Source organism: Humulus lupulus, chromosome 1, assembly GCF_963169125.1.
Source record: "Humulus lupulus chromosome 1, drHumLupu1.1, whole genome shotgun sequence".
NCBI classification, from domain to species: Eukaryota; Viridiplantae; Streptophyta; class Magnoliopsida; order Rosales; family Cannabaceae; genus Humulus; species Humulus lupulus.
In genome coordinates, this window is record NC_084793.1 from 292,177,270 (window position 1) to 292,249,358 (window position 72,089).

At 39.2% G+C, this 72,089-nt stretch overlaps 2 protein-coding genes across 2 annotated transcripts; one reads left to right on the forward strand and one right to left on the reverse strand.

Annotated features, from left to right (window-relative positions):
• The first annotated feature begins 27,465 nt into the window (after positions 1-27,465).
• Positions 27,466-34,210, forward strand: LOC133809777 (nicotinate phosphoribosyltransferase 1-like). Its single transcript, XM_062245976.1, has 15 exons — positions 27,466-28,043; positions 28,711-28,858; positions 29,435-29,554; positions 29,696-29,830; positions 29,943-30,004; positions 30,133-30,208; positions 30,689-30,790; positions 31,050-31,166; positions 31,668-31,726; positions 32,394-32,568; positions 32,797-32,931; positions 33,028-33,126; positions 33,268-33,376; positions 33,597-33,709; positions 33,809-34,210. The coding sequence occupies exons 1-15, from the start codon at positions 27,886-27,888 to the stop codon at positions 33,884-33,886; spliced, it is 1,686 nt and encodes a 561-aa protein (XP_062101960.1). The 5' UTR covers positions 27,466-27,885; the 3' UTR covers positions 33,887-34,210.
• Positions 34,211-34,576: 366 nt separating this feature from the next.
• On the reverse strand, positions 34,577-44,861 carry LOC133809793 (DNA polymerase alpha catalytic subunit). Its single transcript, XM_062245977.1, has 31 exons — positions 43,566-44,861; positions 42,859-43,029; positions 42,686-42,769; positions 42,469-42,543; positions 42,204-42,268; positions 41,974-42,064; positions 41,681-41,869; positions 41,143-41,306; positions 40,909-41,023; positions 40,178-40,357; positions 39,970-40,083; positions 39,590-39,709; positions 39,185-39,499; positions 39,002-39,094; positions 38,618-38,736; positions 38,424-38,496; positions 38,278-38,334; positions 38,081-38,173; positions 37,513-37,635; positions 37,335-37,432; positions 37,192-37,237; positions 36,937-37,050; positions 36,764-36,847; positions 36,512-36,625; positions 36,337-36,426; positions 36,170-36,246; positions 35,726-35,945; positions 35,538-35,591; positions 35,341-35,460; positions 35,176-35,250; positions 34,577-35,087 (listed from the first exon to the last, which is right to left on the reverse strand). The coding sequence occupies exons 1-31, from the start codon at positions 44,745-44,747 to the stop codon at positions 34,941-34,943; spliced, it is 4,662 nt and encodes a 1,553-aa protein (XP_062101961.1). The 5' UTR covers positions 44,748-44,861; the 3' UTR covers positions 34,577-34,940.
• Between the last annotated feature and the right edge of the window lie 27,228 nt (positions 44,862-72,089).

The following is a 72,089-nucleotide window of genomic DNA, read 5'->3' on the forward strand; positions in this document are numbered from 1 at the left end:
TTGGGAATTTAGGAAATATATAGGAGATTATTAGACATTGGGTAAATAATTGATGATTAATTGGATGACGGGATTTAAGTGGTAGTTATTAGGAGCACTCGAGGAATTAGTGGGAATTGGGAACAAATGACTATTATACCCCTAATTTAAGTTAAAGGTTAGTTTTATTTTTGGAGGGCAAAATGGTCTTTCCTAAGTCTAAGGATATACTCAGTCTTGTGTTAGGACAAAATAGAGAAGAATTCAGAATGATCTAAGGAAGGAAAGAAGGAAAAAGGTCTCAGCTCACTCTCTCTGCTCACCCATCTATCTCTCTCATGATTTTTCCCTCTCCCACTCTCCTTTGTGGACTTTGAAGCTAGGAATTCCAGAGTCTAGGCTAGGCTTTGGGGCTGTGATCCTTGGAGTAATTGAAGGAGTTCAGCTGGAATTTGGCTCCCAAGTTGAGGTAAGGTTTAAGGTTTTTGAGTTTGCTGAGTTTAGTTGAGGTTGATTTCTGAGTTTGGATTTTGGATGGAAGTTTAAGGATTTAAGCTTGGGAATTGGAAGAATTAAAGCTTGGAAGGACACTGAAGACAACCTAGGGTCAGATTCATCCAGCTGAGGTAACAGTTTCTACCCTTGATTGTTCTGAGTTTTCTGGTTTTCAGTTGGTGTTCTTGAGCTTCAAGCTCAGTTTCAATTTCTGTGCATGATGAGGTTCTTAGCTAGATTTTTGGTGTTATTAGGTTGTGTTGGATGAGATATAGTGATTCATGGACTCAATTTTGTGTTTGATTGATGATTGGAGTAGATTTTTGGAGCTTTGGCTCAGGAAAGTTCAAGGAGAGAAACCCAGAAATTTGCATTTCTGGTGCTAGCGCTGTAGCGCTAGGTTGGGAGCGCTACAGCGCTAGGCTGCGTTTCTGGGGGGCTTAAGTCTCTGACTCTAGTGCTGTAGCGCCCACCAGGTAGCACTACTCAGCCTTCTGAACTTGGTTTTTGGGAACTTTTTAGGGTTTTTGCTTGGGGGCTCGAGGGACGGTTTCACTACTTCGTTTGGTGGAATTAGAGGTCCCGAGAGCGTGAGTTTGGTCCTGGGATTGACCTTTGGAATTTAAACACATCAAAGTACCATTTTATGGATTGTGATTAGGTGTACGCTAGGGCTCAGAATGAGATTGTGCTCGAGGGTCATCTTTACTAACCAAAGCACTCGGAATTAAAGGTAAGAAAATTGCACCCTTATGTGATTGTGTGGGACTGAGATTCCCTGTATTTGAATGCATATGTTGTGTGATTGTGATATGCCATGTGAGCATGAAATAAATGGCTTAAGGGTACTGGAATTGATATTTGTGCACAGGACGCGGCTCGACCATTGGTAGTTGAGGTTAGCTAAATAATCACTGAGCTCGGCCTAAATGAGCCGGAGACAGTGGATTAAACAGAGGGTGTGGCCTAAGGGCGTCGACCCTGAGTATTGTATGATGAATATTGTTATGTTATCATTATTGTTTGATGTGTATAGCTTGTTTAATATTGAGATGAATGGCTTATGAATAATTGATTGACCTCTCTGATTAGATGACCATTATAGCATGCTAAATACCTGGTTAACAGCTTTATGGTTTATTTGATTGTCTGTATTGTTTATGTGCTGCATTATGGTTTTCTTGTTGGGCCTTGGCTCACGAGTGCTACGTGATGTAGGTAAAGGCAAGGGCAAGGTGGACCAATCTTGAGTTGGAGAACTCTGGGGGCGGAATGTACATAGTCTGCTGCTCGGCCGCCACGGCCAAGGGATGGTACAGGGACAGGAGAACCTAAAATCCCTATTTTGCCATTAGAGTGGCTTGTGGTTGCACATAACCTTTGTAATTTTGTAAACTGTCCTTAAAACTCTATTTTTGGGATCCCATGTATCAAATGTTTATTTAAATGAAATTTATTTATTTATGACCAAAATCTTTTAACCCTAACCTGATTATGACTTTAGAATCACGTTTTCAACTACATGACTTGATTAGCAAGTCTTGCACATTTATAATCACACTGTGTAACGACCTTGATTATCTAGGGTATTACAAAATCTCTCTCTTCTGGTCCCATCAGTGGGCACCAGATCCCCGACAAACTTTTCCAATCTGTCGAACTTCAAGGCATAGTCAGTCACTGTCATATTACCCTGGAGTAGCTTGCTGAATTCCTCAGCCTTCGCTGCTTTAACTGCGTCATTGTAGTACTTCTCATTGAATAAGGTCCTGAACTCTTCCCACTCCATGGTGGTAATTGCTCAGGTCTAGGATACCACCTCCCACCATATTCGGGCGTCCTCCCGAAACATATAAGTGGCGCAGGCCACTCTCTCGTTATCACCTACCCTCATAAAATCCCAGATGGTGGTTATCATGGTCATCCACTGCTCAACCTTCAGTGGATCTAAACTGCCCTCAAAGACTGGAGGGTGTTGCATCCTGAACCTCTCATACAGGGGTTCCCACTTATCTCCCCCTGCCTAGGGCTGTACAACAACTGAGACCTCTGGCTGTACCACTGCCGGTACCGCGGCCTGTAGGTTCCCTGCTAGAACCTGTTGCTGCCTTAAGAGGCGTATTTCCTCTTCCTGCCTCTCTAATCTAGCTCGCAAGTCTGCAAGCACATATTGCCGGTTTTATGGAGCTGGCGATAGGGCCCTAGTCATTCCCTTCACTGGCCTGTAACTCTTGGCCAGTCAGTCTCTCTGACCTTTGAGGATTCATAATGTTACCCAATCCACCCGACAGAGATCAAATTGGTTGTTAGGTAAGTAATAACTATACCTCTTGCCGCCTGACGGTCCAAGATCAACAGATAACAAACAAGTACAATGCTAATAAGCATTCCATTACGTAATATATTCATTCATAGTGGTAATAAGCACTTCTTGATATCCATCAGCAATTAATAAGGCACATAAACATATCCATGCATTTCCATAAGTCTAACATAGATAATAAGCATGTTCTTTATTATTCATACAACAGTCAAGGGCCAGGCCCTATCAGATTATCTCATGATTCCTAAACAGGCACGCAGATAAGGCTTTCAAATCATGTTTAAGCATTTAAATATATAAACACATAATAGTTACCAAACCCTGAGTCGAGTGTACATGCTCGACCAGTCTTCAGTAACCCTTAAACCTTGGCAGCTCTGATACCAAGTTGTAACGTCCTCCTAATCCAGGAGCGTTACACTATGTATTTAGAATTGTGTCAGACTTGCTAACCAAGTCATTTGGTTTAAAATGTGTAACTAAGGTTAATGTCAAGGGCTAGGGTTAAAATTTTTGTTCAAATGAATCGTTCACTTTTATATAAAAAGTTTCATACAAACATGGGATCCTAAAATATTACAACCAAACTTTTAAAAAGGTGAATATTCATCAAAAATTACATTCAGTCGGCCTAAGCGGCAAAAACAGGGCTATAACCCTAGTTTCTCTGAGATAACCCCAGCCGTGGTGGTCGAGCAACCGTGTAACGCCCTGGTTACTCCAGAACAGTTACGGTGAACGGTGGACTGGAAATTTGACTCGCTACTCGAGTCCTTTGGTCAAAAACGTGCTCTAAGTGTAATTAACAGGTTAAGGTATAAAACCAATAAAAAGGAAATGGATATTTTCATTACAAACTGCTCTGCAGAGCTAATCAAAACATTTACAAGCTGTTCTCAGTACAAAATGGTCACTACTGTTTTTAAATTTACAATCCCGCCGACCTAAGCGGCAAAAATAGGGTAAACCCCCTAGTTCCTCTGAGAACTCCTTGGCCGTGGTGGTCAAGCGGCCGCATATGTACACATCACCACCTAAGCTCTCCACTCAAGGCTAGGTGAGCTTTTCTTTTCCTTTACCTGCACCACATAGCACCCATGAGCCAAAGCCCAGCAAGAAAACATAACACTATACATAAGCATTATCAAATGATTATCATTATAATCACACTGAGCATAAAGCTTTCAAACAAGTGAGTGAACCTCACATGAGGTTCTGTTAAACCATACTGAGTGACTGTCAAGCAAGTCACTAATTCAAATGGAAAAGTGGCTGCTAGGTAAGCCACTAGCCTTCAACAAGTTCTGGTAAACCATACTGAGTGACTGACTAGCATGTCACTATTTCAAGTGGGAGAGTGGCTGCTAGGTAAGCCACTAGCCTCCAAGCGCTTATTTCATTCATCGACCCTTGGGGTCGGACTGGCATTAATGCTCTTTGAGTCATTCAATGCAGATAGTCGATTAGATCTAATCTTTGTTGGCTTGCGTTAACACGCTAAGGTCGTTCTGACTAATAAGTCAGTGCAACGTGACCAGTGCCCAGTACCACCGCCGAACCTGACTAATAAGTCACAGCTTCACGGTTAATACTAGCACCTTTGCCAAACCTGACTAATGAGTCAGTACCATGCACAAGTGAGCAACATATGCTAAGCATTCTATATTCAATCCAAGTCCATATTTACACAACCAGCATGCCTCATGAATATCCATGCATGTCACACTTGGGGTGCAGTTTTCTTACCTCTGGTTCGAGCTAGAATGAATAAAAGAACAACCCTGAGAACGATCAACCTTTTGGTCCCTTAGCGGTTACCTGGTCATAACATATTATGGGATTCCATCAATAAAATAAATAATAAAATGTTCCCAAACCAAAACCTAACCTCCGAGACCTCAAACACTACTCAACCGGGTAGTAGGTTCAACCCCGAGGCCTTAGACTTGAATCCCCATGCTAAAAACACTATTCTGGCCAAAATTCCCTAAGGGTCGCGGCCTAACCCTGACAGGCGCCTTGGGCCGCGGCGCACCTATGCCGTGCCGCGGCTCATTACCCTGCTCAACCAAAAATCAGCAACGCACCAGCAAACTCCCCTGCGCTTTTCCCTTGGAACCAGCCCCTCAAACCAATCCAAACCACCAACCTAACACCCAATTTAACCTCTAAACATCACCCATAACTCTCCCTCAACAAAACCCAACCTAAACTTCAATTAAAACCTCCTCAAATCCACACTTCTATCAAGAAACCAAAACTGAAAAACTAAAGAGGAAAAACAGAGCATAACCTGAGTTCAACGACTAAAACTCACCTTAAAACCAGCTTGAACCTTCCTCAATAGCTAAACCAGGTCCACTAACTCAGCCTTTGAGTTTCCTAGCTTAATATCCCACCTTGAGCTCAAGAACACCAAAGAAGAAAATGAGGAGAAGTAACGTACAGGAAGGAAGAGGGATGTCTCTGTTTTTGTTCTGTTTAATCCATAAGCTTCTACAACCAGCAGCCAACCTAAATCATATATATCCCAAACCTAAATGACCAAAATACCCTTAAGTCATCAAAAGCCTCTAAAACCATTTCAAGGGTAAAATTGGTACTTTCCACTTATCCCGTTAATCATAGTTAACGCTTCCCGATTCCCGCTAATCTCAATATCCTCAATTACCAATAATTCACATCACGTTACCCTTTAATGCCTGGTAACACTCTAACCATTAAAAGCACCCCGAGACTCAACCCGAGCCCCGAGCTTAAGCTTGTTATGACCAAACCGAGAATTAACATACCATGATCGTCTCATGCCGAATGGCTCGAACAAACCCACATCATAATGTGGTCTCAAAATATATCACCAACATGCATCCAAATAAACAATTTACCCTCAACGGGCCAAATTACCATCACACCCCTGTAATTAGAAATATGGACTCACATGCATGCATTTCACATCATATTATAATATAATTAACATATACACGCATTTTATCAATTAATAACACAATTAAGCAAGTATGGCCCTCCCGGCCTACTATTCACACCGTTAAACACATCGGAGAATTCGGGGCATTACAAACCGCATATGTACACGCCGCCAACGAAGCTCTCTAACTCATGGTTGTTCAAGCTTTCCTTTTCCTTTACTTACACCACAAAGCACTTGTGAGCCAAGGCTCAGCAAGAAAACTCAAAATGTGCATAAACGGAAAATATAAACTTCTAGATACTTGTCTAGCTTGCCTAACAATAATAATAACCTACATAAAGAGTCATTCAGTTACAAACAAGTGGTCATTGGACCAATTTGGGGACACTTCCCAAAACAATTGACCATAGAGTCAATATCGGGGCCCTATGCCCAAGCTACGTGACCATAGAGTCACTTGGGGCCTTTGCCCTTAGCCTTGAGTAACTAGCCATAGAGCTAGTTCAGCGTACCTGGCGCTTTAATATTTCATCGACCATAGGGTCAGCCAACATAATAATACGTTGCTGGTTCAGGCCTAAGCCTTTCAACCAACGCGCTATTGTCTTCCTTGACTAATAAGTCAGGCCCTAATCCAGGAATACAAACCTCAATACATAAACTGATATGGATAAGCATATCCCAACAGAATAAGCACGTATGCATGTTAATCACATAACACCATCAAATAACCATTCTTGCGATACTGGTCATACTTATTTAACGGGGCCTCATGCCCTATCCACGGAATTCACACAACATTCATAAAGCACTTGAGCATATATCAACCAACATGTGAAGCAAAAGCTTAAATATAAATGTCCTCGGGGCCCAAGCCCAAGCCCTAGTCAGATAATTGATAACATTTGGGCCAAGCCCTAATCACGTATAACACGTATTGGGTGCAGTTTTCTCACCTTAGGTCCGAGTAAGCATAAAAAAGAACAACCCCCGAGCACGATCCCGGTTCTGAGCCCTTAGCGATACCCTAGTCACAACCATAAAATAGGATTCCTTCAAAAACGAGCAAATAAAGGCTTCCAGACCGAGTCCTAGCCTCTGGGGCCTTGAGTTCCACCAAACCGGGTAGTGGAATCGATCTCAAGCCATAAGGAAAAGGTTCCCTTTTAAAACAAACTCCCCAAGGCCAAAATGCCTAGGCGGGTCGTGACCTGGCCCTGTGGGTTGCGGCGTGCCCCTCCTATAAGCAGCCTCCTCCCCTATGTCAAGGGGCACGGACCACAACTTGCCCTAATGGGTCGCAGCGCGCCCCCCAGGCAGAGGCTTCCCCAAGGCTCTAGGCTCAAGCTAAGTCGCAACCCCTCTAGAACACAGTTGTGGCTTGGCCCCTCGAACCCAGAAATTCATCCTTTTTCAGCAGCCAAATCCACTCCAAGCTAACCCAAAATTCCCCCAAAGATATACTTCAATTACCTCAATAGTTCTAACATGTTCCCAGCAACAAATCCCAATAAAAATTCAGTCCTAAAACTCATTAAATCACCAATTCAATTCATAAGCTAGATGGTTCAAGAACACACTAAAAAATCCATGGAAACACATAATTTAAAGACAAAACCATGGTCTAGAGCTTACCTCCACTGATGATTAACCCCACAAGCTGTAGTAAAGCTAATTCCCAAAGTTTAGACTTCAATTCTCCAAGTTTCAGCTAGAAATTTGCTTAATTCTTCAAAGGTTTGCTTGAGAAAGTTTTTGAGATGAAGAGAGTGAATGGAGAGAGAAATAGTCGGTTTAGTGGCATCTTCTAAGTGTTTCCTTTTGTTTTCTTAGGCTTAATTGACTTAAGTTAATCCCGAGACTCGGGGTACCAAACACCTCCTTAAGGGCAAAATGGTCAAATTCCCCAATATTCCCTCCTAAACTCACTAATTTCAAATATATCTCCAATTATTCATTTCCATAACCCGATAACCCAATTAAATTCCTAATACCTAAAATACACCTTGACTCACCCCGAGTCGGGTATTGAGCCCAGTTGTGACTTTCTCGCTAACTTGCTCCCTAGGATCGCTCGGGTCGAGTAACCCACATAAACCCGCATAATAATATGGTCTCTCACATATATTACATATAATTCCGAAAGTTTAGACTTCAATTAACAAAGTTTCAGCTAGATATTTGCTTAATTCTTCAAAGGTTTGCTTGAGAAAGATTTTGAGATGAAGAGAGTGAATGGAGAGAAAAAAGTCGGTTTAGTGGCAGCTTCTAAGTGTTTCCTTTTGTTTTCTTAGGCTTAAATGACTTATGTTAATCCCGAAGCTCGGGGTACCAAAAACGTCCTCGATGGCAAAATGGTCAAATTCCCCAATATTCCCTCCTAAACTCACTAATTTCAAATATATCTCCAATTATTCATTTCCATAACCCGATAACCCAATTAAATGCCTAATACCTAAAATACCCCTCGACTCGCCCCGAGTCGGGTATTGAGCCCAGTTGTGACTTTCCCGCTAACTTGCTCCCTAGGATCACCTCGTGCCAAGTAACCCACATAATAATGTGGTCTCTCATATATATCACATATATGTACGTAGATATATAATTATGCCCGCAACGGGCCAAATTATCATAATTGCCCTTCTAATAAGAAGCGGGCCCACATGCATATTTAATACCTTTAAACATGCAAAACTAGTCATATAATCACATAATTACAATTAAATATAGCAAATAAGCACATAATTCCATATATTGCCATCCTGACCCCCTAATCAAGGCCCTAAGCCTTATTAGGAAATTTTGGGACGTTACAGAGGTCTATGTGGACGATATGTTGGTTAAGTCCCGGACCGCCCCAGATCATGTAGGCGACCTGGCTGAGGTCTTCCCAGTGCTCCGCCGGTTTAGGATGAAGCTAAACTCCCAAAAGTGCACATTTGGGGTTGCCTCCGGCAAGTTTTTAGGCTTCATCGTAAGCGCTCGGGGAATTGAGGCGAACCCCGAGAAAATCAAGGCCTTAATCGAAATGCCTTCTCCCCGGAAGCATAAAGATGTTCAAAGACTAACGGGGAGTTTCGCAGCTTTGAGCCATTTTGTATCCAAAGCAACAGACAAGTGCATCCCTTTCTTCAACGTTCTTCAAGTGAGTCAGAGATTCGAATGGACAGAAGAGTGTAAACGAGCGTTCCAACAGCTTAAGGCACACATGGAAAACCCTCTGATCCTATCCAAGCCAGTGAATGAAGAACCCCTCCTAATCTACATTGTTGTGTCGGAAGACGCCGTTTGCGCCTCGTTGGTTAGGGAGGAAAGCTGCGTTCAACACCCCATCTATTACATCAGCAAGAGACTCCTCGGGGCAGAATCAAGGTACCCACTGATGGAGGAGCTAACCCTCTGCTTGATGTTGGCCTCCCAGAAGCTAAGACCTTACTTCCAGGCGCATCCAATTAGGGTTTTCATGAACCACACGCTTAGACAAGTCTTTTAGAAGCCTGAGTCGTCGGGAAGGCTCTTGAAATGGCCAGTGGAGTTAAGTCAGTTCGACATCACCTACCTCCCGAGGACTGCCATTAAAGGATAATGATAACTCTACAAAATAGAGTTATTTTACCACTTTTTATGTGCTAATTGTTGCTTAATTCTTGAGTTTTTTAATTGATTTATTAAATTTTTAAGTAATTTTGAATTTATTAGGTTTATTTTGATTTTCTATATTTTTGTCTGTTTTTATAGTTATTTTGTTGTAAAATGTTGTAGTTAATTATTTGAATTCTTGTTGTTTAGTTTGAAGTAAAAAAATGTTGTATTATTGAAATTAAATGTTAAATATAAATTATATTATAATTGATATTTTCAAATAATTAAATTGATTTATTTTATAGTTAAAAATATTTTATTATGATTTATTTTATATTTATTATGTAGGGAATTTATGGCATTTTTTCTCTTGAAAAGAAAGAAAAATAAAGGAAATGTGGCATTTTTAGGAAAGAAAGAAGAAAAGAATGACATTTTTTAGATTGGAAAGAAGCCAACAGGCCCCTCACCAGTCCAAGCCCGAATGCTTCATTGCTTCAGCCAAGCTCCTGGCCCACGCACAGTCCACCCAATGCCCCAGCCGTGCACCACCGAAGCTCCCAGGCCCAACCGAGTGATCCTCCCCTGCAAGCTCTCCCACACCTGCCAACCTTTAGCTTCTCCTCCCAGTCGAGCATCACATGATGCCTCAAGCCACCTCCTGCTCCAAATTCCAACCCGAGCCATCACTTCTCCTCCAAATCCATACCTGGCCCAGCCCATTTCCTCTCCACCTCACCAGCTGCCCACATCTACTAGCCCAAGCTTCCACGCCGCCAGCTCCCTGCACCAACCTGAGGCCCCCAATAGCCTTCACGCCCAGCAGCTAACACTCACAAGAAGCCTTCATCCAGGCCCATGCTTCTTGAAGCAGCCCAATTCACACTAGGCCCAACCCATGGCCCACCTGCCCAATCACAGCCACCCATAGCTAGTTGCCATTTTCCCTTGAGCCCAACAATCTCACCATTGTCCCCTTGTCCCTTTGTCTAAAAATGCCAACATTTTTACCTCACTTTCTACACATTTTACTCAAAACATCATTATTACACCCTATAATTTACCCCTATTTGCCATATTATAATTAATTTAATCAATTTAATTAATTTAAATTGATTATTTTAATACCTCATTTTTTGGCTATAAATAAGGGATTTGGAGTGTCAATTTAGGAGGAGGTTACCATACCACAAATTCTACACATTTCAAAACCTCTCTATTCTCTTCATCTTCTTCTTCTTTTTGGTTATTTTTCTATGTGTTTTTAGAGGAACAATTTGGGGGTTCATCCTCCAAATTTTCCTATTTATGTTTGTAATTTTTTTGTTTGTATTTTCTATTCTAGTTATGAGTTTCTAATCTTTTTAAGATTATTAAGGTGATGATGAAACAATATGTAACTAGATAGTATTTATTTTGTATGTGGATTTCCCATTTTGTGCAACAAACTTTATGTATTTTTCTTGTTCAAATATCTTCTTTCATCTTAAATATCATGTATTTTGGATTGTTATCACATATTTATACTTTGTTCTTCATTAGTGCAAAAACATAATATTCTTTGTGTAAGATGTGTCATTAAATTGTACAGATCCAATGCTTAGAACAAAAATATTATGTTTTGCCTTATAAATAATGTTCATTGATTTATTTGTTATTTCATTAGATTGATTTACACTAAATGCTTTGAAATTATAATATTAAAAGTGAAGATAAATCCTATATTTTTATAAAAACTTGTGCTTAAATAGAATATCTAATTTGAATAAGTGATGGTTTGATTAATTTCTACTATTACTAAAACTTGGGAATCAATGTACTTATAAATATTATTGAACTTATATTTTGTGGATTCTAATTCTTAATAATCTTATTTTACTATCTTGATTTCTATTATTAATTTATGTTTATATATTGTCTTTAATATCTTTATTATTATCTTTTAGTTTATTTTCTTGTCACAAATTTTCATCAATCTTTGGAGCTAGGTTAAAATTTATTAATTTTGGTTTAAAATAGTTTTCTTTTCGATTTTAGACAACTCCTTTGGGTTCGACCTCGTGCTTACATGAACACTATTCTATAAATACGATTCGTGCGCTTGCGAGTATAAATATTTAAAACGTACCTATTTTGGGTCCATCAGACAAGCACTCGCCGATTTTATCATCGAGTGCACCGGGAATCAAGAGAGAACCGAGAGCACCTCAGTGGTCGGACCAGTGTGGAAGTTGTTTATGGATGGGTCTTCAAACGAGAATGGTGCAGGGGCGGGACTTATTTTGGTCTCCCTTGAGGGGCATAGAGTGCATAATGCTCTTCGCTTTGGGTTTAATGCTTCTAATAACGAAGCAGAATACGAGGCCTTGATCGTTGGACTTCGCGTGACACTAGAGCTCAAGGCCGAAGGACTCGAGATATTTAGCGATTCCTAACTCGTGGTGAACCAAATTCTCGGAGAATATGAGACCTGGGGAACAAAAATGGCAGCATACTTGGCAAAGGCTCAAGAAATGCTGCACAACATCTAAAATTTCACTATTCGGCAAGTGTCGAGGAAGCAAAACTCTAATGCAGATGCCCTGGCAAAGCTGGCTATGACAAAAGACGCCGAGTTAATCAATGTGGTCCCCATCGACTACTTGGAGTCTCCGAGTATCTTGGCTCCAGACGAGATGGAAATAGTACAACCCCAAGATGGGTGGATGGAGCCAATAGTTAAATACCTAGTCTCCGGGGAGTTTCCCCAAGACAAGAAGGCAGCTTGGAAGTTGTTGTACCAGGTGCCGATGTACATAGTTATGGATAATAGGCTTTACAGATGAGGCTTTTCGTTGCCCCTGCTTCGTTGCGTGTCCAAGCAAGAAGCCAGTTTAATACTGCGAGAGGTACGTAAAGGATTCTGTGGTGATCACGCCGGGGGGCAAAGCCTTTACTAGAAGATCTTTAAGGCAAGGATATTTTTGGCCCACCATGAATGAAGACGCAATGGATTATGTCAAGAAATGCGACAAATGTCAGCGCTTTGCCAACATCCCCCGAGCGCCTCCGAATGAACTTACTCAAATGACCAGCCCATGGCCTTTCGCCGTTTGGGGCATCGACCTTATCGGGTCTCTGCCTACAGGGAAATGAGGGGTGAAATACGCCATAGTGGTTGTCGACTACTTCACGAAGTGGGTTTAGGCAGAGCCGCTTGCCATAATTACCTCCAAAAAGGCTTTGGACTTCGTCATAAAAAATATCGTTTGCCGATACAAGTTTCCGAGGAAGATAGTCTTCGATAACGGATTGCAATTCGACAGTGAAGTATTCACAGAATTCTGTCAACGACATGGTGTCATCAAGAGCTTCTCTTCCGTAGCCCATCCGCAGGCCAACTACCAAGTGGAGGCATTGGACAAGACGCTCAAGTCCACTCTGAAGAAAAGGCTGGAGCAGGCAAAATGAGCTTGGCCCGAGGATCTATCTAGGGCATTATGGAGCTACCGTACCATAGCCCGAACCTCCATCGGCCATTCTCCCTTCTCGATGGCCTACGGGTACGAGGCTATGCTCTCGATTGAAGCAGCAATCTCCATGCACCGACGAGATACGTATGATCTGGCCACGAACCATGCCCTACTTTAGGAGTCCTTGGACCTCGTGGATGAGCTACATGAAGCTTCTCAGCTACGAGTAGCATCCTACCAGCAGAAGATGGCCAGATATTTCAACTCCAAAGTGAAGGATAGAAAATTCGGGGTCGGAGACCTGGTGTTGCGAAGAGTCTTCTTAGCCACCCGAGATCCAGGTGCAGGAGTGCTGGGACCCAACTGGGAGGGCCCATACCAATTCGAGAGCATTGTATGTCTCGGAACCTATAAATTATCCCAACTTAGTGAGGAACTAATTCCTCACGCCTAAAATGTCGAGCATCTTCGCAGGTACTACCAGTAGCATCGACAACAAACATTGTTTATTTCTGCAACACCCCCTGTAGCCTCCTGGCACATATAATGGAAACCATTTATATAATAAAATACAGTAAGAAATCTGTTTGTTTTGCTTATCTTTTCTTTAGTTTCCGTTATATTACTATTAATGTTGTGTAAAGAGTACCCGCGTCTAAACAAGTGACCGCAGACTAGTCCCCGATCACTTGGGGGGCATGGGTTAGGGTAGCACTGCACCTCGCAAGGAACGACCTAGGAGTAAGCCTAGCATCACCATCCCAACAATAGAAATTCTTAGGAAACTAACCAAGTCTAGCTTAGAGGGTGGCTTGTTCCAGGCAAAACTAAGCTTAGTACCTAAGAGCTAGAAAACCCAAGTAGCGCGAGAATAGACTGGTCATCTCCCACGGAAACCGAGCCCGAGGAGTTCTAACTATGTCTCTTGATCTCGAGATGCAAACGGAAGGTCGAGTACCCATACTTGGCCTCAGGAAATCTGTGATATAGTTAGCTTGGCTAGTCGACGAGCGAAGTGCCCTTAGTATCACTATATCCCATATTTAGAAAAGCCAGTATAACAGTCAGGAATTTAGGTTACCTCCTGAGGACAGCGCGTACCTGGAGAGAAATAATTAAATCCTAATTTGTATGATACAAATTGATACACAGGCGACCTACGCCTGGGCATCTCCATAACATCACCTTCCGAGAACACAACCTAGAAAGTAGGTATGCACTCGGGGGGCAGTGTCGAAACCCCCGGCCTCTCGAGTAGTGCACACTTGGGGCCAACTGTTTTCGCATTCTAGGACCCCTGGCGGCCAGAGCCTTTGGGACATAGTGACTTGAGACGATGAATAAAATCCTGCAGTAAATTTCGCGTCAAGGCTACTTCTAGGATTGTACCTACAAGAGACTAAACGCGATAACCCGATGTCTAAAAGTGTGAGTTCTTGTTCTCGTGACATTCGTGTTACGTTGAATTTATAGAACCAATTTTTTTAAAACAAGTGTGAGTTCTTATTCTCGTGACATTCGTGTTGCGTTGAATTTATAGAACCAAGTTTTTTAAAACAAGCGTGAGTTCTTGTTCTCGTGACATTCATGTTACGTTGAATTTATAGAACCAAGTTTTTTAAAAACAAGTGTGAGTTTTTGTTCTCATGACCTTTGTGTTACACTGATTGTATAGAACCAAGAATTTAAAAACGGTTTGAGTGCTTATTTGCATGACAATTTAAGTTACGATGAATTCATAGAACCAAACCAAATAAAAAGCAGTGCAAGTCACATAAGTCTTAAATGGGTAAATAATTACAAGTATGCTTGGGGTTCGAGCAAATTGTTTATACCCCACTAAGTTTGTGACACACAGGCCCGAATGCAAAAATTATACTCGATCTTCGGGAACCTCCACCACCAGTTCAATGACCGGATCTCCGCTCGGGGCACCACTCACCTGTGCCACCTCGGCGGCTGAGGTTACTTCAGCAGCTTGGGAACCTCAGAGGCGCTCGTTAAAAAGGAACTTGTAACGACCCAAATTTCCTAATAAGGCTTAGGGCCTTGATTAGGGGGTCAGGATGGCAAATTTTAGAATTATGTGATTATATGATATTTATGTGTATCATTATGTGATTATGTGAGTTATATTATAATAACACTTGATATGCATGTTTAGGTGTATTAAATATGCATGTGAGCCCATTTCTGTTTAATTGGTAATTTTCATAATTTGGTCCGTTATGAGTATATTTGGCATATATGTTGTATGTGTGTGGTACTTCATTATTATTTGGTTATGCTTGAGTTACTTGGCATGAGACGATCCTAGGAGGCAAGCTAGTGGGAAAGTCACAACGGGATCCATACTTGACTCGGAATGAGTCAAGGGGTATTTAGCACATTATCGGGATATTGGGTAATGGGAATAAATATTTGATGATAAATTGGGAGTTAGTGAGATCAGGGGGAAATTCTAGGAATTTTGACCATTTTACCCCGGGGGCGTTTTTGGAACCCCGAGCATTAGGATTTGCTTGAGGTTACTTAAGCTTGAAGTAACCTGTCAGAATTATAAAAGAATGTTCAGAACGTTCTCTCTCCCTCTCGTTCCTTTTTCGACACCCGTTCGCATTTTCGAAGGAAACTCAAGTTTTAGGACTCACATTCAAGCAAGGATTGAGGCATAGCGATTCTAGGGAAGATTAGAAGCTTATTAGCCTAAGGATTCAGTTAGGAAACGACTTAATCGGAGGTAATCCAAGTTTTAAGTTCTAAGTTTTTAAAGATTTTAAGCTTTTATTGGATTTTATGTTTTGATGACTTTTTGGATGGTTTGAGACTTGGGTTTTACTGGTTTTGGATAATTGGGATGTTTGGGAACTTTGATTTTGGGATTTGGATATGTTTGGATAGGTTTTTGGAGGATTTTAAGTGGGAAAAACTGTAGAAAATGGCTGGTTTCGTGGTCAAGTTGTGACCTTGTTCTAGCAAGTCGCGACCAGGATGAACCAGGAGCCAAGGAGGCTCTGCCTGGGGGGCACGCCACGACCCAAGAGGGGCCAAGTCGCAGCCCGCACCCTGAAGCCCGGGCAATTGCTCTTTGACTTGGGGGCAAGTCGCGACTGACTTGTGCATTTTTGCCCAAATTTGGTTTTTAGCCGTGGGAACTTAATTCTAAGGGCATGGGATCGATCCTACTACCAATGAGGCAATTGAGAAGATCAGAGCTCGGATGCTTGCTTCTCAAAGTAGGCATAAAAGTTATGTTGATCCCAAACGTAGGAACGTGGAGTTCCGAGTGGGAGATCATGTCTTCCTTAGAGTCTCACCATGGAAAGGGGTGAAGAGATTTGGGAAGAAGGGCAAGTTGATCCCTAGATTTGTAGGACCATTTGAGATCTTAGAGAGGATTGGTTAGGTGACTTATGTTAGGAAAATATTGTTTTGCCTCAATGGAAATGATTATAATATTACAACTCTATGAAATAATATTACAAGTAAATATAGATTGATTAAATAAGGTTACAACTCTATAACTGAAAATACAAATAAACTAAAGAAAGGAAGAAGATGATGATGAAGAAGAGAATGGTGGAAATACAACTCAAAGCAAAATGTTACAAGTAAACTAAAATGTTTGAAATAAAGAAAAGAAGATTACAACCTTTGAACAAGAAATACAAGTAATAGGAACAAGAGAATAAGTAGAAAACAATGCAATAGAAAGAAGAACAGAAACACAAGCAAACTCTCACTTACACAACCTAAGTGAAGAGGATTGGGGATCACCAACTTGAACAAGGTATAAAACCTTTGTCCAAAAGCTTATTTCCCCCTAACTCAAGCACTAAGGGATCTCTCTCAGATATTGGAAAAGCTTTCTGGAATTATCAAGCCTCAAGGTGTTTCTAGCCAAGTGCTCTAGTGGATAGAAAAGTTGTGTCTTACAAGTGAGCTATAGGCTCCTATTTATAGAGTTTAGAGACACCCTTTGAATTTCAAATTCCACCAACTCTCATGGCTGTTACCAATGTTTAATTGGATTAATATGGAATTAAAAAAGATATTTGGGAGTTATTTGGGTTTTTTGAGCCGTTCAACAAATATTGAAAAAACTGAAAATTTGGTCAGTTTTTGGCCTATGGCCGCGGCCAGAGACATTAGTGGCCGCGGCCACTGGTCTCTGACCCACAGGCCGCGGCCACTGAATGTTGGTGGCCGCGGCCACTAGCCAAATTCAGCACAAAAATTGTGTTGTTTTTCCAAACGGTTCCAAACCCTCCCAAATGATTTTGTAACTCCCAAAACACATTATTGGGGTTAAAATCATATCTCTAACAACCATATCACATATGGCTTTTATGAAATTCATCTCAATATTGTGTAACAACAATTTACACAATAAAGGGTAATATTTGGAGGTTACAAATTTGTAACACCAAATATATTACATTATTTGGATATATCTCATATATCTAAATATTGTAACTCTCTATTATATGTTACAATATGTGACACACTTTGTCACATTTATTTAATCTAAAACATTATAATATAATATAATATTATTTTACATTATATTATAAAATAATATAACATTCCCCCACAAGATTAAATAGTTATCTATTGTAACACTTATTTAATCAATCATTATATTTTGAAATATAACATATCCCCCACTTGATTAAATAAGAACTCTTTCTTATAGGAGTCATTGCATTAGTGCATAAAGTAAAGTGTTTTTCAACTTGAACATTACTATAGTGTAGTTATCACAAAATTTTTCGAAAATTAGGTTGCACTAGGCATTGAACCATCTTTTCATGATGACAAATCGGTGATAACACACACACCTTTGCGATGTTCACTTGGGACCTCTATGTCTCGCTTTGCACCGTTAATGACCATGTGCACTTTCCATTCATGAACGTTCTTGAGAATACTCCCAATTCTCATGAGAGGCGGCACCACCCCTAGGTCCATATAGGTAGAATTCTTACAGTATTTTGTTACCAAAGATACTTGTCTTTATAGGACTGAACTCTATTAAAAAAAACATTTCGGTTTTATCCCTCCACTTGGTAACACACAAGTACTCAATATCTCAGATGGGACTTGTTTTGAGTACAACTAATATTCACTTGATTGACTTGTTATTACCTATTGAACCTAACACTAGTTGAATAACTAGTGTTAAGATAGGTTACCATCAATCGTGAATCTCTTTAGGGAGTTTAAGTCCCATCCCTCGAGATGATGCAGCCACTAAATCCCTCGTTAGTGGCTTAGTGAAAGGATCCGCCAGATTTTCACTAGTTCTCACATAGGATATTGAGATGACTCCTCTTTGAATCAATTCTCTTACATATCCATGTCTTAGACTAATGTGTCTAGACTTCCCATTATACACTCCGCTGTATGCTCTAGCCAATGTCGCTTGGCTATCACAATGTATCGATATAGTAGATACATTATCTTTGATTAGGGGAATCTCTATCAACAGATCCCTTAACCATTCAGCCTCTTTGCCGGTAGCAGCTAGAGCTATGAACTCTGCTTCCATAGTGGAATGAGATATACAGGTTTGTTTCTTGGAACCCCAAGAAATTGCACCTCCACCAAGTGTAAATACCCAACCAGTTGTGGACAAGTTGTCCCCAAGATTGGATATCCAACTTGCATCTGTATATCCTTCTAAAATCGAAGGAAATTTGGAGTAGTGAAGGCTTAGTCCTTTGGTTTTCTTAAGATAACCTAGGACTCTTCCAATTGCCTTCCAGTGATCCATACTTGGATTACTTGTAAACCTACTAAGTTTACTTACCGCAAATGCTATATCAGGTCTAGTACACTGGGCAGCGTACATTAGACTCCCTATAGCACTGGCGTACTCTAATTGAGCCACCGCTCTTCCTTCATTCTTCTCAAGTTTTACACTATGATCGAATGGAGTATTGACATCTTTAACCTTGAGATGGTTAAATTTGTTCAATACTTTCTCAACATAGTGGGCTTGCCCTAACGCAAAACCCCCACTATGTTTCTTTACTTTGATACCGAGTATGGTATCAACTTCTCCAAGGTCTTTCATCATGAAGGTTGATGATAGAAACCTCTTCGTTTCTTCTATCCCTTTCATGCTATTACTTAGAATAAGCATGTCATCCACATATAAGCAAACAATGATCACATATTCCTTACAAGTTTTGGAATACAAACACTTGTCTCCATTGTTATGTCTAAACCCATTAGACATGATGGCTTGATCAAATTTCTCATGCCATTGCTTAGGAGCTTGTTTCAATCCATATAAGGATTTTACAAGTCTACACACTTTATGTTCATATTTTGGTAGGACAAACCCTTCGGGTTGTTCCATATAGACCTCCTCATTGAGGTCACCATTAAGGAATGTCGTTTTGACATCCATTTGATGAACATACAAGTTGTGTATAGAAGCTAGAGCGAACAAAATTCTTATAGAAGTTGTTCTAGCAACAGGCACATAGGTATGGAAATAATCGATACCCTCTTTTTGCCTAAACCCTTTAGCTACTAATCTAGCTTTAAAGGTTTGTATAGTGCCGTCAGTGTGGTATTTTCTCCTAAATACCCACTTACACCCAATTGGCTTAGACCCCGGTGGGAGGTCTACCAATTCCCAAGTGTTATTGGACAGAATGGAATCCATCTCATCATTGATGGCTTCTTTCCAAAATGCACTATCTCTCGATTGCATTGCTTCTCTATAAGTCTTAGGATCATCCTCAACGAGAAGTACAATAGGAATTTTCCTAATGACTTCCTCTCTATTTCCTTCTACCATGTAGAACAAAATTCGTTGAGGATCTATCTCATCCACTACTAGACTTTTAAGCCTTTGACTTCTTCTAGGTTCAAAGGGTTGCTTTACATCCTTTTGATAATTCTCCTCTTGAGAATCAACTTTGGATGTAGAAGCTAGAGAATTGTTCTCATATAACATATTCTCCTTTAAAGATGTTGAAGCATGAGAATTGTTGTCACATAACATGTTCTCAAAGAATTCAACTTCTCTAGATTCAATCACAATATTAGACTCTAAGTCTAATAGCCTATAAGCTTTACTATTGTTGGCATAACCAACAAAAGCACACTTTATGGCTCTTGAACCTAACTTTGTTCTATTAGATTCGGTTTTCTTGCAATATGCAAGACACCCCCACACTTTGAAGTACCCTATGTTGGGTTTTCTTCCTTTCCATAACTCATATGGAGATATCTCATTTTTCTTCATCGGTATTCGATTAAGAATGTGACAAGCGGTTAAAAGCGCTTCACCCCATAAGTTGAAGTTCAACTTAAAAAACACTAACATAGAATTTATCATCTCTAGATAAGTCCTATTTTTCCTTTCGGCAACACCATTGTGTTGTGGTGTATAAGGTGCAGTGCACTCATGAATTATACCATTTTCTTCACAAAATGTATTGAATTCATTAGAGAAGTACTCTCCTCCTCTATCACTTCTTAGCACCTTAATCTTTTTATTTAGTTGATTTTCAACTTCTAATTTATACAATTTAAAAGCATCAAAAGTCTCATCTTTATGCTTTAAAAGAAACACATAGGTATATCTACTAAAATCATCTATAAAAGTAAGAAAATGCCTTTTACCACCTCTAGTTAAAACACTATTTAATTCACAAAGATCACTATGGATTAAATCTAGTAAATTAGATGATCTTTCTACACTAGGAAATAGTTTCTTAATCATTTTCGCCTTAACACATGTTTCACATTTACCATAGTTTTTAATATTGCATGCTATCATACCACATTTTACTACTCTTTTCATGGTAGAAAAACCTATATGCGATAGTCTAAGATGCCACAAAAATAAAGAATCATACTCAACAATATAGGCGGAATTAACATTTTTATTGATAACATTGAAAGTTACATCATTGGTGCACAATTTAACCATACCCTCACAAGAGTAACCCTTTCCCAAAAATACATTTGATTTGGTAAGTATAAGTTTACCGGACTCAAAAACGGCTTTAATGCCGGGCTTGCCAAGCAAATCACCACTTACCAAGTTTCTACTCATTTTGGGAACATAAAGTACATTCACTAATGTAACTTTCTTGCCGGAGGTGAAGTAGACATCAATAGTACCTTTGCCAAGTAACTTGGATTTGCCCTCATTGCCCATTTGTATCTCATGGTTGCCTTTTGACTCTTCAAAGGTCTTGAACAATGATTTGTCATAGGTGATATGGACGGTGGCACATGTATCATACCACCACCCTTTCACCTTGCCTTGGACCGCATTCACCTCACTAAGGGTAGCAACTATGTTTTCCTCTTGAGTTGCGTTCACCTTAGGTCCTTGTTGGTCTTTTCTATGTCTACACTCTCTAACATAGTGACCCTTTTTCCCACACACAAAGCAAGGACCTTTCTTGCCCTTGAACTTGTTTGGGTTGGTTTTTGGACCCAAAGGTTTCTCATTACCCTTTTTCCCTTTGTTTTTGGGATGTTTTGGTTGTGACACCGCATTTGCTTTGAAAGTCTCTCCATTAGACCCCTCCACAAGTTTATCTCTACATATTGATTCCTCTTCGATTCGAATATGTTTTTAGATTTCCTCCAAAGAACAATCCTCATTTTTATGAAGGATTCTTTTCCTATAGCTCTTCCAAGTTGGTGGTAATTTAGCCACAATAGCACCAACTTGAAAGGCCTCGGGAAGCTCTATCTTTAACACTTTCAATTTATTAACAATAATTTTCAATTCATGTATTTGAGGAAGAATAGGTTTATCACCAAAAAATTTGAAATCAAAGTATTGAGATATCAAAAACTTTTTGGTACCTTCCTCTTCCGCCTTGAACTTTTTCTCAAGTGCATCCCAAATCTCCTTGCCCGATTTGGTCTCGGTGTAGAGGTCATAGAGCCTATCGGATAAGGCATTGAGGATATGACCCCTGCAAAGAAGATTGTCCTCCTCCCTCTTCCTTCTCTTCTCCACCTCCTCGGGAGTGTCTTTGTCGGATGTCTCGGCTAGAGGAGCCAAGGAAGACTCAAGGATGTAGACGATTTTGAGAGTGGTTAATAGAAACCTCACCTTGTCTTGCCACCTAGTAAAATTGGATCCATCAAACCTATCCAATCTCACTAGGTCTTGGTTCATGATCTTGATTGTCTCCCCTTCCATTGAAACAAAAAGGGTTAAGCTTTTGAATGTTTGGAAAATATTGTTTTGCCTCAATGGAAATGATTATAATATTACAACTCTATGCAATAATATTACAAGTAAATATAGATTGATTAAATAAGGTTACAACTCTATAACTGAAAATACAAATAAACTAAAGAAAGGAAGAAGATGATGAAGAAGAAGAGAATGGTGGAAATACAACTCAAAGCAAAATGTTACAAGTAAACTAAAATGTTTGAAATAAAGAAAAGAAGATTACAACCTTTGAACAAGAAATACAAGTAATAGGAACAAGAGAATAAGTAGAAAACAATGCAATAGAAAGAAGAACAGAAACACAAGCAAACTCTCACTTACACAACCTAAGTGAAGAGGATTGGGGATCACCAACTTGAACAAGGTATAAAACCTTTGTCCAAAAGCTTATTTCCCCCTAACTCAAGCACTAAGGGATCTCTCTCAGATATTGGAAAAGCTTTCTGGAATTATCAAGCCTCAAGGTGTTTCTAGCCAAGTGCTCTAGTGGATAGAAAAGTTGTGTCTTACAAGTGAGCTATAGACTCCTATTTATAGAGTTTAGAGACACCCTTTGAATTTCAAATTCCACAAACTCCCATGGCTGTTACAAATGTTTAATTGGATTAATATGGAATTAAAAAAGAGATTAGGGAGTTATTTGGGTTTTTTGAGCCGTTCAACAAATATTGAAAAAACTGAAAATTTGGTCAGCTTTTGGCCTGTGGCCGCGGCCAGAGACATTAGTAGTCGCGGCCACTGGTCTCTGACCCACAGGCTGCGGCCACTGACCAAATTCAGCACAAAAATTGTGCTGTTTTTCCAAACGGTTCCAAACCCTCCCAAATAATTTTGTAACTCCCAAAACACATTATTGGGGTTAAAATCATATCTCTAACAACCATATCACATATAGCTTTTATGAAATTCATCTCAATATTGTGTAACAACAATTTACACAATAAAGGGTAATATTTGGAGGTTACAAATTTGTAACACCAAATATGTTACATTATTTGGATATATCTCATATATCTAAATATTGTAACTCTCTATTATATGTTACAATATGTGACACACTTTGTCACATTTATTTAATCTAAAACATTATATTATAATATAATATAATTTTACATTATATTATAAAATAATATAACAACTTATAGATTGGCCTTACCTCCGGCATTGTCAGGCGTACACAATGTATTTCATATTTCAATCCTTCAGAAATATGTGTCAGACGTGACTCATGTATTGAGTTACAAAGATCTAGAGCTTGAGGCAAATCTCTCCTATGAGGAACAGCCAATCCAGATACTAGACAGGAAGGAAAAGGTCCTGAGGAACAAAACTATACCTTTGGTTAAGGTATTATGGAGGAACAACAAGGTCGAGGAAGCGACCTAAGAGCTGGAGTCAGATATGCAGAGTCAGTATCCCGAGTTGTTCAGGTAAAATTTCGATGAGGAAATTTCGGTAAGGAGTGGATAGTTGTAACGTCCCAGATTCCCTAATATAGCTTAGTGTCTTGATTAGGGGGCTAGGAGGTCAATAATTGGTTTAATGTATTATTATGTGATAATATGCACGAGTATGTGAGATATATTATTATATGACTAATATTGCATGTTTAAGTGTATTAAATATGCATGTGGGTCGTTTCTTATTAGAAGGACATTTTCGTAATTTTGGCTCGTTGATGGCATATTTGTATATTTATGTGTATATGGATTAAGACCACATTATTATGTGGATATATTTGGATTATTCGACACGAGACAATCCTAGCGAGCAAAGTAGCAGTTTGGTCATAACGGGGTCAAATACCGGGCTCGGGGAGAGCCTAGGGGGTAATTTGGTAATTTAGTGCATTACCGGAAATTTTTGGGTAATGAGAATTTTATTTGGAGGTATTGGTGATATTTGAAGAATTAGAGGGAAAAGTGGTAAAAGACTAATTTGCCCTTGGTGACATTAAATGGGTTATATTGGACCAATGGGCATTTTGGTCATTATTCCAATATGATGACTTAGTTGATAGATTTCTTCAGCCAAAGGAAACCTAAACAGAAGCAACACTCTCCCTCTCTCTCTCTCTCTCTCTCTCTCTCTCTTCTCTCCGCTGGTTCTCTCTCACTATCTCTTGAAAGTTTTGGATTGAAAAGCTTGGGTTTTTGAAGAATTTGAGCTAGGAACTTGTTAGGGTAAAGCTAGGAAGCTATTTCAGTTATTGAGGTAATGATTCTGACCTTGATCTCTCTGAGTTTCTGATGTTTTCTGCTAATGTTCTTAGTGTTCTTGAGTTTCAAGAACTCAAGTAGTGATGTTTAAGTATTAGTGGTGATTTTTGAGTATTGTGTTTTTTAGTTATGTTGGAGGTACTATAGCTGCTTTGTAGTCCGTTTCTAGGATTGAGATAGGTTTGGGGTCGGTTTTGAGTTTTGAGATTTGGAGAACACGAAGAGAAAAATCCAGAATTTTAGGTTCTTTGGCATTGGTGCTATAGCGCCAAGTAGGTGGCACTACAACGCAGGTCGGGTGGTCGGTTTGCATTTCTAACTGTGGTGCCATAGCGCCTGGTAGGCAGCGCCTTACTATTTTCCAGGGAATGAATTTTTTTTACTTTTTGGGGTTTTGGCCCAAGGGCTCGGGGGACGATTCCGCCACCCTGTTTGGTGGGATTGGAGGTCGCGAGAGCGCGGTATTTGTCCCGGGATTAGGTTTTGGAATTTAAACTCATTGAGACATCATTTATGGGTTGTGACTAGGTTTTCGCTAGGGCTCAGAACGGGATCGTGCTCGAGGGTCGCTCTTATTATCTGTAGCACTCGGACCAAAGGTAAGAAAACTGCACCCAATATGTGCTACGTGTGATTATCTGTTGATTGGGGCTGAGCCCATTATGAAACACAGCTATCACTATGTTTGTATTTGATTGGCTGAAATATGTGATCATCCTGTATGCATACTTGAATTATCTGAAGTATGCCTATTTGTACCTGTATTTGTATCTGTATTTGTATATGCATTTATAGCAGGATATCTTAATACTTGTTAGAGCGTTGACTTATTAGTCAAGAGAGTCAATAGCGCATGACGCACTGATCGAAAGGCTAGGGCCCGATCAGGGACGTACTATTACATTAACCAACCCTATGGTTGCTTGAAAAACAAAGCGTTTGGCTAGCTCTATGGCTAGTTACTTAGAGCTAGGGCGAAGGGCCCCGAGTGACTCTATGGTCACAAAGTTAGGGCATAGGGCCCTAGGTTGACTATAAGGTCATCTATTCAGGGCAAAGGGCCCCAACTTGACTCTATGGTCATCTGATTAGGGCTGTGGCCCTAGAATGATTCTATAATCATTTATTTGTACTTGTATGCATTCATGAGTATGTTATTATGGATGGGCATGCTATATATTCATTTGAATATGTATATATTGTTCATGCACTTGTATTAAGTTTTCTTGCTGGGTCTTAGCTCACGGGTGCTATGTGGTGCAGGTAAGGGGAAAGAAAAGCTGGACTAGCCATGAGTTGGAGATCTTAGGTGGAGACGTGTACACATGCGACCGCTTGACCACCACAGCCAAGGTTTATCAGGGGAACTAGGGTTAAACCCTATTTTTGTCGCTTAGGTCGACGGATTGTAATTTTTGAGTTGTAATGACCATTTTGGAATTGTAAACAACTTTCTAAACGTTTATTATGGGATCCCATGTACAATTTAATGTTTTAATGAAATATCAATTCCTTTTGACCGATTTTTTTAACCCTGGACCATTAATCACATTTAGATGCATGTGTTATGGCCTAATGACTCGTTTAGCGAGTTAAGCACTATTTAAAATACACAGTGTAACAGTCTTGGCTAAGCAGGGCGTTACAATTCGATTCGATTAGAGAGAATATTGCTAGTCAGAGAATATCACTTATGAGAGAATAGTTCAAATGTTTGTTTTTTCATTCCCCCTCTTTGAGCCTCTTTCGTCTTTCTTATAGTCATCCATCATCCTATGACTTTCTCGTCCTCTAAATCCGCCCAACTCGCTCCAATCGGTTCCCTTCTAAGTTTCGCGGGAATGGTTACGTGTGTCTTGACCGTTTCGACGTCCTTGGCTAACTGATTGTATCTTGATCCGAGTTCGGGTTTTGATTGATTGTTAGACAGTTCATATAGCAAATATGGGCTTCTTGCTTATGATAGGTTGGGTCTTGCTGGCTAATCTGTTTGATTTGTTGGGGCTAGCTAATCTGTTTGATTTGTTGGGCTTATAATATGTCAAATTGGGCCTTACTGGCTAGTCCAACTAAGTGATTGAGCTTTTGGTATGTAGGCAAATTTTGCCCACTACATGATTCAATTCTTAAATTAAACTATATGGCTTATTTTTATATGCAATTTTTCTGCTAGTTTGAGTTGTGTATATATTTCTTAAAAGAAACTCAAATGTTTATTTAACAAATCATGTTTTGTAACATATTAGTTTGTTTAAATAGAAGTTTATATTTAACCTTTAATAAAATAATATACTCTTTAATATATTTTGATTATATACTATTGAGTTTTTTAAATAATTTTAGTGTGTTTATAAATTTATGAGTTTATAAAATATGTTGAATATAACATTTAGTCTCTACGTATAGTAGTCTTTCACCCACCGATATTTCTTCCAAAATTCAAAGGAGATTGGGCAATATACTTTTTGTGTAATGAATGTGTTTTTACAAATATTATTATTATTATTATTATTATTATTATTATTATTATTATTATTATTATCAATGTGTTATTTACTTTCATTAAAAGAATATTATCAATATGATATTTCATACATGGTAAGAATGTGTATTTTTATTATCATTAAATGTTGATATAGTTTGTCATTTTGTACTAAAAATATAAATAGAATTATGTGTATAGTATTTTGATTAAATTAGTAGTATGCTTCTAAAAAAAAGTCCTATATTTAATGTGGTTCTAACATTAATGATGTTTTCTCTTTTAGTGATTCCTTTTAGCATTAGTGCAATACAAAAAATACGTTGTTAATGATAGTGCATCACGTTTTGTCAAAAGTTGAATAGAAATGATGAATGAAAACAATGATGATAAAAATATATGTATATTATATATATATGACTTTGCACATTTTCAAGTTTTAATTTTGCATATATTCTTTGAATTCTTTTCTTTCGTATATTCTTACACTATAATACACGGGTAAACGTAAAAGTATCACTTTCGTATAAAAAGGGTCGGGTCGGGTCAAAGTTATTATTCTCGAACTTGGACGTGACTCTTCAAAGTTCGTTAAGGACGGGCCACGACGATTCAATGCTACCAAAAAAATTTAGAAATTTTTTGTTTTTTTCCAAAAATATCTTTTTTCTTTATTTTTTTTATCATTTTACAAACGAAAAAAATTAAAAATAAAAACTGCACCACCACAGAGTCTCAAAATAATCAAATATGAAATATCACCTAAGTTTTAGTATAAATTGAGGTATCATAATTCAATATTTCATAGATTTGGTCGAAGTCATTTGATAAAATTAAAAATTAACAATAGAAGGAATGTTTGTAGAGGTAGAAGCATAGGATCATCGATTAAAACGGTTCAACTCTCTATTCCATAACCTCTTTCATCTTTTTCTCACTCTTCCCTTTCGTTAAAACCATTTTTTTGTTATTATTTAAACAAATAATTATAATTTCTCGTCGTGAGGCGCACGGTAGCTTTCGCGGGGAGTTCAACACTGTATAGATTTATATATATATATATTTATATATAGGTATAAATAGACGTGTATGTATGTGGAGGAAGGTCATAGTTGATTGATTGAGGAAAGAAATTCAAGTTGAAGAAGAAGAAGAAGAATTAAGAAAGAAAAGCCCTAGGAATTGGGAGTGAGCAATGGAGGCGGCGAAAGCAAACGGTTCCAATGGGGAGTATTCGAGTCCGGTAGTGGGTGGTCCGACCAATCCAATGGTTACGCCGCTGCTTACGGATCTTTATCAGTTCACCATGGCCTACGCTTACTGGAGAGCCGGCAAGCATAAAGAGCAAGCTGTGTGAGTCCTTTTCTCTTTTTCCTTTTTCTGTTTGGTTGACGAGAAACTTTTTTATATTTGAATTTCTGTTTTCTGTTTGGTTCCCGAGAAACTTTTTGGAATTTGAAACTTTATTAGAGTTTATTTTGTTATGCCTTTTGTCATGCAATATGTATGGATTGGCAATCAACCATTTCAATAAAAACATAGAAGAAAAAAAGTACTTTTGTACGTATGGAACCAAACTGAGATTTTTATGATTGTTTCGACAGTTTCGGTATAAGGACCGTAATTTTTTATTTTAGGAAAAGTTTACAAGAACCGTAATATATATACATCTATATGAAGACTGTGTTTTGTTATAATTTGGAAAAAAAAAAAGTGAAGCATTGCAAAAGTACAACTTGTTTTACTGTTTAATTAAGTGAAGTATCTCAGTTACTGGTGAATATGGATTAGTTTCGAAGTATTGACGGCATTGCTTTTTTTTTATTATTATTTATCTATTTACTTTTTTAAAAAAATCTATATTTATATACATGTTGGATTGTAGTATGGTAGCTTCAATGGCTCATTTTTATGTCTTTTAGTGTTTACAACTGTTTTGTTGAGTTATTTTAAATGAGGTGGTGCAATGTGTTGAATGTCTGTTTAAGCAGCTTCTCTATTTATTTATGTAATGTTACAGATTCGATTTGTATTTTCGGAAGAACCCCTTTGGTGGTGAATATACGGTTTTTGCTGGTTTAGAAGAGTGCATAAGGCTGATTGGTAATTTTAAATTTACAGAAGATGAGATTGCCTTCATTCGCCAATCTTTGCCTTCTTCGTGCGAGGTAACCAATTTATTTATCATTGGCTGACAACAGATTTCTTCTTAGTTTATGAGACAGCAGTGATGCATGTTAATCCTTTTTAGATCTCATGAACTTGTGCCTTTTATTTTCAATAATTATAGAAGATATGGCTAAGCAAAATTTTGTATTATTGGTTTTCTAATATCAGCAAATATTACAATCATGATGCAGTTACTTTCTTTTCTTTTATATGAACATAAAACTTTTAGTGCTGTCAGACCTTTGTTTGCAAGACTTTTCGTGATATTAGAGTATGCTTTGATGCAGCCAAAATTTATGGATAGCTTTTAGTATGTACAACAACTTTCTATTTTTCCTCCAATGGGAGCCTTTATCTTATTAAAACTGTAAATATTTTCTGAGCTACTTTTCATCCCCTGAAAATGTGAAATTATATAATTCTGACCACATTGAAAAACTTTCAGAGAGGATAAATTTCCTACTGGTGGGATACTAGACTTGAGCATATGATTTGCCACTTTTAACTTATTCCTCACCAATATTTACATTTACCGAATAGCTCACAGTTAAATAATCAAAATGTTATTGATGTAGGACGGCTTCTACGATTATCTTAGGGGTATCGACTGTTCAGATGTTGAAGTGTATGCTGCCTCAGAGGGATCAGTTGTTTTCCCGAAGGTCCCAATGATGAGAGTTGAAGGGCCTGTTGCTGTGAGTACCATGAAACTCGTTGCTGTCTTATTCTTCTTCTTCTTCTTCTTTACTCAGTGTATAAAAGCTATCTTTTAGTGCTTAATTTCTGGTCCTGATTCATATTTTAAGGCCAATATATTTTATCTCTTACTATTTCAGGTGGTCCAATTGCTGGAAACTCCATTTTTGAATCTTATCAATTATGCATCATTAGTTGCTACTAATGCTGCAAGGCATCGGTTTGTTGCTGGGAAATCAAAACTTCTACTTGAGTTTGGGCTTCGAAGAGCCCAGGTACTCTGCATGAGTTTGAGCTTTTATAACCTGGTGGTTGTTTTTACTGATTTTTGAAATGTTTGTGTGGGTTTATCTTCATCAAAATGATGTTTTCCATCTGATGTTATAGGGGCCTGATGGTGGAGTGGGGGCATCAAAATACTGCTATCTTGGAGGATTTGATGCAACAAGGTAGTTTTGTATTATCATTCGTCGTGCTTTGGATTTTTTAGTTTCTATTTTCTTCTAATTCTTTTAGTTGAACACTCTAAGCATTGCCTGCTATAACCTGTCTTCATCTTTATATTGTGTTTTTACAGCAATGTTGCAGCTGGGAAGTTATTCGGAATACCACTTCGTGGAACGCATTCTCATGCTTTTGTTAGCTCTTTCATGGTTTGTAGCTCTTGGAAGAAATTGTATGACATCTTAGTGTGAAGTTTAAGGAGACTTGTTGCAAATTAAATTAATTACTGATTTGCATGTAACCACAATATGCTCTATTTTTGCAAAATATTTACAAAGGTTTATATGAAAGTATGTTTTGAAATAAGCAATGTACTGTTCTGTTTCTTTATGTCCTTTTTTACTCTGTTGCTAAAATGTACTTGATATGATGTGTCATGTGTATTTTATGGAATGAGTTAGCAAACAGTTCTTGTTCTATAAAGAACATTCACACTGCAGAAATACGTACAAGATATATGTGCGCATATATGTATTACTTGCCAAGCAAATGAGCTTGCTGACTGTTATGCATTGATCTTCTTATTTATCATATATGTAACTAGGTTCCTTGGCATTCTTATTCACTTCTAATTTATAGGCTTGTCTGCATCTTCATTTATCTTTTTTCTTTTTTTTAATGTTTTGCAGAGTCCAGACGAGATTGTTGATAAATCACTTCGCAGCAGTGATGGTTCAACTACTTGTGAGGATTTTATTAACTTGGTCCAGACTTGGTTAAACAAAATTAAGGTGTTACATACATGGCCTTTAGATTATCGAATTTCTACAGTTTCTCATATATTCAATATGTTAAACCCTTTATGTCTTTTCTTACTTTTCAAAATTCGTCTTCTGACCGTATCATTAATTTTGTTGCATATATTTCCAACCATCACTTTTCATCTTCTATGTGAAAGCAGAGGATCTTTTTCATGATTCCAGGCTCTTAGTTATAAGGTTACATATTTGCATGTATACTTTGTTTATGCTAGCTATGCCTGTTTTGCAGTGGTCAAATTCATTACATGGACTTTTTGGCGAAACCAATCAAAGTGAGCTGGCAGCTTTCATATCTTATGCTCTGGCATTTCCTAATAACTTTTTAGCACTTGTAGACACATATGATGTAAGTAAATATGTATAGAATATTATCTAATCATATTTTACAGTTCTTTGAGAGCCACATGCCATGCTTTGTGCTTGTATGTTTTTTGCTTCTTTAAAATTTGTGTTAAATCTCCTTTTGATTTTGATATCGCATAATTGAAACAATGTATTTCTTGAATATTACAATTTTTCATTCTGGATATTTGACTTACAAACTTAATTCGCTATTGAATTCTCTTTCATTAAGGACTTGGTGAGCTATATATCTGAGTAACTAAATATATGGCAAACCTTTTTTTCTTAATTATTATTATTAATAATTCTTACAGCTAAGAGGAAAAACCATTTAAGTTGGTTAATTATAAAATGTCAAATGAAGACTTTGCTTATTTTATATACTGGTCAAGTTTTTCAAATCAAGAAATAATCCCATTGCCATTTGTAATCATACTTTTATAGCCACAGCTTGTATTTCTTATTTGTAGTGTCTTTGACACTGGCCTTGCATCTGTTTTACTAGGTTATGAGGAGTGGAATTCCAAACTTTTGTGCAGTTGCCTTGGCACTCAATGATCTGGGGTATGTTTGAAAGAGCATATATTAGCTTGTTTATATATGATGAAAGTGCTTCTCTGAATGTTGGATAATAATAATAGTACTGTAATTTCTCTTTTCAACTGTCATTTTAGTTTTTTGTTATCCCCTTTGTTCAGCCCCATCATGTTGGGGATGCTAATTTACAAATTGAAGTTTGCAAAGATATAGTTCTCTCTTGCTATTCCCAAAAGGAAAACAATGTATGCAGAAGTAATGATGATGAGACACTGACAAAAATGTGAATAGGGATTGTAAGATGTTTCCACTCGAGAGATTTATATAAATCCATATTTATGGTATCTAGAAGCAATTTCTAAAGCTATCTCTAGATTTTGACAATTACTACTGATGTGCATATAGTAGGGATGAGTAACTCCACTGTCTGATAATGTTTACTCTATTCAAAACATAACCTACCTGCTTACTTTCTATAAATACTTATAAATGTGATTTGGTTATATATCTAAAACAAACAGTTGACTCTTCTTTTTGCACTTTTTTAAATTCTTTATTGTTTTCTATCCTTGTTTTAGTTTTTATTTGTTCTTTCATGTTAGCAATGTAAATATACTTAACTGGCTTGATCATTGTTACTCTTTATGTATTTTAAAAAAAAATTCAATAATGTTTTTGATGATTTTTACCTCAGCTACAAAGCAGGAGGTATCAGATTGGACTCTGGTGACCTAGCATATCTTTCTTTGGAGACCCGGAAATTCTTTTTGGCAATTGAGAAAGAATTTGAAGTGTCTGGATTTGGAAAGATGAGTATTACGGCTAGTAATGATCTCAATGAGGAAACCTTGGATGCTTTAAATAAACAGGTAATGCTTCAAGGTTTCTAAGTGTAAATATCATCTGGTTACCAATGTCTGTGAGTGAAAGATAAAAACAAGGGGCAAGGTTTGATGTGAATCACGTTGGGATAAATTATAAGAATCTTAACCCGGTTACTGATCACTTTTATTACCTGTACCATGGGTTGAATATGCAGAAATATCCTTATGGTGGAATACCCAAATTTCTTAATAGAAAAGTTTCCTTTTATGCAGGGTCATGAGGTTGATGCGTTCGGAATTGGAACTAATGTGGTTACTTGCTATTCTCAAGCTGCCTTAGGTTGTGTTTTCAAGCTTGTTGAAATCAATAATCAGCCCCGCATCAAGCTTTCTGAAGATGTTTCAAAGGTTTGAACACACTTTAAAACCATTTTCAGTATCTCTTTTGGTTTTTGCACGACTTACCTTTAGTTCTTATCTTTAATTTTCTGCATGTGGTTCTAGGTCTCTATTCCTTGTAAAAAACGGTGCTTCAGATTATACGGGAAAGAAGGTTATGCTTTGGTAGACATAATGACTGGAGAAACTGAACCACCTCCAAAGGTATAGTAATCTCTATTTTTTTGATAATTAGAAATATTAACCATATTATACCTTACTATACAATTATGATGGCATATCTTTTGGAGTTGTAATACTTTTTGATTATCGTGTCAACCTGAGGTTTTTGCTTATCACGTTCAGGTGGGAGAAAGAATCTTGTGTCGTCACCCTTTTAGTGAATCCAAGAGAGCATACGTGGTGCCGCAGCGTGTTGAGGAGCTTCTCAAATGTTATTGGCCTGGGAATTCTGGTGCAACTTCAGTTTTATGCACTCTCATTTGTGTATTTTTATTACATTTTTGGAGTCAAAAGCAAAAAAAATTCAAAGCGTACCTAAACTTTATTAGCACTAACTTGCGGAGGCCAATCTTTTTAACAAAAAATTGTCACTAAAGAACTGAGAAAAGGTCATGAACCATGACAGTACATGTACCAGTGTCTAAACTAATCAATTCTATTGTTTATTGAAGAGCTCAAACGAGAAGACCTGCCACCTCTCAAGGAAATCAGGCAGCGGTGCATCAATCAACTTGATCAAATGCGTTCTGACCACATGAGGAGACTAAACCCAACGCCATACAAGGTACCCTAGGACACCTCTTATTTCCCTATTCGTCTGGTTCTGTCATTTTTCACTAATTGTTTTCGTAACCATGTTTGTGGTACACTTCATGCTGCGAAGGTGAGTGTGAGCGCTAAGCTCTACGACTTCATTCATTTCCTATGGCTGAACGAGGCTCCAGTAGGAGAGTTGCAGTAAGAGAGTGGCCTTCTAAACAGGGGGACCATGAAAGCTAACACTGTACATTTGCAGCTTTGCAATAATAAATAAAGAGCGAGAGGAGGGTTTGCTTAGATAGTAAGCATAAGGCATAATAAATTTATTCCGTCAGTGTAGTTGTGGAATAATTAATTGTTTCTTCGTTAATAAAAATCATTTGTGCTTTTTGCCTGTGAAATTCAGTTATTATTTCGTTAGTCAAGTGCTGCTTATGTACACCAATTTTCGGCATCAGAAGTTGCCAAGTACTATGAAATCTCTTTCAGTCATATCTTTTACTGTTGGGTTCAATCTTGACTGTTATAGAGTTCTTATTCGTCTACATATTACCAGTTTTTTTAAAAAGCTCCAGTACTAGCTACACTTGTCTCATTTTGTTAATACATTTCTTAACAAACAAAACTACTTGTATAATTGAAGGAGCGCGTTTCTGTTTGTGATAATTGGAAAAAACAAAAAACGAACAATGAAAGGGTTTTGGTGAAAGAGCAGTGTCCCACTTTGTTAATCCGTACTAAAGTTATTTAAATGGGGTATTTTGGGGCAAGTAGCCGTAGAAGTGTTACTACAGGTGGCAAACTTTCATATATGAAATATCTGCCAAAATATATTTACTTAAAGCGTAGCCCTCAGATAGGTTATGTATGACAAGTTGACAATTCCAGCACGAGATGTTAATCAGTACCATTTTGTATTTAATGTATTGTTACATTACATTAACAGTATAGAAATAGTAGAGTCGCAAAGGCACAAAAGTGCATGCCTTCATCACATATAGTACACCACATTATCAAGGGTTCGAGTTTAAGGCCTGTGTTCTTTCTCTTTAAAATATATAAAAACCCTTTGGAAACAGTTCTTGGCATTCATGGCTTCTAAATTAGGGAACGCATCAAGAAACATAAGATTCCCTCTAAGGACATTCTTTAACGGTACAATGAATCTTCGGCGTACATATTATTATATATACATGAGTAGATCAAAGAATAAAATTAAGTCAACAAAAATGAGTTGAAGCAGCTCACACTAGAAATCAAACTGATACGGTTAGACTTTGCAGCTGAATCCACCCGTAGGCACAGCGGTCCCGAATGCTTTGAACTATTGATGCAGCCAAATTGACCACTGGACGGATTTTTGCCAATTCTTTCTCCACTGCCAATCTAGTTGTAGGGTCCATCTGCAGCAGAAAGTTATACACATTCAATTACAATCTAAATCAGATCATATGTCAAGTCAATAAAACCATTTGATGAAACTCAAATAACCTTTTCTATGCAGCGTACAGTATCCAACACATGACAGAAATATGAGAGCTGCTTGTACAGATCTGCTTCTGTGTACTGGAGAAAGTAAACATTTGTAATCAAAATTAAAATTAGTAATAGAAAGAAAAGAAATGATCTTCATTTGAATAAGTTTGTTGAGCAAACCTTTCTTGTGAGTTTCCCGTTACAGCTAGGATAGTTTGGACAAACTGTGCCTCTCTCGGAATCACCAAGAAGTCGAAGGTTTAGGCTTCGTGTAGTGTATTTGCAAGTTTCATCATCGCACTGAAAAGCAAATTCATTGGTTATGAAAACCTACCAGTACTACATTTCCAGAATAGTAAATATAAGAGGTGAATTACCGTCATTAGGCCCTTGTAATACAATGACATGAACCCTTCTGCTTGTCTTTTGACCTGAAAGATTAACAGACCCGGTTCACATTGTCAGTGGATTCTCTATGAAAATAGTATTCAGAATCAACAGCTTAAGTTTCTGTGGAGACCGTTGAAGTCCAGTACTTTCCTAAATGAAACTACATGATAAATACCTGGTTGGCTATCATTGCCGGAGACAGCTTTCCTGCATCGCCTTCTCCTGGGCATTTGGGGCAGCACAATCTCTGCCAAAAGTTGCTGGTAGACTCCTCTTCTTGTGGCCTTGTTAGATTTTCCTTCACTGACTTACAAATTGAATTAAAGATGGCTGGACACTCGAAAGACCCAGAGCAGCTGGGACATGACATGCTCAGCGGCTCACAACCTCGATATCTGCAATTGACAAGTATATTTTGTTTCATTTTCTCTACTATTTGAACAACAAACCGCAAATAGCTCAAGATGCAGGTGGTTCAAATCCTTTAGTATATGCTTTCCGCAGTTTTAAATGTAATCTTACACATTTTTACAGGTCATTGTTTGGAAGAATTGACATATACGAAACATGTTAGGACAAGTAGTCAAGAATTAGACCAAGTACACAAAATAAAGGTTACCTCTCCTCATCGTCAATGGCGAACAAGAGTGAACTGGATGGATCACTGTTAACATTGTCTCTTGAGCTACTTTTGAACTACAAGAATCAATTTCTTAGCGTGTTAGAAATATGAAAGAGGAAGAATTTCCGTTGTATAAGAGTCAGGGAAGAAAAGAAATAATTTACCTTAGACGAGTCAAGTCCCAAACAATCAGCCAAGCGTTCTGGGCTAGTACCCTGAATTGAAGCACACAAACGTGACACCACAGGATGGATCTGCACGAGGAAATTATGCCATAAAACAAAGTAGAGGATGTGGAATACAAATTTATCTTTTGTACATGAGACAACAAAGTCACACCTGCTGAGACAAGTAGTAATCAATATCAATCATCCATTTCCCATCTTCTCTTTTTAATTCGTCAGGGTGTCTAGCACGCTGAGCGATTCCAGTTGAGCTAATTGAACTAGTCCCCTGTCCAGAAACGGGAAAGTGATAAAGAGGAAGAAATTGCATATAAAAATGAAAGGTCATATCTTAAATTTAATAACACCAAAAGCTCAAGTTCAGCCTGCTAAATCAATAGAAAACTGAATCGATTGCATCACAAACCTGCTCACAGCAAATAATATAAGGAATTGTATCGCCAACAGAGCAACCACTTGAGTATCCACTTTGCTTCAGTCTTTGTGCCACCTAGGAATGTTTCCCGAGATGACATTGTAACATTAAAAAATGTGATTTGAGAGTTTGACTCATCTTAAAAATCAGTTCTTTAAACTCACCAGAACATGTGGTTGGTTTTTAGCATCAGGATAGGCCTCAGGTGGTTTAGTCAATGTCTTTGTGATGATATATTTCTCAAGGGCTACTTGACCTTTCCTCATATCCTCCTGAACCTGTTCAAATGCAAAGGAATTAAACATAGCCAATGCCTTAAGTCTATCAAGGACAATAGTCAATTTAGTGCAATTCGCCATTTTTACACTTAAAGTGGAAAGTATTCTCAACTCCCATCTAAATAAAACAGATGAACTCACCTTCATCAGAGAGTTATGAATTGCTTCAACGACGTCCTCACAAGATCTGTGCGGGCATAAGAATCGATGATGTGACAAGGCAAATGCATTAGCACCAAAAAAAATATGAAATCTTGAAAAGTACATAGTACGGCATAGCCTACCCTCCTGATAAAATTTGACTTAAGCAAAAATCTCCAAGTTCCTTTGAGAGCAAGCTCCAGTCTCGGCGAACCATATCAAGGCCTTTACGTTCAATAACCTGCACAAGAAAAGTTGCTTTTTGCTTGTCCCCCTAGTAACACTACTGACAACAAGAGCCTAAAACTAATTTTATAGTACCTCATACGGCTTCCCATCCTTAAACAGCACTTTTACAGCTGCATACTTCTTCTTCTTGAGAAGTAGCATCCTCTTGTACAAACCATCAAGGTCAATTTCTAGACATCGATACTTCTTGTTAACCTAGTAGTGATAGTGAATAAAAAAAGAGTTATTACACCTTGCATTAGGGAATAAAAAAGAGAGTAATATATAGAAAAGAAGCCAAAATTGTATGGTGTATTTGTAATGCACATGGTGTTAAATGCCAAAATGGAGCTAATCATCAAACCCTTCCAATAGAAATGTTAAGTATCAATCTACAAATTTATTAAGGAAAACAAAAGTTTATACAAAATGTCAAGTATCAATCTACAAATTTCAAACTTCGAACTTATCATTATAGGACTCTTTTCAAGAGAATGATTACTAGTAAATTTCTCATCTTAACACATGACACTGTGTTCGCATCTCTTTTACAAAAAGTAATCCCTATGGACCCAAAACAATCAAAAACTTAATTTGATTTCTAAATGGAACCATACAGTAGGATAATATTTTCTGAATAAGTTCAGAATCATGGCCTTACCTCTTGGATAACTTTTCCTGCAATAGGTTTTGCTTTGGCTATATCGTCCAGTCCACTATAAATCATAATAGAATCTGTATCGCCATAAATTACCTGCTACATAGAAATGCTGCATCCTTTAAAAACTAAATCTTTTAACTAGTTCACAGATAATTAAGGGCGTATAAAGTTCCAGATCCTGATATACAAGAAATGACCTCTAAGTTCAAATTGTTCTGAACAAGATCAACAGTACTCTGTAGAATCTCCCTTCCCTGCAAAACAATCACATAACTGGCTGAATACTTGATAGAAGCAGTCTAAAAATCATTACAGTTTCTTGTAACATGAGCGCATTACATACCTGGAGAGTAATGAGCTCTGCCAATGGCTTTGCATAAAACCTAGAGTTTGAAAACCCCAGACATCCATACATACTGAATACAGTAATGGTATAGTCATATAAAGAGAAATTAATAGAAAGGGATTAAAGACATTATCAAATAACAAACAAGGCAATTTAAAAATTGAATTCAGAGAAAGAAGAGAAACACCAACCTATTTGCTGTGAGCTTCAATGCTTGCTGTTGAATGTCAAATTGTTGAAACTTAATTCCAGATGCTGTCTTCATCCACGACTTGACCATTCTCCTTCTTTCAACAAGATTCTTCAGCAGCTACACAATAATATGAGAAAAATCATTCAGGCACTACAAGGTATGAAAAAAGTTAATAGAAGAAAAAACGCAAGGCAGATGACTCCACATTAGAAATACACCCATAAAGCATAAGACACAAATGCTTAAGACAAGATCTGTCATTCTTAATGCCAAATCAAACTTTATGAAAAATGGATATCTTTGCAACAACATGACAAATGACCTATGAACCGAGCAAAACGGTAATCAATAAGCAATACACTTATATACAAGAAAATTATACCTCAGGTAGTACCCCTGGGGTTCTACTAGATGGTAAACGAGAAAGTATCCCGTCTGAAGATCTTTCTACGGTTGTAAAACATATATTGTATTCCTGTGAAAACAACACATCAATATTCACAAAAATAAAGGCATGTTAGGAGCTACAGTAGCAGCATAGGTGGTACTAGATTTATTTACTAACCTGAATAATAGAAGGGTAAAGACTATTAAAGTCTAGAAGTAAAATATATTTGTCATATAGACCCCTTTTTGGCTCCAAAACCAATCCACCCGCATAGGAAGGTCCCTTTTTCCCTTTTCCTTTATTGGCATTGTTGTCCAAACTTGCATCATCCGCATCCAACTCATCAACATTTTTGTTCTCAACACCATCGTTTATTCTCCGTTTTACTTGTTTTGTTACCTTTGCATTAAAAGAAATCTTGTCGGGGACAATATACTTCTTTGCATGGAATGCATGCAACAAAAGATATTCTACTCTTTGGGCTCTTGCACCCTGAAAAGGCACACATTAGAGGCATAATATAACAATCAGGTGCATTTTCAAACTTTCATAATAAATGACAAAGAACTATCATATACTCACTTGCATGGATTTCCCCCACAAATTACCACTTATATTAGTCAGTTGACGTGTGAGGGGAAGAACACTAAGATGAAACATGAGTTCCATGGACAACCAGGCATCTGTCTCGCCATATTCAATCTAAATACATCAAGAAAACAATATAATTGTTATTAGAATGCATTAAACGCTATATTGAGGTATTATCACTACATTTAGCGTTGTAACATTTTTTTGGCCTTAGTTGCATGTTAAAATTAACATTAACATCCTTGTAAGTCAACGCTTAATAAAACTAAATTGGTTAAAAGGAAAAAAAAATTCTTTTTTATATCATATACATGAAAACAGAAACAATAATCGACTAGAAATAGCAATCAATGGTAAGCATTGGAATGTACAAGTTCCATGAGGGAGTCCATTGTTTGGAACATGCGTGGAATATCTTGTGGAGAGATTTCCTTCCTGTCTTTGTTCAACTGGGTCTTGGTAAGTTCTGTCAAAGAATAGCTAACCTGAAATAACCAATTTGCATGTGAGAAACTGAAACTAAATTGACCATCATTGCTGCATTTCAATAGCTCCTAAACAAAGTACAAAGGACAATACCTCTTTTAATAGGTCACGGGAAGACAAATATGTATCACACAACAACCGACCAGCAATGCAAGACATGATCCCTGGACTTGCTCCAGATCCAAAAATGGTATTCCCTTTTGAAAGTTTAGGCATCACAGATCGCTTGAGGCGACCTATTTTTGACCACATAGTGCTTGGCACTTTGCAAACCTGCAAAATTAAAACATTTGAACATCTTTAAGACAATGGCAGCACATTATGTGCACATATGATGGGATAAGTGGAACTTGTGTTAATGAGAAACCATGACTTGATTTTGGGCACAATAGTAACATAATAGTAAATTGTCTAATAACAGCAAGATCCTAAATGTGCATCTGACCAGCAAAACAGCATAATTGGCAGCTTGGAAAAACAAGCAAATTAGATGGATTGGAAAAGGAATAATAGCACGCAGATGTGCTTTTAATTGAATAGCGATCAAGTTCTTTTTGTTTTAATTAACATACATGGAAGGAAGCTAGAAGACAGCAGGACAATATTAACTACTTGCTCATAAATGATGACCTTTAATTATTATTATTTTCCTTTGGAAGAGGGGAATGCTGAGGGGAGCTTCTGCTAGGTAGTTTAATGCACCCAGAACATATTACTCATTGTTAAGCAACTTGCTAATAAAAAGAATATTTATCGTTCAACTTGCAAGGTACACATTAAGTATCTAAAATTGATTGGGATAAATCACTGTGGAGTTTTCCCACCTGAGCTCTATGGAGAAGAATATCCAGATCAAACCCAGATATATTATGTCCAACAAGAATGTCACTGTCTAATTTGTGTAACTCAATCATCAAACGGTTTAACAAAGCCCTTTCACTGCAAAACCAAAGTTAAGCACACTTCAAAAGAGGAACAATATAAATAAATTACAGATATTGTTGTTCTGTCGGATGATAAAAAAAAGGATTTAGACTTTATGTGTGAGTAAAACTTACCTGCTTTCAAAGCATAATACATTTGATCCAGCCTTTGAGTTTCGTTCCGCAGCCTCTTTAGTGAATCCCATGGGAAATATTCCTCCATCAAGCTTACGGACAACAGTAAAATGACTTAGCATACCAGGTTTCTTCCATTCTGAGGCCAACATTGGACTGTCAATCTGAAAGGTCAAATAGCAGCATTAGAGATCTAAAATTCCCTGAGAATTAAATTTAATTCAAATTATAAAAATATAAAATGCATTTAAAGTAAAGTATCTTGTTAGGATACCGAAAGAGTAATTAAACCAACAGAAATTTCCACGCTGTGCATACACCAACAATTGATGTACAAATTGCATTTTTATAATTTGTTGTGATAGCAATACTAAATATGCATACCGCTTTTCCAAGTTAGACTAGACTGTTAACTTAAGTAACAACATTACTCACTACTCTATCTGTTCTTTAAGAAATGAAAAAGTTGGAAATCCAAGAATTTGTATGTCAAAAAGCAAACTAAATACAGTTGAGTGACAATGATTTTATAACAAACCTTAGCCCTGTTGCAGCAGATAACAGATGCAGAGACAATTTCATTGACATTTTGCTTCTCATTGATAATGGTTTTCAAATTTATGGCTGCCACAACAACTGGAGGAATCTCTCCAGTTATCTTTGATGAAGTTGAAACCCCTATGTCTTTTGGAGAATCAACAATAACCTCAAATTTGCACCAGCTGACCTGTAACATATAAACAAACTGTTAGCTGAATTGAAAATGTGTAGAATAAGCCATCGACAACATCACTTGAAATAGAAGGTGATTCTCAGACTTCAAAATCTCACCCGTTGTGGAGCTGGGCATGCAGAAAATTTTGCAATTGACAGCCAAGATGGCCCTTTTATTTTTCTTTTAACAAGAAAAAGCTCCAAAGCGCTGCATATTGCAAAGTCAGATTCTATTCTTTTATTAACCAACTAGCAATTGTGAATAATTCCACAATTGATGAAGGTAAGAAGAAAATTTTGAGTTACTCATCAAGCAATGGAAATGAAGCTGGAATATTGTCAAGTACCTATTATGTGTTCCGAGCAAAGCACAGAAAGTTTCCCCTTTCAAATCTGATGGAAGGGGCGGGTCCTGCAAAAGCGAAACCAGAGTTAAACGGCACAAGATAAGAGTCCAATAAATTTGATACTAATCAACAAGTCATATAAATCAATGCCTTCAGCGATATTTATGGGGGAAAATACAGGCAGCACAAACTGACAGATTATAATTATAGCACATATTTTTGTAATAAGAAAACAACTGAATCATCTGATTGTCAACTGATGTACCTTAAATGGATAGTTTATCTTGAGTACATAGTTTTCCCCTACTGGTATGTCAGACCGCTCAAATGCATATTTCCTCTGGAACATATATACGTGAACAATTAGCAAAAGATGAAGTAAACTCTGAGCAATTCTCGACAGAGAGAGTTAGATAACAAACTTAACTAAGAAACAGGGTAAAATGCTCATAGCAGAACTTAAGAATGAAGAATTTACAAACCTTCACCGGTGCCATACTAAAATTAGATACATTTAGATCTAACAAATGTTTTGCCACATCGTTCTTTAATCCTGAAGCCACACCCTAAGAATGGGAAACAGAAAAGCATCTGTTAAATTTAAAATAGAAAACTAACATAAGGGGGGGAATATATATTTAGATAATTAACATACTTGGAGCGTTTTACGAAAATCAGCTGGTGAAATCTTAGACTCTTCAGCATCCTTTTCAAGCTTAGTCAATTCATCAGCGTTAAAAGAAGACTGGTTTGGAATAGCATAGACGCATCTCTGCATGTTCTTGACCACCACACAGCAACTGTGATATGCAGTTCCCGCTTTGACCTGCATTGCAGAAAAAGATGCCGGTTTTTTTTTTCAGGGTTAGTTTATATAGACCATAGCAAATTCTAACATTCTCAGCCATAGGGGGCACTATAGCAACTCAAAATATTAAATATCATCTTTAAGGACAATTTTGATTCTAGGAGTTGAATGGAAGACATGTAGTTGAAAATAAGGATTAACTTTGCTTTAAAGCATAAGATATAATATGAGAATGGGTATTAGTTCATTATGTTGAAAAGTATCATGTCCAGGGTGAGTACTTGAAAAAAAGGGTTAAACTTCGAAAATTTGGGAATCGAGTATGTTAAATTGATGTCTCGACCTCATGCCTTATGTTTGATTTTGAAAACGAATTCCAGAAAGTAGAAGTATGCATGAAAGACAAGAAGCAAGAACTCTGATAAAACACTGGGAGCTAAGGAAGCCAAAAAAAAAAAATTGAAGAGAGAGAGAGAGAGAGGAGATTTGTTAGCTTCTAACCAAAATCACATTAACAAAACTAAGAATGTCACATTCAAAATCGTCATTTTTACCTTCCCAAATAGATAGAGTGTTCCCATATTAGCACCATAGAATTCTTCGTGAGCATCAATTATGTAGAAAGGAATAGAACCATCTGAATCCAAATCAAAATCTAAGTTCTCTTCACTATTTGAACCATTGACCTCTACAGCTCCACCACTATTCCCAATTTCTCCGTTCCTGACTGCCTTCCATCCTGCAGTAGCACTCAAAGCCGGGTCCTTTTCTTCTTTAGTCTTCGCATTTAAGGTAAACACCTCCTTGGCTGCGGGTTCTGCCTTTGCTTCAACAACATTCAATGTTTTCTCATCAATCCCGCCTCCCATTTCTGCGGAGTCAGAAGATTGAATGTATGGAGCCCGACCCGGTTCTTCATCTAAAGTTTTCCCTCTTTCTAACTCCGTAATTGAGCCTTTATCTTTTACTTCTTCGCGATCTTCACCAGAATTTAATACAGAATCATTCCCAACATCACTGCCCAGTTCTGAATCACCATTTCTATCAGCACGGGAAAATTCAGGACGAGCCAATAGATCAATACCTACATTAGATACTTTCTCGCTCTTATCATTCAAGTTAGCCGAAATAAAACTCTTCGAACTATTCAATGGAGTAACATGTACCCTTCTACGCCTCTCTCTATCAGTGTCATCCGGCGCGAACTCAGCAATAACATCATCCACAATGCTATCAGAAGACACTAATTTACCCTTATCGTCACTATTCTTCTTAAACACCGAAGAAGTGAACATAGACGAAAGCCTCTGCTTACCCATCATGGCCGCTGCGGCAGAAAGAGAAGCAGAAGAGGAAGAAGGCTTTTTCGGCCGAGGCTCCTTCTTCTCAACTTTCTTCCTCTTCGGTCTCTCCGATTCACCTCCGGACTCATCCGACGAAAGAAGACCAGCTCGGGACCAGTCTTCTTCCTCCCCCTCATCGCCGTAGCCAAGACCATCGTCGTCGATGATGAAGCCCCGGACTTCTTCTTTCCTCTTGGCTACCAGGGCGTCATACTCGTCGTCATCGACCATGTCGTAGATTGGATTCTCCATCTTGACCTGGTAACCTCCAGTTTCGGATTTGCGGCCGCCGCTTCGTAGAGCTTTGAGGCGTTCTAGGGCTCCGGCACGAGCCATGGCCTCGGATCCTCTCCCCCGCCGCCTCCCGGCTTCGACTGGTTCCCCGTCCGCCATTTCTCTCTAGCTCTCTCTCTCTCTCTCTCTCTCTGGATCTTGGTGCAGTCTGAGAATGGAGTGTGTCTATCAGGGTTTCGAGTTAGTTGGATGTTGAGAAATGGCGGGAGTTTGTAGTTTTGGCGCGAACAGAATGAAGATGATCTTTTCATATGTTACAGTAATATATTGGGCTTTTATACGGGCTCAACTTCCGGCCCATTTATTGGGCCCAAACTTTTTTTGTCTGTTTTTTGTATAAATTATATGAAATATGGTATTTTTATATAATTTTGATAAATATGAGATTTTCAACTTTGTACATTTTTCATGACTTTTTCAGTTTTTTTTATTTTATAAATTTTTTTTTTCATAATTTAATTATAGTTGTTGACTTGTGAAATTGGCCAACAGTCGTATGTGCAGTATACGACACATTTTGAACAAAATAAATGAAACAAATGTCAGAGTACGATTATCTTAAATAAACACGCAAGAATTTTATAGTGGTTCAGTCATGTTCATTATGATGAACAGTAATAACCTAATCAACTTCGTCTTTAGTATTGACTTACTCGACAATTACAAGCACGGACTAATGAGTTCACTCGTCACTCAGATTTTTCTCCCAAAATTCTAGAAAAAGAGAAAAGATCCCCCTTTATAAAGCCCTGGGTTATTTATTTATAGTACCCAGGGGCTGTTACATGACTAATAATATTGGGATCGTTGTTTGGCACACGATTATCAGGTAGTGGAGATACGTGTCCATCTTCCCATGATTATGAGATCGTGGGTCTTCTCGTTGTCTTCTGTGGATTGTGGTTGATAATTCACGATAGAAACCTATGGGAAGATGTTAAGTCTCTATTGGTATATGAGACTTAGGTGCTAGGCCCAACGACCAAAGCTTGGATGCTGGACCTGTGACCTTTCTGGGTGCTGGACCTATTGATCATAATGGTGCTAGGCCTGTTGATCTTCGGGGTGCTAGGCCTACTAATCTCAGTTTGAACAAGAGTGATTATTTCTCAGTGAAATGTACTTGGGGGTTTAGGCCGACCACCCCATAAAAGATGGGGTGGGCCGACCACCTAGGTGGCCCTTGGGCCTGCTTAGGCCGACCACCCTAGGGGTTGAGGTCAGGCTGACCGCCCCTAGGGGTCCTTGGGCAAATTGGGGCCGACTACCCTAGGGGTTGGGGTCAGGCCGACCACCCCCGGGGTAGGGGGTCAGGCCGACTACTCCTAGGCCCTTGGGCCTACTTAGGCCGACCACCCCTAGGGGGTTTAGGCTTGGTCGACTTTCCTAGGTCCTGGAGCTATCTTTTTTGCCCGTCAGTCTTTTCTCAATACTTTGTCATTTTTCCCTGATTTGTGATGTCACGTGTCACATTCTCATTCGCAACGTCATCCTCGTATTTTTTAGGGATAACATTTGCCCCCAAGTTTATTACAATGTTTTCAACATTACGATAAACTTGATCCTGGCCCGAGAAACATACCACAGCAGTACTTAAATAGTTAAGTCCCTCGGGACATTACAGTACTTTTTTAACTATCGATACTTTGCTCAGTACGAATTTTTCAGGGACAATTAGTAATTCCTAAAAATAATTAGGTTTTTCAAGGAAAATTAATTTCCTAAAAATCTAACATATTTTAAAGGAAAATATAACATATTTTTCAAGGAGTTTTAAAATCCTAAAAATAAAAAATATTTTTCAAGGAATTTTAAATTCCTAAAAATATAGATTTTTTTCAAGGAATTTAAATTTTAACCATATTAGATATTTTCAGGGAGATTTGAATTCCTAAAAATATCTTATCTACCTCAGAGGTTATAAGTAGATCCTCTCTCTCATTCCTGCTCCATGTGCCACTTTCAAACATATCCAAGTCTGATTTCTCCAGTTCCTTCTCAAACTAAAATCTTTGGTAAGTACTTTCTTCTAATCCTCACATCATTTAATTTAAATGTGCTTAGATTTATAAGAAACTCTTAGCATTTTTGAGGAATTTTTGTCTGAATCTTCTTGTTTTGTTGTACCCTGATCCAAAATAATTGACTTACTTGAATCAACATTTCTCTGTAAAATTCCTTAGCTGGGCGATTTCCAGGGTTATAAACCCCATACTGTATGATTTCCAGGGTTGCAGGACCCTAGGCCGACCACTCACTAGTCCTGGTGATTTCTAAGACTCCAAACCCTAGTGCCTGCGATTTCCAGGGATAGGATCAGTTTTGGGCCGGGCACCTCCATGGCACCCAATCATGGGCTGAATACCTACTGGCTTCTCCTTGTGCGATTTCCAAGCCTAGAATTAGAGCTAGGCCGAACACCTCCAGGACTCCCAATCTTTGCCTAAGGCGATTCCCAAACTTAGAATTAGGGCTAGGCCGACCACCCATAGAGCTTCATAGGCCAAGTACTCCCCTTCCTTCCCTTAGGCGATTTCCAGGCCTAGAATTAGGGCTAGGCCGACCACCTTAGGGGTTTATGGGTCGAGTAGCTCTTGCCTTAGGTGATTTTCAGGGACTCGGGGTGGTCGCCCCAAGCATAAGCCGACCACCTGAGTTCCTAAAAATATTTTTTTTTACCTCAGCTGATTTCCTTGGGGTGGTCAGCCTATGCTTAGCTCACTGGGCCGACCCCCTATATAGAATCTTGCTCCTGATTTCTTCATTTTTACTCTTTAGTTCATGAGCATGCCCCTAGCTGTTGGCTTCATTATGCTCATTTACTAACTTTAATCTTTTTTTTTTTTTTCTGTTGCAGATGTCCAGCTCTTCTTCATCAGACAAGTCAGTAAGTGAGCGTACTCCTCAGGAGTTCTTGGAAAGGTTGAAAAGGATTCTCCCTCATTCTGCTTTATACTTATTCAATGAGGAAGATTTCTTAAAGAGGTACTGTCCAATGGCGAGAGTGAAACAGACAACTCGGCAACCCTCTGAAGATGATCCTCAGATTGCCAGGCATATCACTCAGGGCTCCTCATCGGGCTCTTCTCAGATTACTTCTTAGCACAGTACACCCCGCGGCTCCCAAGGCACCCAAGGCACACCTTAGCGGAGTCATTCTTCTTAGCAGGAAAGGTCAGGTCAGCAAGAACCATTGCAACGCCCTTCGCACCGAGATACTAGTCGGGTTCCCCATCAATCTTCTTCTCGGCAAGATTATACCGAAGGCTCTCATCGCCATACTACTCATCCTCAGGAGCGTCCCATTCACAGATTTCGTCCTAAGGTGGTTCACCCTCCTTCCAAGAGCAAGACAGTATCGCCAGCTGAGCAACAGAAGAAGAGACGACAAAATGAGTTCCATTTATCAGATTCTGGGGCCACCTTCGACAGTGAGATTATATGAAAACCGATTGAGAAGCCTCGTCCTGCTGATTATGAGGTTGTTTAGTTCAAGGGGCGGCCTCTGACATGATTGAAGAGAAGGTAAAGAACTTGAGGAAGACATTTGACCTCTTCGGGGTTTCCATCAATATCCCTGGTCCAGATGACAGAGCTGAGGACCCCCCTTTGGGTATGTGCGCTTGGACATGTTCTGCCATTAGGTCTAGGGCCTTACTTCCTCTTCATCCGTACTTCCGAAGTACAGTAGACTATTTTGGTATTAGTCCTTCTCAACTGGCTCCTAATGCGATCTTGGCCTTGTCTGCATTGTACATCATCTATCATCGCAGAAAATGGGCTGCCCCAGTGCCTCACGAGATCCACTATCTGTTTGACCTGAAGACAAACCCCTCTCAGCGCAACTCGGGGTATTTCCACTTCCACCATTATATGAGCGAGGGTACCAACACCTTCTTGGAAGAGATCTCTGGAAATAGCAAGGCATTTAGATATGTCGATAACTATTCTTTACTAAGGACGCAGAGGCCAACTACTCCAAGTTTAAGCACGTTGGGACCTTTTATAGACCACGCCCGACCCAGGATATGATAGTTAGGGCCAAGGCACTGATTTCCATGACCCCTGATGAGAAGAATGTTAAAACCCTCGTTAATCTGGAGAACCTGAGGAAGGTGGGGGCTGTTTCCTCCTACCATATCAGATGTTCCGGATGACGATGGTTCCGAGCCCGTGGTAGCCATAGACTCCCCGGGACCCATTCATGTCGAGGAGGTACCCTCTTCGCTGGTGCTAGCCGGACATGATGGTGATGAGGTGGGTGTGTAACGACCCAAAATCACTAATATGGCTTAAGAGCCTGGATTAGTGCGCTGGGAAGGCATAATTGACTTATGTGTGAATTTATTGATTTAATGCATGATTATATGATAAGCATGTTTGTATGATTATATGAATATAAATGAGGTTAAATGTTATATCTGTGAGAACCACATTATTATGTGGGTAGATTAGCAGTGCGCGACTTGAGGCGATCCTAGGGAGCTGGATGGTGGGAGAAGTCACAACGGGGCTTAATATTTGACTTTGGATAAGTCAGGGGTATTTTAGGTATCGGGTGGTTATTTAGACTATCGGGTTATGGAAATAAATATATGGAGATATATTTGAGGTTAGAAGACTTAGGCGGGAATATTGGGGAAATTTACCGTTTTGCCTTTAGGGACGTTTCTGGTACCCCGAGCCTCGGGATTGACTTAACAGACTAAGATTAGACTAAGTTAATGAAAGCAGTAGAACAAAAAGACCCAAACCGACCTATTGAGCTCTTCTCTTCTCTTCTCCTCTCTTCTCTTTTCTCTCCTAAGAAAACTATAGAAAATCTAAAGGAAATCAGCTTGAAAATTATGTGTTTGAGCTGGATTCATGAAGGTTTAGCTTAGTTCAGACTAAGGATCATTCAACCAAGATTAAGGTAAGATTTGAGTTGTGTTATGGGTGTTAGAACTATGAGTATTTTGTTGAATATTAAGGTGTTTATAATTTTGATGTTTAAGGGCTGAATTGAAGATGAGTGCTTGGGTTTTAGCTCAGAGGTGGTTAAGGAAGTGGTTCAGCAAAAGAGGTAAGCTTCAACTTGTAATTTAGAGGTTAAAATCTGAGTTTTGCATGACTGGTTTTGGGTGCTTTGAGTTGTTGGGTTTCAGGAATCAAAATGGAATTTTAGTAGGTTTTTAAGCTGGATTTTTGTTGGATTATGTTGTTAGAAACATGTTAAAGGTTTTGAGATTAATGGGTTTTGACTTAGGATGCTTTGGGATGGTTTTGGATGAGGTTAGGATGCTAGAAATGGTGGATTTTCTGGGCACGAAGGGTAGGGTCGCGGCTCTGTTCTAGAGCGCTGCGGCCCTACGAAGCAAGAGAGCCAGGGAGGCTTAGCCAAAGGAGAGCGTCACGGCGCCATAGGGCAGGGCCGCGGTGCGTGTCTGCTTACTGGGGGGCTTGAGCTCTGTTTTAGGGGCGGGTCGTGGCTAGGTTTCAAGGGCCGCAACCCTTAGGTGCATTTATGATCTTTTCGAGATTCTAAGCGCGGGAACTTAACCTAGGGTGCTCGGGATCGATTTCACCACTGTGCTTGGTGGAATTTGATGTCCCGGAAGCTAGTATTGTACCCGAAAACCTTTATTTGAATATTAATGGAATCCATTACATTGGTTGTGACTAGGTGTTAAGCTAGGGCTCGGGAAACGGATCGTGCTCGAGGGACGTCGTTCGTAATCTATGAACATAGAAATTAAAGGTAAGAAAACTGCACCCGGTTGTGTATTTGTAATGGGACTAAGAGCTCCCTAATTTGTATGCTTGAAAGGATGGTATTATGCCATGTAGACAGTAAACCAACGGCCTAAAGGTGCCGAGGGTTACACTAGCGCACAGGGCGCGGCTTGGCCACTGGTAGCCGAGGACAGCTTATTATGTACTGAGCTCGGTTTAAGCGGGCCGGAGTCAGTGGGGTAAACAGAGGGTGCGGCCTAAGTTGTCAGCCCTGATTATTATGTGACTTGATTGTTATTAGTGATTAGCTGCATTGTTGGTTCTAAATGTGTGTTGAGTGGATAATGTGGAGTATTAAGTGCTTGATCATGCTTATAGGATTGATTACATGTTGTTGTTGTTTGTGTTGCATATTATGTTTTCTTGCTGGGCCTTGGCTCACGGGTGCTACGTGGTGCAGGTAAGGGCAAGGGCAAGCTTGATCAGCCCTGACTTGGAGAGCTCTATGAGCTGAATGTACATGACCAGCTGCTCAGCCGCCACGGTTGAGGGGAAGGCAGGAATAGAGGAACCAGAAATGTCTATTTTGCCTTAGAATGGCTGATGGTTGTCTGTATTTTGGAAATTCAGTAAACTAACTTTTAAACACTGTTTCTTTTTGGGATCCCATGTGTAAAACTGTTTAATTGTATCTTTTGAGACCAAAACCCTTTTAAACCCTAGCACATTCATAGTTAGTGACACGTTTTTAATTAAATGACTTTATTAGCGAGTTTTGCACCTTTATAAGTACACAGTATAGCGGTCTTGGCTATCTGGGGCATTACAGGGTGCATCTGTTGCGTACTCGTCACTTGCTTCAGACGACTGATGAGGCTACGTTCGAACTTGAATCACATTCAGAAGGTTCGACCCTTTATCACTTTTATTTTATGATTCATCTGTACTTAATATCCTTCTAGCATTTGATCTTCTTTTGCAGGCTTAGACATGTTTGGTTTTGTTCAAACCCAGCAGAGGTTGATTCCCACTGAGGCCAGTCCTTTTATTCGAGCAGCAAAAAGGGCCAGGGTTGAGCTTGAGTCGGTCATGGAGGTTCCTCTTGAGGTGTCTCCTCTGACTCCTTTGGCGTCTAGTCCGATTCTTTTGACATCTAGCCCTGTCGCAGAGGCAGAGCCATCTTTGTCTACACCAGTCCCTCCCATTTTCATTGATGCAGGTGCTTCTTGTTCTGCGCCTGCTCATTTATCTGAGCCACATCAGTCTGCTATACGGAACCTAAGCGCCCTCATGGACCAAGTATCGCATCTGGAGCAAACAACAGCAGCAGCCTTTAATGGGATCAAGAATGAGGACCTGAACACCATTCTCACAAAGTCACTCTTAGAAACTCAGAGTGTGAGTCCTTTACAGTTCCCTTCTCATCTATTTAGCTTGTGTTCTGACGTTTATCTAACACTTGTATGTTCTTTGTAGGCATTGATGCTGGCCTCTCATGTCCGTGATAGGTCTGTTGAGTGTACTTCTACGCTCTCCAACCTTCGTTCTGAGCTTGAAGTTGTCCGCCAAGAGGTACTGGACCTTAGGCGCGTTCTTGGTTCTAGGGATGCTGACATTGCCTCAAAGGATGAAGAGATCAACACCCTCCGTAATACTGTAGAGCTCAAACAGAAGGAAGTGACCGAGTTGACTCTCAGGATAACCTAGATGGAGGGGGAACTTGCCGATCAGCTCCAATAGTCTGAAGCTGAGAAAAAGAAGCTAATTGCCGACATGGACCAATTATGGAAGGATTCTTTTGTCGAGAAGGAGTAAGAGGTCAAAGCTGCTCAGGACAAGGCTCGAGAGGAGTATTCAGAGACAGCCTTCTCTTGCTTTTACTTGATCTGGAAGTCCAACAAAGATCTGAAATTGGATTTCCTTCTCAAGAAGACGTGAGCGAAAGAGCTTAGGAAATGTTTGGCTCGTGAGGCTGCCGAGGCTTAGGGTAGTCTTTCAGATGATACTCCTCGCCTTAGTTAGTCTTCTTGGACCTTTATTCTATTTTTCCTCTCATGCCATTGGTGGGGCACCTTTTACTTGACAGTTTTTACATATGACATTTTATGCCTTTATGCTTGTTTGTTATGAGTACTCAGTGTATTAATTGAAATTTTTTATTTCCAATGCTTACTAAGTATATCAACTCATAACCCTCATTGGTTCAGGTATCAGTATACTCTGAACACATGTATTTTACGTGCCTTACTAACCTTACTCCTTTACGTTTTTCATGCTAACAACCATGGTAATGTGAGTAGTACGATACTTCACCAAGTACCATGAACAAAATGGTCAGGTCGACCACCCCATGGGTGATAGGCCGACCACCCTACAGGGTTGATGGACTAGCCAACCACCCCATAAAAGGACATGGCTAGGAATCTCCCTATCAATGCCTTTTTTGTTTTTGTTTTTGTTTTTTGCACTTTCGGAACATATGTTGAACAAATGTCCTAGAAAAACTCGAGCTTGCTTAGTACTTAAGGTCACGCCCTCATTGCTCTCGTGTATACCCCGATCGATATGTACTATATGCCCCCAAGTGATCATGGGTTTAAAAACCTTTGTCACTTGCTACTTAACCATGCCTTGCTTCGAGCATTAGACACATAGTACTATCCTTTTCACCCAATGATGCAAGCAGCAAATGCTTGTCCCTCATTAGTAGTCGGGTGATGGTTTCATACTCTGTAGTAATGATACCTATACACAGATGCAGATTGTGTAGCAAGTGTCGATCACAATCTACGTAATCTCTCGTGTACTCGTTATAATGATTGTAGACAGAAATGTCTAAGTTGGACCAACCGGGTCTAGATGGGCTAATCGAGCCGGTAAAGAGTCTTAGATCAAATTATCGATCGGTCCCTCAAGGACCAGATTCAATTATGATCTGATAATGGTGACTGGTCCTCGGACCAGTCTCTTGTTTTTTGATCGTATGGGCCGATAGGTTCCTCAAGAACCAAGATCGAACGTGATCAAATAAGTTTGCAACAAGGTCCTCAGACTAGTCTCTCATTTGGATCTTATAGGTCGATAGGCTCCTCAAGAACCAAGATCGAACACGATCCCTTAATTTGGCGATAAGGTCCTAGGACCTGTCTCTCATTTGGATCTTATGGTTCGATAGGCTCCTCAAGAACCAAGATCGAACATGATCCTTAATTTGGCGACAAGGTCCTAGGACCTGTCTCTTTTGTTGATCCCGTGGGTCGATAGGTTCCTCAAGAACCGGGATCGAACATGATCAAATAGTTGGCGACAAGGTCCTCGAACCAGTCTCTTGTTTGGATCTTATGGGTCGATAGGTCCCTCAAGGACCAGAATCGAACATGATCTAATGGGGTTGACACGTCTATAAGACAAGTCCCTCGTTGAAAGAAATTTAAAGAATTAAGTGAAACTTAAGAAATTAAATTCATTCATTCATTGAAGCACAATGGGTGTTATACAGATAATTCAAAAATAATAGATTTGCCTCCTGCTCGGCTATGCTTCTTTCTGCCAAGTATTCAACGAGAACGACATTCAAAGTGTCCACATCTTTGGCACTGGCAAGCTTGGAAAAGCATCATCATTGGAATTCTGTTCTCTCGGGACTTGTATAATTGAGTATTTCTTGAACTGTTCCAACAAGTCCTTCACCTTATTCAGGTACTGCACCATTCTAAGTCCCTTAGCTTGATACTCCCTCAGTACCTGGTACACCACTAGCTGGGAATCGCTGAATATCTCCAGGGACTGTGCATGTACATCCCGAGACAAGCGTAATCTAGCTAATAATGCCTCGTACTTAGCCTCGTTATTTGAAGCGTTGAATCCAAATTTGAGAGCGCAATGGATTCATGATTCTCCAGAGAGGTCAGTATGATTCCTGTGCCTGAGTTGTGTTCATTGGATGCTCCATCAACATATAGCTTCCATACAGGAGTATCTCCTTCCTTCTCGTTATCTCCACTCTCCGATTGGTATGAAGGGTCTTCAAGGTTGGTGCCTTCGACTATGAAGTCCGCTAATGCTTGTCCTTTCATCGCCATCCTCAAATGATAAGTGATATCAAACTGTCCTAGTTCTACTTCCCACTTGATTAATCGTCCTGAGGCCTCTGGTTTCTAAAGAACCTGTCTCAGTGGTTGATCGGTCAGGACTTGGATCGAGTGAGCTTGGAAATATGGACACAACTTTCGAGAGGCGATTACTAAACAGTAGGCTAGTTTTTCAAAAGGGGGATACCTAGACTCCGCACCTACTAGCCTTTTACCGGTATAGTATACAAGGTGTTGTACCTGTTGGAAAAAGCTTATACAGGATCTTTATTTATTTTCATATATATCTAATATTAAACAAATTAATACAAGATAGCCTAAAACATGTTTCTAAAATTGAATTCAAAGAGAAAAAAATAATATAATACTTACAGTATACGCAACGGAATTAAGAGTCCTTCCTTCAGTTTCTCTAACTCTTGTATCCTCTCTGTCGCAGAGTATTATCAAGAAACTGAACCGATCTTTTATTTTCTTCACAATCTTCCAATGTATCCTTAGAACCACCTAGACTAGTGTGGGAAATTCTCAACACATGAGATAGATATAGAGAGAAGAAGAGAAAATAACAAAGAGGCTTAGAAAATGACTTGTGTTTAGAGAGAATATAAAACTATCAGAAAATCTGACTTGTGACTTATCAAACTTCTCCTCTTGACTTCTCTCTAAGCACTCATTTTATAGACTCAATTAGGCCATTTAATTTAATTAAAAAATCAATAAAATAATAGTCATTTTGAAGCCCTAGGTCGAAATTATCATGGGCTATAGACCTGTGAAATTTCCCATTTGATTATAAGCCCATTGGACTTAAAATCAAGGCCTGTATTATTTTCTATTGATTTAATTAATTAAATAATTATTTAAATCCTTTATCCAATTAATTATTTATAATTTGAACCTTGATTTAAACTTATTTATTAATTTAGATACCAATTTATCTTAATTAATAAATCTGTCATAATTTCTCTTTTCTTCTCAAAATTACACAACTCTGTGAAACTATCCAAAATTGACCTGGTTAACTTTGATAATTCTAATTGATAATTAAATCAATTAATTGAGACTATCTAGATGATTTTATCCAAGGTACAATGGGGACCATGGGCCTATAAAATCAAGCTCCAATAAGTTATCATAAATCTAACAAATAAATTTACTAACTTATTAATTCCTCGTGACTCCACTATAGACTTGGAATTGCACTCTTGAATTCATAGAACGCTCTATAACAAATATAGATACGCTATTAATTATCCATTGTTACAACCATAATTGTCACTCAATCCTCTATAGACAGTCTACAATGAGATAGGACTAAAATACCGTTTTACCCCTCATTGTATTTTATCCTTAAAACACTTAGTTCCTTGTAAATGATATTTCAGTAAACTAATTTAATTTATGAAATGAGATCTCTATCATTTAACACCTTGAACCAAACTAAAAGGAAACCATCGTTTCACTTCTTCATCAGAAGCTATAGATGTTCATATCTATGATTAACACTCCACTCAATTATAATACCGAGTTCCCAAGATGAAAGTATGGGCTAGTCCGTAGGGTAAGCTGGTAACGAACAAGTCAAAGAACTCAAATAATACAATCAGTTAGAATACTAACCACTCAGAATTGAGATTGAATTGACCTATGGTCAACTATATGATATGACTAGAATAGATAATAACGGTATGTTTACTTATCTTATCAATTGTCAATATCGGTCCTGTCCGATGTAACAAATACATCCGATCTTATCTACTTTGCTAATGTTCTGGAAAGAACATAACACTGTAATGTGTAAGTAGATCATATCGTAGATTGGCAAGTCAGTGTAAATCAAGTGCACTGACTAATCTTAGGACTAACTTATTTTGAACATATAATCATATTTATATTCCACTGTGATTACGTCACTATAAATAAGATTAGCTATATGCTCGGGATTTAATAGAAGTTTATATTAAACAAATAATCATGAATATAAAACATGTGAGCAAAGTGATTAACCAAGTCAACAAATGATTTCTATTCTTTTATTGATAATAAAATGAGATTACAAAGAATTTGAGTTTTAATTAGGGCATAAAACCCCAACAGTACCCTGTTTTCTTCCATTATCAAAGCAACATTGATTGCATGCTCGGTGATTGCCAAATAGATGAAAAGTACTTCTCCATATATTGGCTTCACTAGGATGGGAGGTTGGGTGAGGTGTTCCTTCAGGGCTTGGAAAGCCTCCTCACACTCCTCGATCCATTGGATCTTCTTGCTGCCCCTTAGTAAGTCAAAGAAAGGGACACACTTGTCCGTAGACTTTGATATGAACCTACTAAGGGCAACTACTCTCCCTGTTAAGCTTTGCACTTCTTTGATTGTGGTAGGTGACTTCATGTCGATCAGTGCTTTGATCTTCTCGGGGTTAGCCTCGATTCCACGTGAATTGACTATGTATCCGATAAATTTACCAGAACCAACTCCAAACGAGCACTTGAGAGGGTTTAGCTTCATGATATACTTTCTAAGTATTGTAAAGCATTCCTCCAAGTCTCAAACATGCCCTCCAGCTTCTTTGGACTTGACCAACATGTCATCGACGTATACCGCCATATTTTTGTTGATCAAGTCTCGAAACATGCCATTCACTAAACGCTGGTAAGTGGCTCCTGCGTTCTTCAAGCCGAATGGCATCACCTTATAACAGTACAATCCCTTGTCTCTCCGAAAGCTGGTATGTTCCTCGTCGGGAGGGTGCATACTTATTTGATTATACTCAGAATACGCATCCATGAATGAGAGTATTTCATGTCCTGTCATTGCATCGACTAGTTGGTCTATTATGGGTAGTGGGAAGCAGTCTTTGGGGAAGGCCTTGTTTAGATCTGTGAAGTCCACGCATGTTCTCCACTTCCTGTTTGGTTTTGGGACCAACACGGGGTTTGATACCCAATCAGGGTAGTAGGCATCCCTTATAAAACTGTTTTCCTTGAGCCGCTCGACCTCCTCCTTCAGGGCTTGAGATCGGACTTTGTCAAGCAGTCTTCTTTTTTGCTGCACTGGTGGGTAGTTTTTGTCTATATTGAGGATATGGCTTATTACGGATAGAGAAATTCCAACCATGTCCTTATGTGACCAGGCAAAGACGTCCTGGTTTTTCTTCAAGAATTCCACCAATCGTACTTTAATTTCCACCTTTAACTCCTTCCTGACTTTGATTACTCTAGTCGGGTCCTCCTCATCTAGTAGGATTTCGTCAAGATCTTTGACTGGTCCTACCCCCATGACGTCATCCCCAAAGCGAGGATCGATTTCGTTTCCCTCGCTTTGGGAAACTTGTTATAGCAACAAATCTTCGTTAAAAGGAGCCGCCGACTCTAGTAGAGTGTTTCTTTCAATGTCAACTTCCATGTTGACAACCTCATCGGTTCCTTCATTCTCTTCCCAACAGGTTACTATCGTGTTGTTTACGCATGGTCCTTTCTTTGCCTTGACTACTGACGCATTATAGCACTCTCGTGCCTCCCTTTGGTTACCCTGTATGCATCCTTGCCCTGCGCTGGTGGGGAACTTCAAAGACAGATGCCAGATAGATATTGTTGCGTGTAGTGCCATCAGGAGGGGTCTCCCGAGTACTACATTGTAGGCCGATGAGCAATCTACCACTAGGAACTCTATCATCACAGTCTCGTGCCTGGGGGCATCTCCCATTGTGACTGGTAGTTTGATAGTTCCTGCCGTTGCTAGGCATTCTCCCGTGAACCCATATATCACTTGGGAACACGGTGTCAGGTCTTTGACCGTGAGCTTCATCTTCTCGAGGGATGATTTGTAGATGATATCTATCGAGCTTCCCATATCCACCAAGCATCTTTTCACTCGGGCATTGGCGATTTGAATGGTAAGGACTAGAGGGTCATTGTGGGGGTACCTCACGTGTCTGGCGTCATCCTCTGTAAAAGTGAGTGCTTCACTTTCATACTTTGGATTTTTTGGAGACCGCTCCTCGACCTCCATACACTGGGAGACTCCCCTACCTCATGCCTGAGGGTCCTTGCATATCGCTCACGAGCATTGTTACTGTTGCCTGCTATGTGGGACCTTCCACATATGGTACCCAATGTAAAGTCTACAGCCGCCGGCTCTAGTGGTGGACTCCTCTGCCTTCGGAATTCTGGATTCCTGCTTGGGGTCTCGGTCTTGCCTCAGTACCTCGAGAGTTTTCCTGATTGGAGAAGAAGCTCTATCTCATCCTTCAATTATTTGCACTCATTTGTATTGTGCCCATAATCATTATGGAACACAACAAAACTTATTCTTGTCCTTCTTTCCTTCTGAACGCAAGGGTGGTGGCTTTCGGTATGGTACCTCCTGGTATGTTTCCAAGTAAGTCTCTGCCCTTGATGTTGTCAGGATGGTATAATTGGTGAACCTGAGCTAGTAGGGTTGATGCTTAGCTTGTTTGTTGGCGGGTGCTGACTTAGCTTTCTTCTCTCCACCCTGCTTGGCCCTTGAGGTATTCCTTTTCTTACCATTGCCCCCAATGCCACCCTGAGGGTTTGCGCCGTTCTTATCTGCCTTGACAGTGGTCGAATGGTTTATGCCTTTTTCTTCCTTCATGATAGCGTCATCTAGATTCATGTATTTATCGACTCAGTCCAGGAACTCTTGCAAGGTGTTGATAGGGTTCCTGTGTATACTATCCCACAAGGGACTACGATAAATTATTCCCGCCAATATGGCAACGAACTTCCCTTCATCTCCTACCGTGCCCGCTCGGTTCGCCTCTCTCATGAATCTTTGAATGTAGTCTTTCAGGGATTCATCTTTCCCTTGCTTGATGTCAGCTAACTGATTGGCATAAACCGATTGAATCCGCTCGGCACTAAAGACCTTGCAGAATTCCTTCCTGAACTACTCCTAGGAAGTGATGGATCCAGGTTTGAACTTCCAATACCATTCCTAAGCTGAGTCAGAGAGAGTGGTAGGGAATACCCTGCACCTATAATCATGCTCCACACCGAGTAACTCCATCTGATCCTCGAACTTCCCAATATGTCGTACCGGGTCCTCCTTCCTAGTGTATGTGGGAAGTTGGGGGTCTTGTATTTCGGTGGTGGTTGGGCAGCTTGGATCTTGGCATTGAAAGGACTCCCACTTCTATGGGCCAGCTCGATATGTGAAGGTTTCTTTGTTAGACCCTGAACAGCCATAACGAGTGCATCTATTTGAGCCTACACTGCTGGTGGGATCGCTGCTCTAGGTGAGGTAGGTGTCCTTGGTACCCCCTCCTGAGCGCTGGTCTTTTTGTTGATGATCTCCCTCAAAACCTGAGGTTGCGTATCTTTTCCCAGCCTATCAAACACAGTATTTTAGTTATTCATCGGTTCCTTTCCCTTGAAAGACTGAGGGTGTAGGGGCGGTAGGTTTGCCTTGCCCGTATCGGTGCGACCCTGCCCCCGAGCCTCTCCTCCTTCATGACTTTGAGACTTTGAGTAGCCATTTCCACTCCTGTCATGCCTCTCAGATGTTTTACCCTCATCTCCTGCGTTGTTTCGTCGGTCCCTCTGGGAGGGGGTCTTCGGGTTGGTAATACTCCTACTCCTAGATGGAGTGTTATTCTTCTTAGTCATGGAGGAGGCAGTCTTGGACTGTGCCTCTTCATCCTGTCTCTAGGAAACTGGTTCTGAGAGTGTCCTTGGGGTCCTGCTCCTCCCCTGGAACTCTCTGTTACTGTTGTCTCGTATTCCAGCGGCTTTGGCCTGAGCCTCCCTCACCGCCTGAGCAGCAGCTTCAGCGTTAGCTCGGGCTAACTGAGTAGCCGCCTCCAAGGCCACAACAGCCTCTTGGTGCTTCTGGTCAACCTCCTGCTCCCTCTAGATCATCCTTTGGACCTGCTCATCGATCTCCCATCGTTGCCATCCATAGTCGCACTCTGAAGGGCAATTTCTACAGCAAAGGCCTCCTGCCTCGCCAGAAATTGTGCCATCTCCTCCTGGTGAGCGTCCTGTGGATCTTCAAGATCAGGTTGATCTCCAACCTCCACCTGAGGTTTGTTAAGGGATCTATGGGATCCTGGGTGGTGGAATCCCCAATAGCAGTCTTCTTGGTTAGACTAGATTTTGGAGGCATCGTAAAAATGATGAAAATGTGTTTCTGGATTTCGTACTCTCAATGAAAGCACCAAAATGTTGACCTGTGAAATTGGTCAACGGTCGTATGTGCAGTATACGACGCATTTTGAACAAAATAAATTAAACAAATGACAAAGTGCGATTGTCTTAAATAAACACGCAGGAATTTTATAGTGGTTCAGCCCTGTTCATTCTGATGAACAGTAATAACCTAATCAACTTCATCTTTAGTATTGAATTACTCGACAATTACAAGCATGGACTGGTGAGTTCACTCGTCACTCAGATTTTTCTCCCAAAATTCTAGAAAAAGAGAAAAGATCCCCCTTTATGAAGCCCTGGGTCCTTTATTTATAGTACCCAGGGGCTGTTACATGACCAGTAATACTGAGATCGTTGTTTGGCACACGATTATCAGGTAGTGGAGATACGTGTCCACCTTCCCATGATTATGAGATCGTGGTTGATAATGCACAATAGATTCCTATGGGAAGATGTTAAGTCTCTGTTGGTATATGAGACTTATGTGTTAGGCCCGACGACCAAAGCTTGGATGCTGGACCTGTGACCTTCTGGGTGCTGGACTTGTTGATCATCGGGGTGCTAGGCCTATTGATCTTCGGGGTGCTAGGCCTACTGATCTCAGTTTGAACGAGAGTGATTATTTCTCAGTGAAGTGTACTTGGGGGTTTAGGCCGATCACCCCATGAAAGATAGGGTGGACCGACCACCCAGGTGTCTCTTGGGCCTGCTTAGGCCGACCACCCTAGGGGTTGAGGTTAGGTCGGCCACCCTTAAGGGTCCTTTGGCAGATTGGGGCCGACTACCCTAAGGGTTGGGGTTAGGCCGACCACCCCTAGGGGCCTTGTGCATGCTGGGGCCGACCACCCCCGGGGTAGGAGTCAGGTCGACTACTCCTAGGCCCTTGAGTCTGCTTAGGCCGACCACCCCTAGAGGGTTTAGGCTTGGTCGACTTTCCTAGGTCTTGGACCTATCTTTTTTGCCCGTCGGTCTTTTCTCAATACTTTGTCGTTTTTCCCTGCTTTGTGATGTCACCTGTCACATTCTCATTTGCCACGTCATCCTCATATTTTTTTAGGGATAACAATAGTAACCGGTTACTACCACATTAATTTTTAAAATAATTAATTTGACATTAGTAACCGTTACCAATATCAAAATAGTATTTGTAAAACTAATTTCATAATGGTAACTAGTTCCCTCCATATCACTAATAAACTAAAAAATTGATAGAGATAATCGATTACTATCACTACAAAAAATATATATTTTTGATAGTGGTAACTGTTTACTACGACATCAATTTTTATAATAACTAATTTGACATTAGTAACCAATTACTGTAAAAAAAATATATGAGAAAACAAAAATAATATAACCAAATATGAGGAAAAACCCATAAAATGCTGAAAAAAACAATAAAAGCCATATTTTGGAAGCATTATTTTTTTGTCCATATTTATAGAAATTAAGTTTAAATTTACCATACTTTCATAAATTTCTCTTCTTCTACACAAACCTTTTGGGCCTTTCGCGAGTATTGCTTATTTATTCCGAGCACTAATGTTAGTTTTTAAAAAGTAAGGAAAAAAATCTCTAGTTTTTTTAAAAATATTATATTTCATTTTTTTTAAGATAAAAAAAAGTTAAACAAAAATATGTATAAAAAAAATCACATCTTTATATATATAAAAAAATGTGTACTAAACTGTTTTAATGGATTTCTTTGTTAACTTTAACATATTATTTTAAATATTTAACAGAATAGACTTTTAAAACTAATTAAAAATAAATATTTATTAATTATATTAATATAAATTCAAATATTATAAAATATTATTATTATAATAATATTTAATACAAGACTAGATATTTAGGGCCAGTTTAGTATAGTTGTGTTGTGAGGAAAAATAATTGTAGTTGTGTTATAGGAAAAAGCAGCTGCAACTGTGTTGTGGGGAAAAATTGCTGAGTGTTTGGTAAATTATAAATTTTAAAGTGTTGTGAATTGGAAAAATTGTAGCAGAGTGTTTGATAAACTATATAATTAAAGTATTGTTAAATATTAAAAGACCAAAATAGATGTCATATTTATTTTATGTTATTAAAATAAATCCACACATACTAAATAGATTTCAATATAAATATTATATTTATTTAAACATGTTAAAATTAAAATATATTTTTAAATAAGACAATAGTAAAGTGATCATCAACAAAAATATTATATTATATAATATACACATATAATTGTATATATATTATAACTAGTCGATGTAGCTAAAATTCTAATTATAATAATAATAGTATAATGATCTCGTCATGATATAATCACAAATATATAAAATTTAAATTATGCAAAACTCTCACTTTTTATATTTTTAATTATTTCCTTTTTTTCTAAAGCATAAAATTAATGTGTTTGATAAATTAAAAATTAAAAATACTGTGAGATGCAAAAATAATATTATAGTGTATAATAAAATCTATATTAATAAACATTTTTTTAAAAAAAAATTCTATATTAATGTGATTTGTTAGTATAAAATTACTAAAATAAAAAATATTAAAAAATATCTAAAAAATATAAAATTATAATAATATAATTAGATTTAAATAAAATAATATTTAAGATTTAAATATTGTTTATGTTATTATCATATTAATTTATTTTAAATATTTTAATTTAGATTAATATATAATAAATAAGTAAATATATTTAGATAAAAAAATACATTTATTGTAGAGTTTTTTCAAAAAGTTGTTTTTAGACAAAGCTAAAAGCTGGGTTGTGTCAGTTTTAGTTTTTAACTATAGTTTTTGCATAAATTATTCGATAAATTGTTTTCTAACAATTTACCAAACACTTTTATTGCACAACTTTTTCAAAAGCAACTTTTAGCTTTCTTAAAAGTTGTACCAAACTAGCATTTAATAATCATATTAATATAAATTTAAATGTTATAAAATAACATTATTATAATAATATATAATATATCATCCTAATTTTTATAAAATTTTGGTATAATAAATATTTATGAATTATATTAATATAAATTTAAATAGTATAAAATATCATTATTATAATAATATTTAATACATAATCTTAATTTTTATAAATTTTTTTTTATCATTTATATTTAAAAAGAAAACATGTTACTTTTTCTATTACTTAATCTAACTTATATAAATATATATTTTTTATATTAAATAACAAAAAATATTACAAATACATTATATATAGGTATCATGTGTACAAATAATATAATTGTGTAACTACATAAGAAAGTAGAGTAACATTTATTTTCTATCAAGAATAGACAAGCTTATTCTCTAACTCATAAGTTTATTCTCTAATCATTGAGATGTGTTATGAATAACATCATAGATGTTTTGTACCTTAATAGCATAATAGGGTAGTTTGTGATCTAAATGATTATCATATAATTTAAAAAAAAAAAAAAAACATAGACAATGTTTTGATATGTTTATGTTATTATTTTATATATAATATTATTTTAGAAAAATTACATGGTAATCAATATAATAAAAATAATTAATAATTTTTCTAAACAAAACTAAGTAAATATGCTTTGTACATTTTTGCACCTAGTATATTAAAATATATGAAATTTAATTTCTTAACAAATATAACTTCATCTTAATATAAAAATATAGCATTAAAACAATATTAGGAATTTCATATATTTAATTAAAAAAATATACTTCCATTAATTCTCATTAGAGGTGTTCATCTAATCCAATTCAAATTTTTTTATCCATAATGAATCCAATCATAAATTGAATTTTCAAAATCTTTAACCAATCCATTCTAACTTGCCTCAAATAATTGTTCTCATTGGATCGTAAACATCATATTAGTTTTAAAGTCATTAAAAGGAATACAAAAAAACAATGAAAGTAAGTGCTAAATCAATATTAGTTATAATCATTAGGGCAGCAAATGGAGTGGCCCACTTTATTGTAAAATTAGCTCTCTCTTGGAACTCCGAACGCATTTGGTGGCCCGGCTACCCCAATTCTATTGTAAACATTGTTTTGGCAGATATTTAGCGTTGATAATGAAATTATTTTATTAAAAAAAAGCGGATTAGATTTTATGCCTGTTTTTTGGGTTTCTAATTGAAGAATAGCTCACGTTCATATTATATTACAAAAGTAGCCTTTTTAAAACAAAAAATGTAAAATGCTAAATCATTTTAACATAATACTAAATATTGCTCAATACATATAGATTGAAATCATGTGTGCTTAAATGTTTCAATATTTTTAAAAAAACTTTGCTTAATATAAAAAATAAGGATTAGATTAGATAGGTTGTAATTTGATTTTCGACAATGTTATCCACTAATTGATTCAATCCAATTAAAATACAATCAAATTATAATTGGATATTCTATATGGGTCTCAGGTCCCATCAAAGAGTGCCATGTGGGGTTTCTTGAAGCCATTAGGAAATGGAGTGTTTGATATGTGTGGAGCAAAAGGCTCGAGCTCCTCATTGGAGTCGTTAGCCTTGTCCTTGTTTCTTTCTTCTTGAAGGAGCCTGAATGCTCTTTAATGTTGGTTGATTCTTTCTTGGACCAAGTCCACCAGAGGTTGAGCTTGCATTTGGGGTAGATGGTTATTTTTTGTGAAAACTCCAGCTCCCTGCCCCAGTACAGGGTTATACCGATTCCCATGTACTGGCTGCATGGGCTCTTTGAGGCTATTTAAATGTGTTCATAAATCTGGGTTTACAGGTTAACCTGCCCTCAGTTTTGATTCAAGTGATCTCGAAGATTAGGATAATCATTCTCATAATTCTCAGTATTTCTGGGCTTGGTGTTGTATACACTCACTGATCAGCTGAGGAAGCTGACTTTCCTCTTTGGTTGTTGCGTGGCTCGATTGTTGCGAGGTGGGTTTTCTGCTTTCCCCCTTGCCCCAGACGTTTATGACCTCGACATATGACTTCCCATTGGTTGGGATTCCCTATGTCCTCGGTGAGCTTCTCGTTCACCCCCTTGTCCAGGTCGAGCCCTATGATTTCTATCTCAGCTCCCACTCCGAGAAAGTCTCTGGGGTGCCCGCTCCCCTGTCCGGTTCCCATTGGGAGCTGGCTAGGGTGCCTCTCGAGTTGGAGAGGGGTGTCTTATTGGCAAGGGAGGATGCCTTATTAGTGATTGCAGCGACCTTCCGTTATTGGGTATGGAATGTCCAGAATTGGCTCGGACAGGCTCCAGGTTGTTCCTGACAGGTTCAGGGTTATCATTCCGAGCTACGGAAGGAGCTCGGTTATTTTCCGTTCCAGTAGTTACACTTATTGTAGGGTTGCCCCTAGCAGCGTTTTGAGTATTTTCCCTAGGACGACCGTTGCCAACATTTGTCTTGGGCCTCGGTTGAGCTTGTTGGGCCCTTTGCTCAGCCATTATGATGGTTGTACTCCCTCGGAGTCGTCCTCTGGTCCTTCGAGGCAATGCCTGTACTTCAGCGGCTTGCCTAGCTAACTCCTCGTTTCGTCATGTAGCTTCGGCTAGTTGTTCACGCAATCTGCGATTCTCCAATTCCACAATTGGAATGTATCTTTCAGGATTATAATACAGATCCTCGTCGGGTCTGGGGGTTTGAGAAGGTTGCCCCCTGGAGGGCGATGATGCACTTCCCTCATCGGGGCTTGTTACACCCAGATTTTGAGCCTTAAGAATTGTGATCTCGAAAGCTGGATTCGTCAAGTATGGGCTCGTAATGCCTAGAACACGTGTCCGCAACCTAGGCACCAAACCTACAAAGCAGAGGCAACCTCGAAGATGGTAGCCTCGAAATCCTCACAAGCTCGAAAGACAGACATCAAAGTACGTCTATTCTCGGATGACCTCGGATCAGGGGTTCCGAGCCTGACATAAGTATGAGCTCGAAGCCACATGATCTCGGGGAAAATACTACAACTCGAAAGTCATTAAGAGACCTGGGTTGGCACGGCACTGATGATGTAGATTGATAACTTTGAATATCTTAGTGAGTTATTTTGGGGAGACGCAGTCTACATTTATTGTTGTAAATTCCCTATAATAAAGGGATATTTATTATTCAGTTATACGCCCCCTGATCTTTAGGGGACGTTTCCTTGTATATAGGAGTTACAGGCTATTAAAGCCATTAAATTTATTTATATACAGAATAACTTCTCTGAACGTGTGGGATAGTATTCTGAGACTTCCTCTATAAATAGAGAAGTCATGTACCTTTGAAAGGGACCCAAATTTTGTGATCTTGAGAGAAACTCTGGAGAATTCATTCTTGAAGAATTTCCAGAAATCATCTTGAGTTCTAATAAAAAAGACTCGTGGACTAGGCAGAGTTAACTGCTGAACCACGTAAAAAATCCTGTTTGTGTTATTATATTTTTCTGGCCTTAACTAATTATTGTTTACGTGCTCTATATTCATTGTTGACGAAAAACGGCGTCAACAGTTCGGTGCTTTCATTGAGAGCCTTAAGCATTCAGTCCCTGAACAAGTTATGGCCGCTAACGTTCCTGAAGAAAACTATCTGAGACGCCCTGCGAAACAGCCAATGGTAGACTCGGTTGCTGAAGAGAGAAGCGAGTCCTCCGATTCTCAGGGACCACCCGCACCTCCAAGGGATGAGGATATGTATTACAATCCTGAGCAGTACGTTCCCATTGTGGAACTTGAAAACCGGTAGCTGAAACAGCAGTTGGCAGAAGCCAACAAGCGGAATGAGGAGTTAGCAAGGATAGCCGTAGAGGTGCAGGCGGCTCAGCCCCCGCCTCCGCGTGAAAACCAAGCTCCTCCTCTGAGGGACGTGCATGTTCCTCCCTGCAGGCCTCGTGGGCGTCCACCAAAGAATGCTGCCACAAGAAGGCCGGAACAACCTCCGGCACCAGCAGAGCCATCCGCTCCCTTGAGACCCCAGAAAAGTACCCGAGCTAGGTCCCCGGTCAATCCACCTGCGGAGGTACCAGGGGGAACTGAGAACAACCGAGCCCCTACAGAGGCTCGGACTCAAGTCTTATGGAACACACAGAATGCAACCAACCCATCTCGGGCAAACTCCGGACCGTCCAGGCCAAGAAATGGGTGGCAGCCATCGTCACCCATACGATTCCCTCCATCGCCTATAAGATATCCTTCTCCTCCTCGCAGGAATGCTCAACCAGTTCGAGATGAGGATGAAATACATGCATGGAGGAGACAGGGGAACAGGGAAGCTTTCCGGGAGCGGAGAGGCGCCCTATCTAAAAAAAGTCAAACGTCCCGATTTCGCACTACAGAAACGAGGCGGCACGAAAAAAACCCATCTCGAAATAATCATGCGACAAGTATTACCAGTGACGACTCGGGAGACACCAGATCAGTCAGCATGCATGATCGAGGTCGAAAGAATACTGGGAGCCGCAGGAATCGCTCTGACTTACGGGAACACTTGAATCAGAATCGGGGTAATGTTAACCCGATAAACCCAGACCTGAGGGATCGCTTAAATAGGCGTAAAGACCCTCTGCGGAGACGCGAACCTGGAATTGTGATCGACGACAACCAATTTCAGACAATACCCCTCGCGGACCCAGTCCATGAAAGAATTGATCAGTTAGAAAAGGCCTTCAGGCTCTTGAAAAATGAGCAAGGTCAGGGTCGATATGAAGATTCTGACGAGGAGCTTGAACCGTTTGCTCCCCATATTTCCAACACTTCGTTCCCCCAAGGATTTCGGATCCCTCATGTCCCAACGTTTGAGGGAAAGTCCGACCCATACAGCCATTTGAGTACATTCAATACCATAATGAGAGCAAGTAACATGGGTTACGAGCTCAGATGCATGTTATTTCCAGCATCGTTGACAGGACCAGCCAAAAGCTGGTTCAAAAAATATAGAAGACACTCAATAACTTCTTGGGATCAGCTGTCTAAAGACTTCAAGAAGCAGTTTAGGGCCATGATGGGGGTTAAACCTGAGGCATCAACTCTGACTAACGTTCGGCAGCAGCCAGGTGAGACATTGAAAAGTTACCTTACAAGGTTTAACTTGGAAGTTGCCCGAGGTCGAAATGTGGATGACAGCGGTCATCTAATGGTTGTCCAAGCTGGAGTAATGCCAGGAAGTGCTCTTTGGGACGACATGAAGAGAAAACTGGTGAGGTCCTTAACTGAGTTTAACAAACGAGCATAGATGTTTGTCAATGTAGAGGAAGCGAGGTCGACACTTAATGTGACTTCCCAGCCCGTAACTACAACGATAAACGTAAACTCTGCCTCAACCTCAACGGACCCACCAGCTTCAAAGCCTGCTGCGGAAAACCCTTCCAAGAGAAAAAAGAACGAAGGGAGTAACCCCGCGAGGGAGGAAAGAAAAAGAAGGGGGAGAGATATTTCTCCGTGTACAGAGTGTACACCAAGCTCAACGAGTCTCGGGAGAACATATACCTGGCTAATGAAAACCAGGTCCCCTTCAGGCGTCCAGACCCAATGAGAAATCAGAAGTCCAAGAGGGACTCCAGCAAATATTGCCGATTTCACAGAGACACCGGGCATACTATTGATGAATGTCGACAGCTGAAAGATGAGATCGAAGGATTAATCTCGAGAGGTTATTTAAGACAATATGTCAAAAACCAAAATACTAATCAAGCGTTTGCGAGCCAGAGGACAGCTGCGCCGCAGCCCGCACAAAACAACAATTCCCGAGCTAGGGAAGAAGATAGGCCCCCTCCAATTGATGGAGAAGACGTGATAACCATCTCGGGAGGGCCTCATCCCGCGAGCATGGGCAAAAACGCTCAAAAAAGATATGTGAACGAGCTAAAAACTGGGGACGGGTCTCCTTATGAACCCGAACCCAAGGCTCCAAAAAATCAAAAGATTGAATCCCAGCCAATAACCTTCACTGAGGACGACGCGTCTCATGTCCAGTTTCCTCACCATGACCCACTGGTCATCACTCTCCAGCTCGCAAATAAGAGAGTTCACCGGGTTCTCATAGACAATGGGAGCTCGGTTAACATTCTTTACAAAGCCACCTTGGAGAAAATGGGACTCACTCTTCGCGACCTGAAAGCATGTGCAACAACACTGTACGGCTTTTCAGGAGAAGGGACCGCTTGCATGGGATCCATCGAACTCCCCGTAACCTTGGGAGACTACCCAGTCTCAACAACCAAGATGATGGAGTTCGTAGTAGTAGACCTACCCTCGGCTTACAACGTGCTGCTCGGAAGACCCGCCCTGGTTGGGCTGGGGGCAGTTTCGTCTGTAAGGCATCTAGCCGTTAAGTTCTCGACCCCCAGTGGCATCGGGACATTGAAGGGAGACCAGTTGGCTGGAAGGGAATGCTACAACATTTCCTTAAGAGGAAAGAAACAGACGAGCGCACAGGCACTCATCATTGTTAAGAATAAAGATAGGACGGTCTTGGAGATTGATGAAAAAATCGATTCGAGGGTTGAGGAGAAAGTTGAGCTTGAACTGTTAGAAGAGCTCGAAGAGATCCAGCTCGAAGAGTCCGATCCCTTGAAAAAGGTAAAGGTTGGAAAACACCTCCAGGAAGAAACCAAATAGCAACTAATTTGCTTTTTGAAGAGAAACCAGGATGTCTTCGCATGGTCACATTCGGACATGGTAGGAATAAGTTCGAACATAGCGAGCCACACGCTAAATATTGATAAAAGCTTCCCTCCAAAGCAACAAAAGCGAAGACAGCTGGATGACGACAGGAAAAAGGCACTGAAGGAGGAGGTCGACAGGTTAAAAGCAAACCGGTTCATTAGGGATGCTTTTTACCCTGACTGGGTGGGCAATCCGGTGTTGGTCCCAAAACCTAATGGGACGTGGCGAACCTGTATTGACTATTCAGACCTCAACAAAGCTTGCCCGAAGGACTGTTTTCCCTTACCGAGAATTGACCAGCTCGTGGATGCCACGGCGGGGCATGGACTAATGTCGTTCATGGATGCCTATTCTGGATATAACCAGATTCCCATGCATGCCCCCGACCAGGAACATACGAGCTTCATAACGGACAAGGGGCTATACTGTTATAATGTCATGCCATTCGAGCTCAAAAATGCTGGGGCCACATACCAGCGACTCGTGAATATGATGTTTTCGGAGCAAATAGGGAACAACATGGAAGTTTATGTTGATGACATGCTAGTCAAGTCTCAACTTAACGATAACCATGTTGACGACCTCGAAGAGTGCTTTGGCGTGCTCCGGAAGTATAACATGAAACTAAATCCTCAGAAGTGCACCTTCGGGGTATCATCAGGAAAATTCCTGGGCTTTATTGTAAACGCTCATGGAATAGAAGCTAACCCAGACAAAATCCAGGCCCTGATCGACATGCCCTCACCTCGAAGACACAAAGATGTCCAAAGTTTGACCGGCAGGATGGCGGCACTAAGTAGGTTTATTTCGAAATCTACAGACCGTTGTCTTCTGTTTTTCAACCTTTTGAGGGGAGGCAAGAAATTTGAATGGACGGAGGAGTGCGAGCTGGCCTTCCAGGAGCTTAAAAAGCACCTCGTAGAACCCCCCCATCTTATCAAAACCTATTACGGGAGAAGTGCTGTACTTATATCTTTCCACCACCGAACACGCAATAAGTGCAGTGCTCGTGCGAGAAGAAGAAAAGGTACAGAGACCCGTATAATACATTAGCAAAAGATTACTGGGGGCAGAGTCAAGATATGTAACGCCCCAACTCTAGGGACCGTTACGGTGTGCCTTGTAAACAGTGCTAAACTCGCTAATCGAGTCATTTGGCCAAAATCGTGTAACTAAATATGATTAGCGATTTAGGGATTAAAACTTTGGATAAGATGTAACGTTTCCTTAGAACGTTTAATATATATGTTGGGATCACAAAATTATAATTTTAGAGTCTATTACAAGAAAATATTTACAACAGGCCGTTCTATGCGGCAAAACAGGGTTTAACCCTAGTTCCTTCTCAACCTCGGCCGTGGTGGGCGAGCAGCTGCATATGTACACCTCATCACCTAAGCTCTCCAACTCAAGGATGGTCCAGCTTTCTTTTGCCTTTAACTGCACCACATAACACCCGTAAGCCGAAGCCCAGCAAGAAAACACAATATAACATGATATAATATCAACTGTGATTGTATTACTTATTCAGGACCAACAGTCCAAACAAATAGGTGACTAACACAAAAGTCACAAATATGGGGACAACACCCTTTAGCCATGTGACGATAAGATCACCAGGGCTTAACAAATAAGTGAGCATCTCACTAGATTTAGCAGGATAGGTGCATGGTGATTAGTCACCAACATAACCTTCCTCCTGACTCTGGAGTCATAACTATGGAACAGCATTCCCTAGCCATGTGACAAACAGTCACCGGGTCATATGCCCTGGCTCTGAATAACTAGTCTCAGACTAGCCAAGCGCTTATAATTTCGTCGACCTTATGGTCGGTCCAGCGTTAATACCCCATATGA

Coding starts and splice junctions, on each gene's coding strand:
- LOC133809777 (XM_062245976.1), top strand. CDS start 27,886: ATGGAGGCGGCGAAAGCAAACGGTTCCAATGGGGAGTATTCGAGTCCG. Junction 31,167..31,667: donor CACTTGTAGACACATATGAT/GTAAGTAAATAT, acceptor CTGTTTTACTAG/GTTATGAGGAGTGGAATTCC. Junction 33,377..33,596: donor TTATTGGCCTGGGAATTCTG/GTGCAACTTCAG, acceptor TGTTTATTGAAG/AGCTCAAACGAGAAGACCTG.
- LOC133809793 (XM_062245977.1), bottom strand. CDS start 44,747: ATGGCGGACGGGGAACCAGTCGAAGCCGGGAGGCGGCGGGGGAGAGGA. Junction 42,269..42,468: donor AGATAAACTATCCATTTAAG/GTACATCAGTTG, acceptor TCGCTTTTGCAG/GACCCGCCCCTTCCATCAGA. Junction 35,461..35,537: donor ATTACAAGGGCCTAATGACG/GTAATTCACCTC, acceptor TTTGCTTTTCAG/TGCGATGATGAAACTTGCAA.